Source organism: Amia ocellicauda, chromosome 4 (genome assembly GCF_036373705.1).
Source record: "Amia ocellicauda isolate fAmiCal2 chromosome 4, fAmiCal2.hap1, whole genome shotgun sequence".
Lineage (NCBI taxonomy): Eukaryota > Metazoa > Chordata > Actinopteri > Amiiformes > Amiidae > Amia > Amia ocellicauda.
The window spans coordinates 31,565,044-31,637,132 of record NC_089853.1 but is presented as its reverse complement, the minus strand read 5'-3'; the positions used below and the strand labels follow the sequence as shown (position 1 = coordinate 31,637,132).

At 39.8% G+C, this 72,089-nt stretch overlaps 1 protein-coding gene across 1 annotated transcript; it reads left to right on the top strand.

The window, feature by feature from the left end:
* The first annotated feature begins 20,290 nt into the window (after positions 1–20,290).
* Positions 20,291–67,899, top strand: rasgrf1 (Ras protein specific guanine nucleotide releasing factor 1). Its single transcript, XM_066701886.1, has 27 exons — positions 20,291–20,902; positions 40,099–40,205; positions 44,920–45,067; positions 46,362–46,454; positions 47,131–47,384; positions 48,124–48,203; positions 48,835–49,028; positions 49,488–49,597; positions 50,049–50,167; positions 50,815–50,975; positions 51,449–51,512; positions 52,011–52,153; positions 52,307–52,389; positions 52,902–53,150; positions 54,709–55,079; positions 55,472–55,591; positions 57,762–57,932; positions 58,422–58,528; positions 58,757–58,869; positions 59,528–59,588; positions 60,214–60,317; positions 60,639–60,723; positions 60,956–61,153; positions 61,718–61,797; positions 62,402–62,519; positions 63,242–63,310; positions 63,768–67,899. Exons 1-27 carry the CDS (start codon positions 20,627–20,629, stop codon positions 63,858–63,860), a joined length of 3,771 nt encoding a protein of 1,256 aa, XP_066557983.1. The 5' UTR covers positions 20,291–20,626; the 3' UTR covers positions 63,861–67,899.
* Positions 67,900–72,089: the final 4,190 nt, after the last annotated feature.

Sequence of the window (72,089 nt, the reverse complement as noted above, 5' to 3'; positions counted from 1 at the left end):
AGTGATTGAGTGGCTGAAACAATGGGACTGGTAATAAATGTAACAGACTCCTTTTGGTTTCTGTGCTCCAGCTGCAAGGTACATACTGTGTGCAACATAATGGATAGGGTCTCACCTTCGGAGGCTGGCTTTGTATTGTTTTTGTAGAATCGTGCATCATGTATCCATGAATTGGTCTCAACATGGCAGAGCTGCTTAAGCTTTCAAATGGACTAGATTTCTAGTAGGGTTTTTTACGTTGCGTAGTACTAAACTTAACCTCTTCCATCTTGAATTCTGTACAGCCCATTTCTGAGCACCTTCTAATTGTTTGTGAGAAATAGCCAGAATCAGATAACTGCAGACAGAATACACTTTCCGTTAGGAAGTGTTTAACCTGACAAGAGAAATATTTGGATTAATTCTGCTTTCTCTATTTACAACCCCTATCTACTGCACTTCTGCAATCACTGTGGTGCTTTTAAATGGCAGAGCCTTAGATGACCCATAGGCAACACACAAACAAAGTATAATGCAATTACATTTCACAGCCCATCTTCCTGGGAAAATCAATGTAATCTGTAATAGCATTAAATCAGCCAGCTGGAAGTGCAGCTCAACTGTCACTAAAACAGAAAGAATTTTCTCTCATGCTGAAGGAATCTTGCCTATTCACCACACATACTAACTTGTCATTTTTTGTTGGGGTTACAAAAGCTCAACTATTGAAGCATGTGTACTACATTTTTTTCCCTCTCTTGTATGTCTAGCAAACTAAACTAGTCACTAAAGAAAGATATAGATGTTGTCACATGTTGCTAGAACCAAGATTAGCCTGATCAGTAACTGCCCTGGGGAAACATTAAAAAAAAAAAAAGCAGCCTTGTTTAAAAGGAGACTTGTGCTCACTGCTTTTGACACAACTCTTGAAAAGCAAAGGTAGCATGACCATCGGAACTAGAATGGAAATTTGAATGCGCTCAAAATATATACATACATTAATAAATACACTATTGAATATGGATACATTCTGACGCCTTACATTGGATATTTATCCCCTTCTCTATTTTCTTATTTATACACCAGAGGAGGAACAATTTCTTGCTGCTGTAGTCAGAGAGTTAGGTCTGCATGAAAACACCTGTTAGCAATCCCCACATATGCCTCTCTGTCAAGGAAGGTTCATGTGTTCTGATCATTGGCAGAGATATTGCATCCATTTCCACCCCATACAAAAGAACTCCAGGGATAGAGAGGACATATTTTTGTGCTTTTTGCAGTCTTGATTTTATTTTTGATTATAAGAAGGATGGAAATGAGACTTAGGCTGGGATGCAATCCAAAACCTTCTCCCACCCACTGATAGAAAACTGCAGAACTGTACTCAGTGGCAGTCTCATCTTTTGTAAGATGCTACTTCCTTCTATTCATGAATGTAGTCGTTATGATACACCAGTTTGTAGTTTGCTATTAGCAGCTGGGTCAGAGTTTTGATTTAATCCAGTCCTTAGTGTATGTATTCATATGCTGCACGCAGGCCAAAAAATATGAATTGTGTTGACACAAAGGAGCCAGAGGGATGAAACAGAAAAAGAAAAACAAGTAGAATATGTGACTGGTAGGAAATGCAGAATCCTGTGTTGCTGTTTACTTAAATATACTAGTAAATAATAATAATAATAATAATAATAATAATAATAATAATAATAATAATAATAATAATAATAATAATAATAATAATAATATATCTGCATTTTGCTTTGAATTCTTCATTTTAATCCAGCTGGCTCAGTCAGTCTGTTAGCCCGGGTTCTGGCCAAAGTTGCCGCATCACCCACCTGTAAAGACAGGAATTATTTTGCTACTGGTGTGATATAAGATTTATGAGTTATGGGGACTGGAGTAATCAATAATGTAACAAGTGCTGCTACAGTACAGCTTATGTGCAGCAAAGGTACTGAGAGTAATTTCAGGTCCAGTGAACAGCTTGATCAAACACTGGAGCCCACTAACCATCTGAAACCCAGACATCAGGTCCCCCTGTTAACTTCATTTCAGCAAGTCATTAACGTGGAATAAATCTGACCATCTGTACATTAGGAAGGTAAAGAAAATCCAGTGTTACGTGTTATCATGGGAATACATATCTTCAGCTCATCCTATCATCATGGTTAAGAAGTGTCTGGAAAATTCTCTAAACTTCTGCTTTACACAAAAACAATAACTGCAGGTGTGATTGCTGGTAGTGATATTAACAGACATAAATCTATATAAGTAATAACAAGGGCATCAGCACAACCCTCAAGATAGAATTCCATTAATACCTGATGTTCACTATTTCCCAAAATGTCACAATACATGCTGGCTATTATGATACCCTTTGTAAAAGCAAACAACTTGTACACAGTACCTGACCTCTCATGCTATGCATTACTGTTGAAAGGAAAACTCATGTGATTACTTTTTCAAAATGTTTTGTATATATCTAATGGCAACATCAATATTAGATGTCTTCAACCACAGGCTGAAAATGTACAGAATATTATAATCTTTGGATTTTTTTTGTATTTGTACACGACAAACTATTTTTGTGCCCTGTACAGTTAATTGAATTTGTAAACCATTTGTGGTATTTTATCTCTCACTTGAGGCCTCAGGATTAGCAATTTAAATGTAGTGCACCATTTAATCAAAATTCTCTTTGATGGTTAAAAAGAATACAGTTAATTAAAAAACACTTTTAGTCTGTGCTAATTTCAGTGCCATTTTAGTGGAGCTTTAAACTCTTTCTTGGGTTATCACTGTCTCTTTGTGGTGCCCAGTGTAAGAATCTAGATTGAAATAACCTAGTGGGAAAATTAGGCATGACTTGGATGTAACAAAAGTCTGGACATCTGTCATCATTTGTTGTCACATTAACAGAAATATTTTAAACCAACTGCTTTAACAGTGGTATGGATTTATTTATTTCGAACATGTGTAAATTGATACTCTTTGTGGAATGGATTATGTAAACTGTAGTTAATAACACTGGAATGCCTGATTGTTAGATGCCAAGTTTCGGCTGAACGTTTTTCCTTTATATTAAGTCTCATTTTGCTTCTCACTCCTTCTCCCTTTCCGTCTCCTTCTCCCTCTCTCTCTCCCTCTCTCCCTCCAGCAATCAACATTATGGGATCCCCCTGTACAGTCATACTGAAACCCGTATAGGAGGTGAGACGTTTAATACCTTTTTTAAGAAAAACCAGAGGAGAATACATTTTACTGGGAGTTTAGCTCAGTTATCTCCCTTACTTCTTGTAATGGAGTGCACATTTCCCTCACTGTCAGAAGTACATCTACATAAACAAAGAAATGCAACCTCTACATAGCAGTTGGCTTATGTGCATTCAGGGAGCTGAGATAGTTAGTTAGCCTATTCAAACAGCTGTGCACTGTGCAGCAATTGCATTTGACACACATACACACAGGGCCATAGGGAATATCTATATAGTTCTATAACACCCTTTCGGACACAGGACAGCTTTATGCAGCTTTGTAACATGTCCTTTCACAAATGAAAGTCATCACGGATCCAAATGGAGGCCACACTGAGCCGCCCTCTGGTGGGCACTGTACTTTTCAACAGGAATGTGTTTTGTAAGTATACTAAATGTTATTGCATCATATAAATATTCCTGTGTATCTAGTTTTTTGGGTATATCATGTACAGGTTTAGTAAGGGAATATAAACGTGAATGTGATGGATCTCCAACAAATAAAGACTTACGGTGAGATTGACACTTCACAAAGCAATCAGACACTATTCTCAAGGGTAAAAGACTGTACTGCCTTTTTCTTTTGTGCTGACTTGCTTGGGAATTCCTTGCAGCCTCCCTTTCTCTCTTTCCTTTTAGAGGGAATTGTTAAAACATCAAGTCCAAACACTGCACCCTCCCAGCACTGTTAGTAAACTGCTATTGTGCTCAAGTTGATGGCTGTGAAAGAAAGGAAGCATCTTTTTTTTTTTGTCAAGTAGCTACAGATTTTATTTTTAGCTTACAGATCAATAGTTAATTTCAAATGTATAAAGAAGCCTGACACCTTTTATAAGGAACCTACCTACTGTGGCAGGGCTTACCCTGAGCTAGAAATAGTCTTGTGCACGTGAAGAAACAGACTGCAGCTTCAAGAGATTTCTTTGGTCTTTGTATGAAAACACGCCAGAATGTTTTTTTTTTTTTTCTCGAGGCCAGATGGATTTCAGAGTTGTGAGGTACACACATGAATCAGTGTGGTTAGCTGATCACTGGACATCTATCACGCTGGTGTGAAAGAAATAAGGCAATTGACTTTTACAAAACAAACAAACAACAACAACAAATTGGCATTAACAGAACAAAATATCACAGGTCTTTATGTATGTGTATATTTTTAAAATCTTGTTGATTTTTAAGCCTTGTGTATTTTTAAATATCTGGTACTCCTATACTTTGCATTTACATTTCCCAGAACTGTTTTATATATCTGGTTTGAGTGATTATTACATAGTATTATACCTTTTTAAGATACCTTTATTGGGTATACATTTGCCTAAAATCGGACTACATTTGAAGGAAATGAAAAAGCATTTGTTAATGAATTTGTTTGCTACAGGTGTTTCAGTTTGGATAATGTACCTACCTGAACTATTTCAATTAAACGGCAACACTGTTTTGCGTTGACATTAAAAGCTTGGTCACTACAGGCCTGCCTTCATGCTATCTTACGTCTCCTGCAATCACCCAAAGCACTTCACAATGCATTTCTCTCATTCTGCCACTCACAGTTACTGTTCTGACTCTGCACTTATTTCTCCTTTGTTAAAGCTGACTCTCCTAACACCAGCTAAGTTGTATTCATAGAAAGCTATATATGACTTCGTTGTTCACTGTAATGTATGTTGAAATTATTTTTCTGTGAGATCTTGTACCCGTTGTTGTGTGATATACACCAATCAGCCATAACATTATGACCACTGACAGGTGAAGTGAATAACACTGATAATCTCGTTATCATGGCACCTGTCAGTGGGTGGGATATATTAGGCAGCAAGTGAACATTTTGTCCTCAAAGTTGATGTGTTAGAAGTAGGAAAAATGGGCAAGCGTAAGGATCTGAGCGACTTTGACAAGGGCCAAATTGTGATGGTTAGATGACTGGGTCAGAGCATCTCCAAAACTGCAGCTCTTGTGGGGTGTTCCCGGTCTGCAGTGGTCAGTACCTATCAAAAGTGGTCCAAGGAAGGAGAAGCGGTGAACCGGTGACAGGGTCATGGGCGACCAAGGCTCATTGATGCACGTGGGGAGCGAAGGCTGGCCCTTGTGGTCTGATCCAACAGACGAGCTACTGTAGCTCAAATTGCTGAAAAAGTGAAAGCTGGTTCTGATAGAAAGGCGTCAGAACACACAGTGCATCGCAGTTTGTTGTGTATGGGGCTGCGTAGCCGCAGACCAGTCAGGGTGCCCATGCTGACCCCTGTCCACTGCCGAAAGCGCCTACAATGGGCATGTGAGCATCAGAACTGGACCACGGAGCAATGGAAGAAGGTGGCCTGGTCTGATGAATCACGAGTTCAAGGTGTTGACTTGGCCTCCAAATTCCCCAGATATCAATCCAATCGAGCATCTGTGGGATGTGCTGGACAAACAAGTCCGATCCATGGAGGCCCCACCGCACAACTTACAGGACTTAAAGGATCTGCTGCTAACGTCTTGGTGCCAGATACCACAGCACACCTTCAGAGCTCTAGTGCAGTCCATGCCTCGACGGGTCAGGGCTGTTATGGTGGCAAAAGGGGGACCTACACAATATTAGGCAGGTGGTCATAATGTTATGGCTGATCGGTGTATGTATAGTGCATTGTATGTTAGTGTTTGTAGAATAAAGAAATGGACAATGGCATAATAATAAAATAATAATCAAAAGCTCTTTAAATGCCCTTTCTGACTTGAACCTTCACCTTCCTTTCAAATCTGCACTTCAAGTCAGTCAAAGAGACACCAGCTCTGCTTCTTTTCTGTGAATTTCAGCGGTAAAAGGTGAGTGATTGTATTTTTGTTTGTTTGCATTGTTCTAGTTTTATCATTAGATTTGTTCAGGGTCACAGAAGGCGCTATATAAGTGAGCGTCTCAGTCTGTCTCATGGGAACCGAAAGCAGAGTCATCCACTTCCTTGCTTCCCGCAGCTTCCCGCTCTGCACATTAATGAGAGTTCAGGAGATGTCTGATTTGCTTCTTCATCTGAGAGAAAAGGAGTACATTATATAACTAGGGGTCTTGTTTGCCCAGCTTTGCTGTATGCGTATTAATAGTGTCTGATGGAGAGAGAAGGACTTTAAGACACCCTCTGTATCTCATCTCTGACTCTGCCACTTTGCATTAATGTCGGCTTCACGGTCACTAATAATTGACCTACTTAGTTTTAATCTTCTTCTTCTTCTTCTTCTTTTTCATATTGTACACTGTAGAAATGGAATATCTGTATTACAATACACCCACCCCCACCCACATGTGTACTCGCACACATGCACACACAATACAAGTAAATAAGCGCCTAGCATTCCTTGAATGCAGTCACAATTAACTGACAAGGCAGATAGTGAGCTTAAATTAGTTCGGATTTTGTTAGGCATCAGAAACTGTTTTACACTGTATGGGCTGAATGGTTACTGCATTGTCCCTGAAATGTTGCATTTTAAATAATGTGTATTAACCATCAGTTCCATTTGGGCTATTTTTGTCTTCATTATTTTGGCTATGTAAGAAACTCAGAATATATACAAGTTCCACATTTTGCTATTTTATCCACTTTAATAAAGGCAATGTCATAAAATAGAAATTAATGAAATGTGTATAAATCCGTTATGACCATTGAATTATCCAGGGATAAAAAAGAGTAACTGCAATTTGTGTATTAAGATGCTTAAAGTGAATAAAGTAAATGCAAAAATACAAGCAAATGCTTATCTAAAATATATATATTTTCCTGCATCAGTGATCTTTTTCCTCAGCCTATACACATTTGCTCAAGCATAAATAAACGAGAACAAAAGACCATTAGGGGATGGAGACATAATGTGTATTCCCTCAATTCTGTCAGATGACTGTGAACATTTCTTTACATCGCTTTTAAGTTAAAAAAACACGTAAAATAATATAATGTCAACTTCTTTTGAAAAACCTGAAAATGAAGCAGCTTCATCAAAGTGAGACTCCAGCCAAAAGAAGCTGCCGCAGCCATTCCAGGAAGCAATGAGATGAGACGTCCGTGTGTCTGTACATGTTTTATAGCTTTATTTCCCATCATGTTTTGTGGCATCATAAATAATTATAAGTACTGTAATGGGAAAAAATGGCTCTGGGGAAAAAAGATGAGACATTTGGGTGACAGCTGAATGGAGACCATTTTTAGTTTGTCTGTGTATTTTCTCCTCATGATTTTAATTGTTTAAAACTTCACTTTGCCTTTCTTAATCAACTACTAATTAATACATGTACCTTAAAACACAATATATTAATAAATAACATCGCTGGATTTACAGAGCCGCTGATATGCAGAATGTATTCACTGGAAAATAATAGACATATGAGTATGTACTTATAATATACCATTGCACTTTGAAACAGATCCCTGTTGTTTCTAGATTTGTGTTGAATGTGCCCTTTTAACAGCCTGAGAGTCACATTGCAGCCAAAAAGAGATTTACAATAAGGAAAGGTCAGCCAGTGGCAACACTCTTCTGGTGAATTAAAAGGTTTGCTCTATCATATGCATTCAACAACTTGTTTAAAAAGATGGACATGGGTGTGATGTTCCCAGACAGAAAGCTCTGGAAATGTTAGTACTTTGTGAGTCAGTCTTTACTGACAAAGCGTCACACATCCTAAGAATAACTCTCCTTTATCAAGTCCTAACAGCCCCGTATTTACCCCTGTTCTGAGACTGAAAAGGCACACATTCAGGCATGGTGTATTTACTTCAAGCTGTGTGCATCCTGAAGGTCAAGATTCATGATTGAATAACATTCGCTGGTTCACGCAGAGGACAAATAAAGTAGTGGATATAAAAATAAAACTGTATAGGGGATAGTGGAGGTGAAGTAGAGCTGACCACCTCCCCCTACCATCATGACAATTACCCTTCCCAATTGGAACATATTCATAAGTCTGCAAAAATTGTACAGATACTTAAAGAAAAATCCGTTCTAGACATATTCTTGTTTTTTTTGTATCGTTCATTCTGCATTGCTGCTCAAACAGTGAGTGGTCAAGATATTAGGAATACCAAGAGCCCACAGATACAGAATGAATGAACGTGAAACCACTATGGCCCTGTATTGTGCTTGGCTCATTTTGTATTTACCTAATTTCGTATACTGTAACACTAAAAGCACGTCTTCAACTCACCATTTGTTTGCTGTGGTTTACTTGATTAGGAAATGCATAGAAACCCTAGCCCTGAACTTTGCCTGAAACATACAGCATAACAACTTGGCTTGTGGCCTATGTGAATAAAAAAGAATGACAACTTTGGAAGTGGATAATGACGCCATCAGGCCTCCTGCACAACCCAGTTGAATACAGTATAGATCAGGGTTTCTCAATCCCCCTGTGTCTCCTGGTTTTCATGACAGCTGAGAAACGTAGATCTGGGTGAGAAACCTTTGCAAACAAAACATGCTTGCTATTGCATTTTCAGTTTGAGGCACACACACATACAGATTTCAATTTAAAAAAGGCATGGGGATAGCCAGGTGGCAGTCCTGCAGGCACTATCTGTCACAAGAGCCTCTCCTCTCCACTGCCATGGCAGCGCCGTCCTACCCTGAACAGCCCACAGCCACCCAGCCCTGGGCCGGAGCCAGGAGCGACAGCAGAATGGCTCCTCACAGCGACAGGCACTGCGTGTGTGTGATTGTGTGTGTGTCTGGCGGTGGGGGTTTGTTTGCTTCTTTCTAGACTAAACCTGACTCAGTGTTAAGTAGCAACCACTATAGCCATTTGCAGTAGTGGCCTTAGCTGATTCAAATTTAGAGCCAATAGGCAGTGAAGTTGACCTTTTAGCTCCCAGCATGGATATCTTGTGTTTATTTTGAAAGAGTACGCTATTCCTTTTCACACCCTAGGAAAGGTAGGAAGGAAATAGGCATGCATCTTTGTAAAGGAGTAACATTATTAGTTTCCCTTACAATACTTTTGTTTTCAACTTCCTCCTCCCACAGGTTGCTGTGGGTGGGATAGTATAATGTAGTTGTCACAGTATGAGATGTTCTCTTCAAACACAGTGATGTTCCTGAACTCGTCCACCTGGTGGCGCAATCCTGCTTAATCAAATCCGCAGAAGCATCAGCCCCTTGGACAGTGTGATTGTTGAGGGGTTGGAAGGGTGCCAGGCTGGGGCTGCACTCAGAGATGGGCAGCTGCCCATGTGGAAGAGAGGGTGTCCAGTGATGTATGCTTCCTGCTTCTGACCAGCAGCCAGCGCTCAGCAGTGTGGCCAGACGCTTCAAAATACATAACCAGGAATTACTTAAACAGAGCTGCACCAGCAATGTTGGGTGCTTCGCTTCAAATGGATTAAAATGATTGATGCTTACCTCTCCCCTGGAAATATATGAGCCAAACTCCCACCCCACCAAGCACACAGACACACTTATTCCCCCTCCACAGTCTGCTAAGGTGTCATCACAAGAAGATGCATCTTGTAAAAGATAACTAATGAAGCTTCGGTCATCCTTGAGAGGGAAAGCCTTATCCTGTAGTTCCAACACCATTGTGGCAGTTCTAGGGTAAGACGTGAAGAATTTTTAAGTTTTATTGTATATACCATAAGAGGCCTTGTAGAAGAACCAAAGAAAAATGCCATCGGTTTGGTGGCAACTCAAACCGCAATTGACACAGAAGGGGGACAAGCATCTATACTTTACACATGAGGGGCAGCCTGGAATTAGGCTACTGGTGTGGATTAGGTTTAAATCTTGTATTTATTTTTGGATGGATTAAAACATATTAAAATATGTTCATGTCTGTTCTTTTTCCTGTAGGACAATGTGTCTCTCCAGCTGTCCACTATGATCAGGATAATCATTTAACCAGTGGGAGTGTGCTGGAAATCAGATCATGGCAAGTCACCGTGGCGTTGCAGTCTGGTGTCTTCAAACTGTATGTAAAATGTACAGAATGTACAGATTTTAATCCCACTGGTATTGGAAGGCATTATAGGCATTTTCAAGTGTATCATTGTGTTGTTGTAGTTTTGGAAGGATCTAGTAACGTGTAAACAAAAATTCTGTTTACTCTAATATTAAAAGCCGATTTACAGCTGTAATTAAATTGTCTAAAAATAGTATGCATTGATGTCCAAATTGGCCAAATAGACTACTTTACCTAATTTTCATTGGGGTAGCCTTTCTGAGCCCTTCCCTGATAAAAAAGAATGACAGTTTAAGATTTGCTGTATTTCTGCAAGCCAGCAGTTATATATATATGTGCTAGTGGTGTGTTGTGGAACTAGCTCCTGGCTTTTCTGGCAGCTTATCAGCATCATTAATACATTAATAAATGAGCTTTTCAGAGTTGAGCACTGGAGCGAGAAAGGGAAAAAAAAGCTTTTTATAAAATTGAATTCACCTCTTAACGGCATTGAGGGATGTTTTGAATGCAACCAAATATTTCAGTTGTGCCCCTGTGTTTAGGCGCTACACTATGAGTTTTTTGTTGTTGACATTAGTTGTATGCTAAAATAATTGATAATCTTCCTTTTATGGCATTGGGCACATTCAGCTTTACTGAAAACCCCAGGCTTAGAAAATATCCTCAACTGTTTAAGAGGTGCAATATATGGGATGTTAAATGTCAGTATCAGGACACATCTGCTCCTCTGTAACCAAGCAATTACACAAATCCGCAAGGAAAACACCTAAACTAGCTGTCATGAAGAAAATGAAAGGATCTCAAGTAACTGATTAAAAAAAAAATCTGGTTACAGTGAAACCGGTAAAGACTCAAAATTGTGTAGTGTCTGGATCCTGCACAGGTTTTGCAAACAGCAAGCGCTTGTACAAGGTGTACTCTGGAAGAACAAAAGCTTTATATTTAATACTGTGTTGGCTTCCCACATGCCTGTCTGTGCACATTTATTCAGAGAAGATAACATAGTGGAAATATCCAGCAATTGATGTAATGTAAGACTCTGCTCCTTGTAAAACATGGGGATGAATCCGGGATGAATGTAGCAGGAGTCTTTTCTCTGGCCCTGTACTGGTAGAAGTTCTGAGACTGTGATTTCAAACGTCAGGTTCCCACAGCTGTTCCGCTGGCTCAGGCAACTCTGAGGACACCAGAAGGTTGGTCTTCTCTTGGGTCCTGATATTTCAGCATGGGCACCCCTGACTGACAGGACCTCTAATGACTCTTGACTAAACAACTTCTGTGGAGAGGGAGCTGCCCTGGGAGGATTCACAATGGTCGCCAGAGGAGAATAAATGCTAGGGTGTATTTGAGGGAAGCTTTGAGGTAAGGATGTCCCTGTCCATCACCCATTTAAACAATTAATGTATTATGGTAGTGCATAGTGAGTATTCAGTTTTTGAATTCATATATACTTTTGAGCTGGCCTGTGTATGTGTGTGTTAGAGGGAGAGAAGGATACATACTTGAATGCTGGTGTATGAAGCAGGTTGTTCATTTGGTTTCAACAGATTGGACACCCAATCACCTGTCACACAGGATACATTAAAAAGCCTACAGAGTGCAAATGCTGCTACAATGCTCCAAATATAAAACATTGTACAAGCTATTTTTGTTTTGTTTTACTATACCAAGCTTTCCAGAGTAATCGCATTGATTTGGTTCCAAAGCAACATCCCCTGTGCATCCAGAGCACTCCAGTACGTACAGTGACCGTGCTGTAGTCACAAAATGAGAAAGCAATCTAAAAAGTAGCATTGGGACTGCATGTGTTTTTTCTTTAATCAGTTTCTGTCTTCCACTGCTCTGCTATCCTTCTTTCCACAGGATCCTCTGCAATTATTAGTTTGTAAAGGAATTCTGAAACCACCAGCGGACCTTATTTTGTGAACTCCTGCCAGCCTGTTGTCTTTAACCTGGGTTAGTGGGAGAACAGAACTGGGACACGAAGAGCGAGTTGGAACGGATGGTGAGATTGATAAACTGGCTTTGATGGGGTTAATTCTCGAAACAACAGAGCCGACCTCCTGCGCTCTCGATATGCAAATGTCACAGTGGTGTTCTGCAGGCAACGCACCCCCCTCCCTTCTCACTGCACTTGAAAACATTTGAAAACCGGCACTGCTTGGAGTTTGACAAGGGCCAAGGTGCTAGCAACAGTCATTTCAGGATTGCTGGCATGTTCAGATAGGAGAGACCAGGGAGACAGATTATGAGGGGAAATTATTACTGCAATGCAGCTTTCTCTCTCTCTCTCTCTCTCTCTCTCTCTCTCTTTCCCTCCCTCCCTCCCTCCCTCTCTCTCTCTCACTCTCTTCCTTTCCTGTCTGCCTCTCCACACTTCTCTCCCCCCATCTCTTAAACTGGTATTGGTTTCTCTAAATATTATATCGTAAGAGCATATCTTCCTGAATGAAATTATTTTTGCTTCATTTGACGAAGAAGGGACCCCTACCCCACCCCCTCCTCCTATTTAAAGCACACTACCTCGAAGCCCTGGTCTTCTTTCTCCTCCAGCCACAATTAAAGGGGAAAAAGAGAGAGAGAGAGAGTGAGAGAGAAACCAATCGGAAGACATAGACAACAAGAAGAGTTTAAATAAGGAGTCTGATGAAATGGAAGATAGAATTGTTGCTATAAAAAGCAGGTAGCAATTACTGAATGTTGTCTGAGTGGAGCAGGGGAAATTAGAAAGCAAGTGGATCATGTAATTAGGGGTAGACCAGTCTCACACAGCACTAGGGAGCTCAGATAGGAATAATTGGGCAATACAATGTGCATACTTTGAGATGCTGTGCAGCTGTAATGAAGTCCTGGTTCAGTTGGAGTTGGACTTTTAAAGACAACCAGGATTCCTTCACTTGTTACATTGGCAATTATAACATGCAGGGTCATTGTATCAAATAAGGGTTTTGGACATGGTCGGTAATCTTGGTGATCTCCCTGTTTTCAGTCCCCTAGAAACAAGAGGTAAAGAGAAACTCTTTAACTAATCATTTCACATTCTTGAGTGCTGGGACAGGGGTTTACGTGTTTGCTTGATCACCTTTGTGTAGCACTAATGAGCTCAAACAGCCAGTTGGCAATGTCCAAGAGGAGCGAGAAAGGGAAGAAGTAAAGCAAACTCAGGGACTGTAAGCGGTCACCTCCTTGCCAATGAATAAGGATGCACTAGACTTGTCTTAATAAATTCAGTATGACAATGTTTCAGCAGCAGATCATACAGACATCAGAGGGGAGGTTGAAACCAAAACTTCTTCAAAATACAAACTGGAATTGAATGGCGTCAGGTGTGTGTGCATAGGAGTTTCTAGTGGCCTTCCTTCAGTTCCCATCCAAGTCAGACGCAAGGCCAGCCTGCCTGCTGAGCAGGACAGTTGTCGTAGCAACAGGAAGAATGCTGATTCAGTTCCCTAAACAAATAGTTGTTTTTCCACAATAACTGCAAAAGGAGGAACGTCAGTCAGTGGTGTCTTCTAAATGTGGACTGTCTGCACCGCATGGACATCCGAATGGCTGGTGCCATCTTTTCACATTCCCAATGCCCTCCTTCTAAACTCTGCCTGGTTATTAAATTTAGCCTTTTTTTAAAGCAATTGCCTGGGAATTCAGAGTCTTGCACTTCCTGACTCGTGGTTATTAATCATTGTAACCAAGTTTACTCCTTCCAAAGGCAATATAAATGAAAATGACATCAAGGCAGTCTGGTATTTAAATCACTGTGGCAGAGAAAGTAGGGCAGTGCAATGAAAATAGATGTGAAGCAGTTTAGAAAACAAGGGGGGTGGAGTAATTAGTCTTGTGTGAGAAAGTGGCCAGGTGACTGCATATCTACACAATAGTTTAGAACATAGACTGCCTTTTAAACAAATTGGGTGCTCATAGCTGCATATTGTCTTTACAGTGGTGGGAGCCAAATATAACCTGTCCTAAGATCAGTGTCCACACATGCTTTACAATCATGTACTGAGCAAACCTAATAATTCCTTTTTTATTTTGCAAACAATTTTCAATAATATTTGCAGCATATACACTGGTTTGTGGCAGTTTGCTCATGGAAGAGGACAAGACCACTCAAATATCATCATCCACTCAGTGGTGTTTATACCCAGTCGCAGCTATGCCTCAGCATGTTTTTTGTGTGTGTTTCTTTTTCTGAAACTATGTAATGATCAGCTGGAAAGATGCTTCATTGATTCTGTTGGGTAATTCATTAGTCCAATCAAGTTTTTTAGAGTGCAGATAGGATGAAAAGCCAAGTAAGTTGGCAAATGTGCTTCCCAGTAATCATCTCCATCCTACTCTTCTGATCAGTTCTCCATTAAGACTAAGTACACAAGCCACACTTGGAATTTAGACATTAATACTCCTGGAATCTTTGGGGGGGGGAGACAAACTATTATCTCACTTTGGATACCAGAGGGATGTGTTTCCAGTCTGCAAGTTACTCTCCACAATGGGGAATATGACATTTTAGCACAATGCTTGCCTTGCAGGGACCTGGGCTCAATAATAATTAAAACACAGATGGCTGGTGAGGCACACCACACATTTCAGCTATTCAAACAGCTGGCTCCACTGGGAGACAGGACTGTAAAGGTCTTAGCTCAGAGAGTCCAATGCATTTCAGTTCCATTCTGTGGGATACTGTATATGTGAATGCACTGTATGTTTGTGTGTGTGTTCAACATTCAACACAGTGTATATACACTCACCTAAAGGATTATTAGGAACACCATACTAATACTGTGTTTGACCCCCTTTCGCCTTCAGAACTGCCTTAATTCTACGTGGCATTGATTCAACAAGGTGCTGAAAGCATTCTTTAGAAATGTTGGCCCATATTGATAGGATAGCATCTTGCAGTTGATGGAGATTTGTGGGATGCACATCCAGGGCACGAAGCTCCCGTTCCACCACATCCCAAAGATGCTCTATTGGGTTGAGATCTGGTGACTGTGGGGGCCAGTTTAGTACAGTGAACTCATTGTCATGTTCAAGAAACCAATTTGAAATGATTCGACCTTTGTGACATGGTGCATTATCCTGCTGGAAGTAGCCATCAGAGGATGGGTACATGGTGGTCATAAAGGGATGGACATGGTCAGAAACAATGCTCAGGTAGGCCGTGGCATTTAAACGATGCCCAATTGGCACTAAGGGGCCTAAAGTGTGCCAAGAAAACATCCCCCACACCATTACACCACCACCACCAGCCTGCACAGTGGTAACAAGGCATGATGGATCCATGTTCTCATTCTGTTTACGCCAAATTCTGACTCTACCATCTGAATGTCTCAACAGAAATCGAGACTCATCAGACCAGGCAACCTTTTTCCAGTCTTCAACTGTCCAATTTTGGTGAGCTTGTGCAAATTGTAGCCTCTTTTTCCTATTTGTAGTGGAGATGAGTGGTACCCGGTGGGGTCTTCTGCTGTTGTAGCCCATCCGCCTCAAGGTTGTACGTGTTGTGGCTTCACAAATGCTTTGCTGCATACCTCGGTTGTAACAAGTGGTTATTTCAGTCAAAGTTGCTCTTCTATCAGCTTGAATCAGTCGGCCCATTCTCCTCTGACCTATAGCATCAACAAGGCATTTTCGCCCACAGGACTGCCGCATACTGGATGTTTTTCCCTTTTCACACCATTCTTTGTAAACCCTAGAAATGGTTGTGCATGAAAATCCCAGTAATTGAGCAGATTGTGAAATACTCAGACCGGCCCGTCTGGTACCAACAACCATGCCACGCTCAAAATTGCTTAAATCACCTTTCTGTCCCATTCAGACATTCAGTTTGGAGTTCAGGAGATTGTCTTGACCAGGACCACACCCCTAAATGCATTGAAGCAACTGCCATGTGATTGGTTGGTTAGATAATTGCATTAATGAGAAATTGAACAGGTGTTCCTAATAATCCTTTAGGTGAGTGTATATATATGTATATCTTTAACAGTTGTTGTAGATCAGTGCAGTGTTTGGCATGTTTCCGTTCTTACATTAAACGTCTATCCTGATTCCACTGAGGCACTTGTCCACTCACTGAGCTGTGTAGCAGAATAAATGTTGCTGGTGCAGTCAGCAGCCATTGGCTAAATAAGTTGTCTTTGCTCTTGTGTTCAACCACTTCCCTGGCTCAGAGAAACATGTTAGAGAGAGATGGATGGATAGTCATTAACATAAGCTTAAATACAGACTCTGAGGGAGGCAGTGCCTTAGCATATAAGGCACAATTTCAAGAAAGAGCCTAGAGCTTGTTGCATCATCTGTGCAGTAAGAAAAATGGATTTCCCTTTATTCTGCCAGAGCAAGTACTTTGATCTGCCTCAATTGAAATGCCAGATTATTGCCTATTATAATAATAATGACCCCGTATAGCAAGAGTATGCTGGATTTAATCTTAATATCATTTACCTCCTGGTTAAGTGTAAACTTCTTTGTGGTCTTTCATTGGACAGAACAGATATACTTATGTGAAATATGCCGGAGGCATTTTCTACTGGAAACTGACAATAGAGGAAATTATCAAGGTTTTAAATTACATTGTACATATGTGAGCAAGAGGGAAGAATGTGTGTTCTTTTTTACTTTATTTTTTTAATTTAGGATATTATAGGAAATAATATTCAACATATTTGTATGTATTCTGACACTTCTGCAATGATATTTGCTCAGCCGGCTCTTGCACACTACTTGGTTTTATCTTGCCACCTTCCAGGGGTTTTCTTTTTGATGGTCCAATAGGCCTCTATCCATGTGTTCCTTATGTTGTTACAATCTTCTGTTTCTTTTTCTGTTTGTGGTGTTTTGTTTTTGTGTGTTGGTTTGTTTGATTACCTCTTGAGATTCTGGTCTATATTTCTGCATTCATTTGATGGTAATGTGTTAATATGTTAATAGATGCACCAAACATTGATTTTTCTTCAAAGACATAATGTCAATCCCCCCCCTAAATACATTGTATCTATGCAAAGTACTGCAGTTCAAGTCTCCAAGCCTTTCTTTAAAGCTTGTGAGCTGGTGCCAATTTCATTACATTCACCCAATTCCAAGTTTTAGTGTACTTCCTTCAAAACTCAGATTTGTGGAGTCTCTTTAAAAAAGAGAAGCCAATCTGTGAGGATCCCATTACCAGCCCCAGATGAGCCGAGCAGGACAGCACGGTACTTCCCGCCATCTGTCTCCTGTCATTGGACACTAATTCACTGCAGCATACACAAGGTGGGCTGTAAATGCAATAGCAGCGAAAATAAATAAATAAATAAATAGATAAATAAGTAAAACGGGCAACCAATCAATCAAACAAAAAGGCGTTTATGAAACCAGATAAAAAGAAAATGCCAGAGCTTGATACAATGAATGTCACAGAAACTGGGCGATAACGAAGATGATAACGAATTAAAACATTTGTGAGGCTAACGAATCGGATTTTCTCAGTACCTCCAGATGTGACATCCAATGTCTATAACATCTTGTTTCAACACTAGATATAACATCGATATATAGAGACACATACTCACTGTCTAGCAATCTATAGTGTTTACGCGAATAAAGACTACTAATAAACGTGTTATGAATCTCAGATTTTTTTGTATGAATAGTTCTTGACTGCTTGTGCTTATGCGCCACATACGCGCAGATCACATTTGGTGAAAGTATCCATCATAATTAAAAGCAACTGTCCGACTTCATATTCGCGATGAATCTGAATCTATCAGCCCATTCCTATATTTATCCTCCTATATTTATCCTCCTATAATTGCATACAGGCTCAATTAATTGTAATGCCGCCAGTACAATCTATGCTAAACCAATGTCTGCTAGATCCTCATAACAAAACAACTTCAGCCAAAGCGTCATTAATGTCCTTACACCTGTGGATGCGTGATTTCTGTATACATTACACAGTGACTACCCAAAGCAGAACTGACTGGAAAACTACTCATATCAGGTTTATAGGCTAACTAACATGAGCTTATTTCTCTGAATGCGTTATATAGTGTTTAACAGTGGTGAACATTGCAATCAAACTCGACATAATCTACAGGTGTACAACATAAAATACAAAAGTTAGAAATATCACGTTTAAACCCATCCATTCAATTATCATGTTAACATTGGGAAAGCTGTCTTTAAGAAACGATCTGATAATACAGTCTAAACACTTTGGATCAAATTGTTTTTTGTTAACAATTATTAACAACAACAATTAAGATTTAAAAGTATTATTATTATTATTATTATTATTATTATTATTATTATTATTATTATTATTATTATTATTAGTAGTAGTAGTAGTAGTAGTAGTGTTATTATTAATGAGTTTGAAGTATACTAAGTTTATCTACAGGTGTATTTAATCTTGACGAAATAAATCTCTCTCAATGGAGTATCTTTGAAATATATGGAAAAGCTATTAAGTAGGTTTAAAAATAAAACAGGCCTGCTTGTCGTGTCTCGTTATTTATTTATTAATGAGTTTATTTACAGTATTTAAAAAATAGATGGAAAACAATACAGTAACGACGTCACGTGTTCAGAAGGAACAATACAATTTCGTGGTAAAATCAATAAATACATTTTTGAAAGACACTTTGTTATATATATAGCCTAGCACATTATGTTGCCCCTGTTTTAACAAAGCACTGTGTTCTATTCATTATGCAGGTGGTGATGGGAAAATGTAACGCCTGACATGCTAATTATGATTTATTTTTTATTTTGTTTTAATAAAACCAACGCAATGCATTAGTACAATGTCTTCTTGTGAGACTTTTCTTTCCGGGTTTAGCAGTCATTTTACCTCACAGGAGAGCACGCTCCTTTACCTTAACTACTGTGTCCTTCCTGCTTTCAGATAAAACAAGTGCCAGGGACAAGTGAAACTGAGACGAGAGAGCAGCATGACTGCTATCAGAGAGTGAGGGCAAAGAAGGGATAATTGTATGCCAGATGCCAATTTTAGAAACTGACTTATGCGATTTTAGTCCCGTTGTTTGCATGGTAAATGTTGACCTATCGGCTTTCACGAAATTAATTGTTTGTAATGGCTAAATTAAATACACAACAATCAACACAGTTATAAACAGACCTGTTTTGTTTTGCAAGGCTTTAATATCTCAAGAACGCTATTATTATCATCATCATCATCATCATCATCATCATTATCGTTATCACACGCTGTCCTCCATGTTACCTAATTGTTTATGGTTGCGCAGAAGAGAGATGGCCTTAAGCAACACTGATATTATGCTCCGTGTATGAAATAGGACGAAGAGTAATACATGCAATGCAAATATGTGGGCGAGAAGCTTCTAAAAATAAAAAATAAATTAACTGTCATTAAGGTTTGCCGCAGCCAGTTATGGTATGTAAGCTAATGTTGTTCCTTTACCCGAGGTTCACTTTCCCTGCTCTTACCCAAATCTGTGGCGCGTGTTTTCCTTCCTTAAAACGACGACAACAACAATAAAAGCAATACCATAGTAATGAAATTATTATACATCATGCATTGGGTTGTTATTGCAATTTGGTCCTTTATATAATACAAACACATATTCTGTTGTTTTCAACTTCTTGAATAAAAGGAAAATGCAAGTAAACTGTATTAACAACTGGTGAACCCGAGAATTTTTATATATGCTGTCTATATCTATCTATACATATATCAATACATTTCTCTCTCTCTCCCTCCCTCTCTCTCTCTCCCTTGCACGCTCACTCTCATATATATATATATATATATATATATATATATATATATATATATATATATATATAATTCGTCTATTTTGTACAACATGATTTCTTTTTATTCTAGGGTGTCACAAATATGAGAAAATATATGTTTGGGTTTTTATGTGCTTTCACACTGAAAACTATTGTTTCTTCCATGCTTTTTCATATAGCTAAAATCTGTTATTAAAAATATATGTTTCGTGATCGTGGTTGAGCCGGAATTAAATTTAGGTTGATCCTTTTCAGGTGTTCGATCGAATCAAGCTAATGACAATCCAGCGCGCCGCTTCCTGATGGGTTTTGGTTTCGCTGTCCGAGGTTCTGAAATGTGCTTTTCTAGGGACACATCACATGACTCCTCAGCTTCTCTCCATACAGTAAGCTCTGGATTCTGGTAGACTTTAAGAGAACGGCAAACCACACAGTGAAATATTCTCCTCAGTGACAGGGCTTTGTAGAGGGGGTGAGCGGTATGATCTGGCTAGAAATGTGGCATTCGGAATTTAAAACAATTGAAGGTTCATATTTTGGATGTTAGAGTCTTTTTTCTTTTCTTTGAAAGACAGCGGCGTGATTGCCGCGGATGGGTATAGTGGGCTATAGTTTCCTGCTAATCAAGAAAGTGCACGTCTATTTGGGGGTCTGGCTCTGAGAAGATGTAAGGATCAACAAGCTTTTTTTCCCCAGTGGCTTCAGAACAAAAATGCAGAAAGGAATTCGACTTAATGATGGCCATGTCACCTACCTAGGTCTTTTGGCAAAGAAGGATGGCACAAGGCGAGGCTGTTTGAGCAAAAAGAGCTCAGACAACACAAAATGGCACACCAAGTGGTTTGCTTTGCTGCAGAATATGTTGTTTTATTTTGAGAACGATTCCAGCTCTCGGCCATCTGGATTATACCTTTTGGAAGGATGCGTGTGTGACAGAGCACCGTCTCCCAAACCTTCCCTGTCAGCCAAGGAGTGTTTAGAAAAACAGGTAAGCCGACATTGATACGTGAAAAGAACGCTTTTTGTAGTGTTTTTAAGATTAAGATTATTGTTCATGATAACAATTTGCCTTATGTTGCGGGGTTGGGGAGGGTGTGCAGGGATTATGTTTTCACGAAGTGCATACACTCAGCACCGCTGGCTTATTGCACTCAAAAGAAATCGAACAGTAGTGTCAAGAATGCGCACCTTGATTTTCTCCCCCCAGCTCCCCTCACACCCCCCTAGTGCGTGCGTGTGTGTTAGCAAAGACCTGCAACTGCTGCCACTGCAATGAAATGTGGAGAAGGCGCAGGCAGAGAAACATCCACGGGAGACTGTTGTAATAACGATGTACCTGTGTTCATTTTGAATGCTGTAAGTTTATCTCCTCGTCTCTTCATTAGAAGATCAATTTTTTACAATTCCACAGGCGCTGGCAAAGAGATCAACTTTGTTACAGACTGCATTTCAGCATTCACGTCAGTAATAAAATTAGTTGAAATTAACGACCAACTAGAAACTGTTTCTGTTGGAAAATACACATTCCATATTTATGCATAATTGTTAGACTATGTGATTTGACAATTGCCAAATACATACAAACACACACACATATACATACATACATTATAACATTGGTTTGTTTTAATTAGCATACATGAAAAGCATATCAGGAGCTTCCTCTCAAACATATTCTGGTTGTTATAAAAATACGTTGCCTAGCTAATTAAGCTCTAAGTTGTATGTTTCGGGAGATCATTTTCTCCTCACTTTAACGAGCAATAAAGACTAATTAAGACGCTTGTAAAGTCTCAACGTCGTCATCTGGTGGAGAGGCGATGTAATGCTACTTTTTCAGTTTGATGTATTGATTTCAGAGCCAATCCTCTATATTAATGGCATCCTCCATGGCAACTGTACCTGCCTCCAATTGGAAAAAAGTCTACATGCTAAAGTTAGAAATGCATATAAGACAGCGTCTACTGCTAATAATATGATAACTACTTCTGATAATTACAGTTAAAATTATTTAAATAATGTCAGTCGTGTAGGAGATCAGCTATATTATACATATTTTGAAATTCTAGTTTTTAGTTTTATATTTTTTAAACAAAATACATATATATGTCTAAATCTAGCAACAAAAACAATAAACAACATGTATGTGCAAAGCCAGATACTTTTAATGCCTTACATTATTAAGATACAGTGATTAGCGTAGCTCACACAGGGGACACTCATCCATTGAGCTCTCTTGGAAAAAGCATTGGCTACTCAAAGCAGTTGTACCTATATATATTCTTATATCTTTACATTGCATGTATAATTACCATTTCTGATTATAATTATCACACCAAACAATCTGTAAGCTGTGATTGTCAGGTACTAATTAAAATATTCATGGTCTTTATCAAGCAGCATTGCTTGGCCTTGTGATGTGCTCAGAGCTTATTGCTCGGCTGATGTAATAGTACAGTGTCAGAGAAATGTGCCTAATGTGATTTATGTTCCTTAGTTGTATTTTGACCACTTACACAAATCAACTTCATATTTAATAATTTTTAAAGTAAGAAGAAATATTACATACTACATGACTGAGATGAAGGGAACACATATCTCACTGCAATCTTTTTAGACATCTGAAGGAAAACTATTTTTAAATAATCCCTATGAACAGAGTCTTAAGTATCCCACCTTTTCAATCTATATCTAAGCCCTTTTGTTGGGAATGTGTTACATAAGAAACAATTATATTAATTCTTAATTTTTTCCAGAGCTGTATATACTGGTTGGGGAGTAACGTCGTTACGTAGTCAGATTACATTTCGATACTTGTATTCCGGTTACAGTTACACCTGTCAGGTGATTATTCTAATTACCGAGATCACTGATTACGTCTAGATAATTTACTTGAAAGTGTACAAGTGTAAGGAAATTGGGCGATTCTGAAGTATTGTATTGCAGTATTTTTACAACATAGTTTTTATTTACGCTCTCCAGCCAAAGAGCGGCTGATTCGGCGCCATTCTGCAATAGCCAGGTAGAATGGAAGCTGCCAGTCAGCGATATCCCAGCTAACACACTGTTCTACAACGTGCCAACGTAAATTACGTTTCTACAACGTTGTGGCAACATTGTGTGTTAACAGGGATTTCACTCGTTGAAGTACAGACAATTATTCAGTTTCAAAGAAAGATAATTGAACAAGTACACAAGTACACAAGATGTGCCTTCCACGCTACAATGTGCTGTCTGCTCTAAAGCAAAACTTCAAATAAAATAAAAACATCTGGAGATAAGATTTTATTTTTAAAATGTTTGCAGCCTTAATAGAATTATGCTTGACATGCGAGTAGAAAATACGCATTTTTATAAAAAAGATAATACATACGATTTAATTAAATATTATTAATCAAAACGGCAGCACATACATAGTACAGCCAAAAAAGTTATCGATAGTTTGTATTTGTAGTAATAAGTTATCCCATCCAAATTTAAGACAATTCCATGTAAATTACAAATGGTTCCTGCGCTTCCTAGCTGGTGCTGTGACCTTAACAATGAAAGACTTAATATAATACCAAAATAACAACATACAACGTATTAATAGTCAAACAAAACAAACCACACAAACTGAATAAACTGCGGTGCTGTGGATTCTCACATGTCAAACCTTTCAACTTTTTCCAACCGATAGCTATCACTTAAAAGAAGGTAAGACATCAATAATGTGTTAATTGCAGAAACAAGATGCAGAACATTCCTCGCGTGTTGATACTTAAAAATAACGGCCTAATTGCATTGATTTCAATGTGTGTTTTAGGTGCTGGTGAATTGAAACTGGTGACTGTGTTTCCCATCGATAGAAAAATGCAATGCATTTAAATCCCCTTTGGTTACAGCAAGTTGCTTGATCTGTGTATCTTTACAGATACAACAAAATAAACTGTAGCCTTTGTAAGCATTTAACGTACTTAACATTTACGGAGAAGATACCTGTTTAAGTTTTGAAGAAAATGCGTTTCACAGAACACTGAATAGCAGAAAACTGAAACAAACGCCCGCATTAAAATGACGGTTAACGTGATTCACCTTCTGTGACATTAACGCATTTTGATATGTATGATTTATGTCGGTTTGTAAAAATGTAAAGGGTATCAAAATAAAGTTTCACTTGTTTAAAAATGCATACACTACTACAAAATGCAAAGTATAAATATGAAAGAAAATTAAACTGATGCAAATCTTAATTACCATTTTAATTGTTTGTACTGTGGATAAAAATAAACAGTGTCAAAACGTCATCCATATTAGAATGTGTAGTACATTTTGTTTCACTGCTTTTGTTTTTTAATAAAGGGAAAACAAAGGATTCCAAATGTAATCTAAAAGTATTCTGATTACGTTACTGACTTTGAGTAATGGATTAGGTTACAGATTATTTTCAAAACAAGGTAATCAGTATTCTGTAACGGAATACTGCAAAGTTATCCTCTCAAATCTTTAGAGCTTTAGACTACAGGTTTCGGTGTCATTTGAATAGGTATCCAAATAGCCAGTCATGTTTTAGGCCCAAACGAATCTGTTACAGATGTAAAGGGTGCCCCTGAAATGGCGCAGCAATATGCAGTGTTGTCAGAACTAAGTATAGGGGCAGGGTTTTCATAGGGTACTTCTTTTACAGCAAGATCAGCACAGATTGTTCTCTTATAGATAGTAGGGTATTTCATGGCACACAAGCTATTTCACCATGCAAAAAGGCCTTGTACATCACAGCATGGGGTGCTTGCACAGACAGTAGGACAGGAGAGGGGAGGTCATCCTGAGTGCTGTGGGAATCAGATGTGGTAAGGGGTGACAAAAAAAAAGCACTGCAACATGGTGGGTATATTGATAATGAAATACCCTGCTATGGCTATAAAGTAGGAAAATATCCCCCGTATTCACTGCCATGCAACTTCACACTATATACCTTCAGATCTGGCTGGAGGGACTGGTGTAATGTAGATTTTCCTTTCCCTCTGACATTCTGGATCTCCTGACTGTTTCAAGTAAGTGCACTGTGTGTGTGTGTGTGTGTGTGTGTGTCTGTGTCTGTGGCAGTTAATACGATCCACTCCAAGACCATGTTCCTTTTAGTTTAGTCATCTTTGGGTTAGAAAGGTAAATGCTGAAAACTTTCCAGAAAGCAGGCTGCGTTGATTTTGATTTTGTTGGCTGCCATCTGTCCGTGTCAAGGTACAAGGTACGGCTGATTGAGATTACCTTGTGTGTTGGGGGGCGGGGGGGAAGGAGGGTAGTGAGGGGCACATGTAGAAAGCCTGGAAAAAAGGGACAGGCAGCTGAGAAACAGAGAGAGAGAGAGCGATGAGGGGAGGTGGGGGGACTTCTGTAGTGTGTGCCGTGGTGCATTGAGAGCTGAGGACCACGCAGGGTTGTCGGTAAGAGCCTTTAATTGGCGCTCGAGTAGTGGACAGTTCATGGCCTGGTGGCGTTGCCCTTGGTCGTCTCTTCATGTGGTGAAGGGGCCAGGTGTGCAGCTGGGGGAGTGTGGAGAGGCTGGGTGGGCAGGGGGCCATTGTTCTGCCAGCGGGGCTAAGGACAAGGAGCTCTCTCAGCCAATGTACTGTCAGTATGTGGGCTGAAGGGCTGTCAGCATTTATAATTAAAAGAGCATTAGAGACACTGCACAGGAGCAAAGGAATAATCAGTCCACTATTGATTGATTAGTTAATTTAATTGATAAATAGAACAGAGATTCCTACAACCCCACCCCCCCACCACCACCACCACCAGAACCACCACCAGCACCACCACCAGCACCATCAACCCTCCAACATTCCCCAACACCTTCTTCTTGACACTAAAAGGACAGGTTTAAAAAAATGCATTGTTTTCTATTTTATTTTATTGTATTTCTCTCACTAAAGCAACCTTAAATAACAAAATCAAACAGGAAGCCCAAAATATTTAATGTGTACCAATATGTTACTGTTTACACCATATGGAGTTATTGTCCATGTGTGTGTCTATTGATCACTGCAAGGTGGGTAAAGGTTAGGCCAAGCTGCTTTGTTTCTGAAGTCTGACACAGAAGGTGCTGTAGTATTTTGAACTGCAGGGAGAACGTGCATGTTCTCCACGGTGGTGGCTATGTTCACACATATGAAAACCGACAGTATATATAACACACATACAATCACAATACACAGAACAAAGCAAGAATGAAGCAATTCATGGCTAACCTGTCAAATGAATCCACATAAATCCGCATCTGGAATCACAGTCAAGCAAGAAAACATAGCCGTTACATACTGCTCCCTGCAGCGTTTCTTTTAAACATGGGAGACCAGTCTATTAACACTTGAAATGTGTGTAAGACAGACAGATGTCTTGCTTAAGCCACAAAATCAGAAATGCTTCCCTGCCTTCACTGGCATTGGCTGCAGTTGTTTCTTATTTGAATATCTACCAGGAATGTATACTTTCTTCACAGAAGTGGATCAGACATTCCAAACTCTTAAAGGTGGTCAACCTTCATAAAGCCACAATTAAACAGTGTCACTAAGGGTAAGAGTCTGAAATGAGCAGGTGCTTCATTACAAAATGAGCTTTGTTAGTCTGGAGCAAACATCTCTACCATATAGATGAAGGTGACTTCATGGGTTACTATAAATGGCTTACTGACATTTTGGGTTGATTGACTTCTGAAATGAGTGAAAAATGGACTGAAATACCTCCCTTTATTTGTAACCTGTCTTACTCTCCTGTGTGCTCATGATGGCCTGGCTTTACAGTGTTGTAAAGTCTCTGTGTATTAATATCTCTGACAACCTAAGTGTCCAAAAGAAGCAGTTATTACATTAACATTTGTCAGCTACACAGTACTTGTGAGGGAGAAGGATGAGAAGCAATCTGGGAAATGATCTGTTTTTCATGGACAGGGCTTTATTAACCTGTTATCTCCTCTTCTGACCTTTCACACTGACACTTGTGTGCAGGGTAATGTCAATGACTATATCTATATATCTATAGATATAGTCAGTCTTTTCAATAGGTAGAGACACGTGCATCTGGGAGGTTTCATAAGTTATAGTTAGTCTAATGCAGGAAGGCAGTGCAAAGCATCATATAACTCCATTTCAGGTCACTTCATGACCTTAGCTTCAGCTCACTGTAGAAACATTAAACTCACAAAGTCAATGTTCTCTTTATCTTGCATTTCTATGTGCTGACACAAACCAGTCAGCAGTTCTTTAAATCAGCTCGCTACATCAGTCAATGAATACCACAATGACTTGTATTACAGAAAAAAGGTCAGGGTATATGAATTACAGCCCTGCTTTATTAACAGGGTAATCAATGGCCTGAGGAGTCAGTTTTATCTGTTTGGATTACAGGCTTAGGGAAAGGGTAAAGAATTAATGCCAAGTCAGCAGGCGCCTTGTAAAGACACTTTATCATTTGTGACGCTGGCAAAAAAAAAAAAAAAAAAGATTTTATTGGTTGTTTTTGTTGTTATATTCTTGGACTGAATGTTCCACTTTTTTAACGTCTTATTTTTTTCCCCCTTATTTAAAAATAACTGCGTTTAAGCCCACAGTTACTATGGCAACTCCTATTTGCATCTGAAGAAGCAATGTGGAAGGGCCAATGAATTTGCAATACGGCTTCGCACTGCGTCTCAGTTATTTGTGACATCTGAGTATTTTTGTTTCTCTTTTTAACTGGATATACCAAAAGCATTGCACAGCATTGTAACCTAAACAATAGGCCATTCAAAAAGAACAAATGAATTACAAAGCTTGTTGATAATAAATTTATATGTATCATCATTCATTCCTTTACAATCACATTACATATTTTAAGTTTTTTTGTTGTTGTAATCCTTACATGAGCAAAACATGGTTTTGATGGTTGCCTGATGGTTGTCCTCTCTGTGCAGATGATTATCTTCTAGCTTGGTTTCCCAGTCTAAAAGCTGATTTTCAGTTTGTACAGGCAATGAACATGAACATAGACTAAAGACTGAGATGGGTCCCACACACAAAATTAGGTCATGCTGTTTGAGACCCAGTTACTTAATAAAGTTTCCCTAAATACAGTGCCCTATACTGCTCAATTTTGAAGAAGAAGAAGGATTCATCCTCACATGATCATTCATACTTTATAAAGTGACTGATTTAATTAAGAAAACCATGCCAAGTTCCTTGAATCAAGTGAATAGAAATCAATTGCTAAAAATGTGTGTGTGTGTGCGTTCGTGTGCATGCATGTGTGTGTATGTGTATGTGTGTGCATGTGTAACACCCACTCCTGAATAACCTCTACCTCTGCAGGTGTCTGGAGTGAGAGACATTGACTCGAATTGCTGCATTGCAGTGACATGGCCTGTAACAGCCACAGATGCACAGATTGTAGTATGTCATTGTTTTATGTGATGAACCTATTTCAGGAGACAATCTGTCACAGTGACCCTCTTTTGCATGGTATAGTAGTCAGAGTCTGGACTTCCCTTGGTTACAGTAATTAATTATGTTGAAATTAGAGCTGTTTTAATTGGTTCCAAATGAAAATATTACAGGAGAATAACATGGTCTTTTAAAATCAGTTAACACTATAGTGTACAGTATAGTAATGAGTCATTGTGTCCTCAACAATAATTCTTTTATTTACAATTACCTCTTTTGATTTGTTTTTCCCCCTTAACAACAAATAAACTTTCAATAGCACTGACAACAGCACCTGCATCGCAAAGGGCTTCAAGGCAAACAAAATGTCATTTTGACATGAAATAGAGGCGTTGTCACATTTCACATGAAACAAATAAACAACTTAAAGTCGATAACTTTAAAAGAGAAGATATGGTACAATATTTTTCAGTTTGTTAAACAAATACAAGTGAAAAGCAGACTTATTTTAATGTAGAGTTCCCCTTCAAATAAAAAATGACAGAAAATAAATCTGTTCTATTTATTGTTACTCAGTGACTAAATTGCACCAGAAGATAGTCTGTTGTTGTCAGCTGCTCCAAAAGGAAAGCTTGACAGAAGTAGTTTTTTCCTTATTAATTTATCTTTTTCCAAACAGAAATGACTATCTGGCTAATGAAGATTAAAATCGTGTTAAAAAATGAGTAATGAATGGGGTGACTTTTATAGGCATTTGCAACATCTGTGTGGCAAACTAAAGATTAAGTTGACTAGTGTGCCTAGAATCCATATTTCACTTTGGAAAACCCTACAATGACATTTTAGCCTTTTAAAGATTGGTATGATTGTCCTGTTGGTTTTTCTGGGTGTGACCTCAGCCTTGATTAGTTTATAAAGCGTGCTGACTGAAGTGCAATTTGGCCAGAATTTCCCAAAATAGGGTAGGGTGTTAATAACAGAGAAAAGGTCAGAAAGTTGTGACTCTGTGTAATGACAAGAAACACATTAAATGAAATTATGAGTTAAATAGATATAAAAAGTGTACTGTGAAATATATGCTTTTTAATGTCAATTGCAGATTTTGGCATACCTGAGCTGACAGTTACAGAGATCAAGAGAGAGAGAGAGAGACAGAGAGAGAGAGAGAGAGAGAGAGAGAGAGAGAGAGAAGCAATGTTATCCATAAGAGTTACTATCAATATTTAGGGAAATCAGCTAAAATAATTTAAATAAATGCCAAACCATTGTGCTGGATGTAACTGGTTTGTGTCGGTGTATCTTACACTTTTTGTCCTACTTCAGAGATTGCACCATGTGTAGAGACACACATGCTTACCTTTGGCTGCATTAATTGGGAGCAATCTGCTAGCCATTTACATACACGATGGATTGAATAGCCTTTATGTTCTTACATTTCCTTTAACCAGGGTATGTGGTGTATTTCTATTAGGGCCGTGGATGATTCCAGCCTTTGTCTTTGGCAGCTTTGAATCCAGCAGGCCAGCTCATAATGAGTTAACATGCATTGTCCCCTCCGTGAACAGCGTATGTGTATCCGTGCATGTAAGGAAACACTAATAAGGCTCTATTGATCCGACAGCATCACACAAGGTAGCTGGGACATTCGGTTATTTCTGCAGAAGGGTAGGAGGTATCGACTGCCCTTTCCAAAGAGACATAAAGCTAATGCTAGCCAAGATAAAGAGATACCTGTGCAATGGAGGAAAAATGTGTAATGGTCTGTTTCTTTCTCACCTGATGTCTCCATTATAGGAGTGTGAATTCTGTCAGTCTCATTGCTCTGTGGGGCAGGGCAGAGTTGAGGGCGAGTATTTGGAATATACGCTCTAATTAAGTTTACAATGATATACGTACGATCCATGAACTACATCTCTCCATAAATTAGATCTCTTCAAAGAAAAAAAAAAAGAAATACTACTTTCTTCTAAACATCTAGTATATTTATATACAAGTATTCTCATGTATATGTATGTAATACAATCTTGGCTGGGTTTGCACATTCTCAATGTTTTCCTGAAAGAAAAACAGAATCTTATTTGCAGAAAAGTAACCCCAAAATGTTTTCATTTGTTTAGTTCATGGAAGACAATACTTTTATCCTCCCACATTGCACCACATTACTGATGTAATGAAATTGTAGGAGACCATACTTCACCTTAGTGGGGAAAGTGATATTTTACTATGGATAGTAGTAGCCAGTAGCCATTTGCTAACGAGTAGCCATTTTAAAGGACATAGAGTTGACACTTTGCAAAAATGGCACCAGTTCTTAATACCACAGGAAAAACACATGAATAACTTATGCCCTTCATCTGAGTCCTGTTGTTAAATACATGTATAACAAGGTTAGGGTCAGGGTTATGGATAGGGAGACAGACTAGGTTTTGGGTTAGTGCTCAAACATGTGATTAACATCAGAATTAAGTGGAAAATCAAGTGTTATTCCCACACATGAATTAATTAAGAATTGGTGGTCATTATTGTAAAGTGTGACCTTTAGTGGAATTTATCATTTCGAGGGTAAACAACCCCAGTTGCACCCATTCAGTTTCACTCGACAAACTATAAAAAATGTAATTCCCCTCAGTGTAGCGCCAAATGCTTCATATAACCAATCGCTCATGCTAACGCTAAATTGGAGTTCTAAACTACTGAAAAGAGGATATAGTTTGACCCTGCTTATGATGTTACTTTTAAGTTGTTTAATTTTAACCATAAAGACTTAGTCAACTGAAGATATCAGATATGTAAATTATGAGATACACATATTTATCAAATTTAATTTAGATAAACATAAAAGACTAAGCATTTAATTTCATAATGTTAATGAAGGTGAATTGAATTAAATAACTGATTAAATTGGATATTAAAAAGCTATATGAAATGTAATATCTAATTATGAACTGGGGACAATCAGAGGACTGAATCTGTGATTATATAGGAGATTTTCATAAGGTTTTTAAATCAAGCAAAATTGTCTCAAATGCAAGATCAAAACCAGGAACCAGTGCAATACAGTAAATTAAACAGGGAAGTGAAAAAAAAACGGATGAATGATACAGCTACAACAGCAAATGGTGTTCCCAAACTGGTCCTCAAGGACCCCCTGCCCTGCTGGGTTTTGTTACAATCAAGCTCTTAATTACTCAATTAAACCATATATTGCATTGATAGTTCAATTAAGGATTCAATTAAGCAATTAAGAGCTCAGTTGGAACACAAAACAGCAGGGCAGGGGGTCCTCCAGGACAGGTCTGGGAAACACTGGTGTAAAGGATTACAGTGCAGTATGTTTGAATAGCAAGCATGTAGGAGAATAGAGAATTACACAAAGTTTGCGTGTGACATGATCTGTTGTGAGTAGTCGGGGGGGCGGAGGTTTTAAGATTCTGGGAATGCAGTTTGGTTTTTGAGGAGGTAGTTGGTGAGACACCATTCAGTTTTGAAATCCCAGGACAGCTGGATCTAGTACAGGGAGTCAAAGCAGAATGGGAAATACAGAAAGGTGAGAGAGAGGGAAAGGTGCAATGAAGCACCCAGTAATAGATGGACAAGAGAGGGAGTACATGAGTGAACAGGATTGTAGCAAGGAGCGAGACAAGCGACAGGCAAGGCCAAGAATCATTGGATGTGAAGAGAGATAGGCCAGTGAAGAAAAACATTTACTTCCCCTCAATGAAGTATGGATAGATTGATGAGAAAAAACATACATTATTTGTTTTTGAGCACTCATAAGGCAGTGAAAGGGTCAGGGGAGATATATTTTACTGTAGCCGTAGTGTTGATTATATTAGTCTCATTACTTATGCAAATGTTTTTCGCTTAGGGATTTAGTTATGTGTTTAATGCAGATCTGTAGCGTGGTTGCCGTTACAAGCTGTGCTGTACAGTAGCGTAGTATAGGGGGCTTGTAATGACACATCTAGCACCGAGCTCAGAGGGCAAGCAAGGTGTGTCATGTTCTCACTTCCTTTGTCTTTTCTTGTTCATTGTTCCCTAACTGTCTGTCTTATCATTGCGAACAAAATGTTGAGAAAATGACAGGATACATTAATAATTGTAATAATAAAAAGAAGAAGAAATTAAATACATAACGTCCCAGGTATTATCTTATTATGATAGTACCTGTCATATTTTAAGAACGTTTCCTCATCAATAATTTATTATGGGATGCTGTTATGATCAAAATTATTATTATTATGATTAGCATCATCATGATTATCATACATATCAAGCTGTAGTGCTGTACACTTAAAAACTGAGAATGACTTTTAAGATGCTGCTGGTGAGAGCTCTGGATGGAGGCTGGGAGAAAGCAGGGAAAGGGAAGCAGACTTCATGTCTGTGTGCCCTGTTTAATCCATGATGAGAAATAATTGCAGCCCTAGATAATTCATTAGCAAGGGTTTGAAAGTAGAGGACAGAGGGAGGGAAGTGGGGGAGGGGTAATGGGCTGATGAGTTGGTGTAAACCCAGGACGAACTCCAGCTCCATTTCACAGTGATGAGGCAGTCTGGGCAAGACAGCTAGCTTGGCTAGACTGGCAGGAAGGAAATCACACTTGAAATGAAGACAGCTCACTGATGCACTAGGAATGGGGAAGACTCACTTGTGCTAGAGTCAGCATTATAGCCCTATAGATGCAACCTGAACTGATAGCTGCAGATGGTCGTGCTGTTGTGTCTGGGCTGGTGTGGAGAAGATCCCTCACATCTGTCACTCTTGTTTTGAGACGAATGTCAATCACCTCGGCCTGTAGTGCAGTGCAGTGGAACTGCAGTGATAAGCTTCTGGTCGAGGCCGTGCCATGGCCATTCAATTTGGAGGGTCAGGGTGTGTAAAGGTGTTTCTAAATTAATAAAAATATGCATCCATTGGAGACCCAGCGTGACATGTACAGAGGTCTTGGGAATTGGGATAATATATTCTTGTCACGCCTGTTAAATCTTTGTGATGTGTACATCACACTGGGTTCTTTAGTGTTATAGTTAAAACTTTTTTACATCTTTCATGCAAGGGAATATGAGCTATTGCCTGTAGATATATGTATGAACATATATTGGTTACAAGTCATTCACACAGCAATCCAAACAGGTGCAACTAATATTTCACAAAATACTGTTGTATACCCATTTTCCCATTATGTCTTATGTGTTTCAACTTGAGGACATTGCATCAGAAATCTGTACGTTAAGATAAGAGGCAGATCAGTTTTTGGAAGACCTGGTGTGCTGCATAAATATGAGATACGTTTTTAGTGTTTTTCTTGGCTCTGTTTTCATAAACATAAAATAAAATGAGCAATCAACAAACAATACCATCTTCATGAAAAAGACGAAGGTGAAAAACCTGGAAATAAATAATAATAATTAAGGACAATTAAGGCTTTCTATGATGCGTAATTCAGTCAGAGAATGCAGTAGAAAAAAAAGTAAACGAAAAGGCCTGTTCAAAATGGAGTGAGGCGGGAACTGCCAACTTCAGCCACCAGCAGAAAAATGAGTTGCTAGGTAACAGGTAGTGTATAGTTATGTAATACGTTTCCAGCTTTTAGATCTAATCACTTTTCTCAGGGGAGAGAAATCCATCATGAGCTGGAGGAGGCTTTTAAAGGAAAAACAAGAGGAGCAGAGAAACTGACAGAACATATTTTTCCTCATTGATTTTTGTTGTTGTTGTTGTTGTTTTGTTTGTTTTTATCCTGATCCCCATTGTTATAGATTTAAAAAATGGTGTACAAGTATGGCGGTGATGATAGACACTGTGTTGGCGATGGTGAAGGCATTCTGTGGAGATGTGGACAGTGTTAAAATGGAAACTGATTTTCATAAATGTTACTTCTGATTTTGTCTGGTTCATATATATATATATATATATATATATATATATATATATATATATATATATATATATATATGATATAGGGATTATGTAACCACCAGGTTATTTAAAGGATTTTGTCTCTTAAACATGACAATTATTGTAACGTAAATTAATTAGTTCTTATATGTGGATTTTTATATAATCATATATAGACACAGTGATGATGTGCACATGTACAGTAGATCATTGTATGTTAGTATTTGTAAAACCATATAAAACTCCTGGGATATGTATACAATATATAAAATATAGATTTCCATTAAAATATATTAACTTTCCTCTTTCTGTCATACATTCCCATGAACAACCTAACTTTGTTACAGTAGGGTGTAGAGGAAATCAATATCAATCAGATGGATTTTGGACTACAGTTTGAAAGTGACTCCAGTTTTCTCCCTTTAGATTTGAACCAGTTTAGCAACAGCCGCTAAATTCTGTCCAGTTGAAATCAGCCATTTTGAATTCTACTTGGTAGAATATCATAGGCAAGTAAAGATAAAGCTCTGAAAAAACAGGTGAAAGCTGGTAGGTGGAAGTGAGACAAGGACACTTGCAGTTACATTCATTCCAAAACAAATACATAAAATTACTGTAGCATCGTGATAGCAAAAATATGGCGGGCGGGGAGTCAGTGAACATGGCTATTTTTAATGAGAAGAGTTCCATATGGGTGACTGCAGGACTGGAACGACTCTCTCTCTCTCTCTCTCTCTAATGCCATGGTGCCAAAAATGTTATTCACCTTCTGCTAAACTGCAGGAGACTGTGACCAGTCTGGAAGGTGGGGGAGTGCCATCCATGTGAAAAATGCAAAAAAAGGGAAAATCCATTCTGCTCACTGAGGAGAAAAAAATCCAAGTGCTTTAATGGCTTGAAAGCAATGCATTCTACACAAGTATAGTGGTAAGAAATAAAAGTGTCACTAGTTGGAAATGTGTGTTTGTACTATGTTACATTGACAATATGGTATACATTACATGTATTTCAACAACAACATTGGGAGAAATGACTTCAGCTCAAAGCACACATAACACCTGCAGAAATCCCAATAGAAGGTAGTTGTTTTCATCATAGGTCGAAAACTGATTGACAGAGGTCACAGAGCCACTAATCTTTTTAAACTTACCTGCGTTTAGCTCACTCCAGTTCATACATATCCTTGTACGAGCATTTGAGACAATTGTGTCCTTTCTCCTGTTTCAATTGTTACAGTCACTTGGTTGTTGGTTTTCTTCATTTGAATGCAACCGTGGACATAAATGTTGGGGGTGGGGAAAAATGAAACCAAACTAAACCAAAAAATCTAACATTAAAAGAACAGAGACAAACAGGACAAAACATGTATTCACACTTTTATAAATGACCGTGTACTACCCTGGACTCAAAGTGGAAATCGGTGCACTGTTGCAGATTATGTTCTTTCATCAAACTCTCAGAATAGTGGGTGGGGGATCAAATACATAGCTGAATGGTCTCTGGGTTAGCAGGCTGTTGCAGGTCTGGTGATGCAGCACAAGCCCCTGCTCACAGTTAGCGCTTTTCCACGGACAAAGAGCCGGTGCTGGAGCCGGAGCCGGTGCTCGGCCTGGGAACCAGCTGATGATTTTGGGAACCGGCGCGCTTTTCCACCGGTTTTGGAACCGAACGCTGACGTCACTGGTGTGGGCGTTCCCAAGCGCGGAGTAGAAGAGAAACACAGCAGTAAAAATCAGCACCGAGGACTGCGACCTTAAACCCTATTATACATCACAACCAAACTCATTCAGCGTCACACACAGCAGTAATAATCAGCACCGAGGACTGCGACCTTAAACCCTATTATACATCACAACCAAACTCATTCAGCGTCACACACAGCAGTAATAATCAGCACCGAGGACTGCGACTTTAAACCCTATTTAACCATCACAATCAAAATCATTGTAAAAAGCAAAACAAAAAACGCGAGATCACATGTAGACAAGCAGAAACGCAAATACAGCTATACGAATATGCTAAGATAACTCAGCCTTTTATTTTTATTTATTTTTATTGATGCATTAAGGGATTTACAGCGATTCGCTATTTCAAACACTTTTACTGTATTGAATAAAATACATGCATTCGTCACTGCACACACAGTTCATTATGAATATACTTTGTATGAGTGGATACATTTTCATTCATTTTGTGGCGTATTTTTACTTTTATTCTTGTTTAAACACAATGACTATAGACTAGTCTATTGATTATGGATGCGGCTGTTTTGGGGGTATTTTCAGCGCAGTCGTGGCAGATCAATAACCTGTTGAAGATCTCAGGTGATGTTAATGGTTTGATGGGAAATTGTGCTTATTGATGAAGTCTGGGATGATGGTCGCAAATCACTGTTACGTTGTCCCTGTTGCCAGACACGCAGCAATGCTCTTATGTGTTGAATGTCGCCCTGGATTAGAGCATCTGCTAACAAATACACAATAATAATAATAATAATAATAATAATAATAATAATAATACATTGTCAGCACTGCTGGCGTGTGATCGCTTGCAAAGCGCATCACTGTAACAGATCTTACTGTGTATTTGATCTCTTACTGTACAGGGCTGGCCGCCAGCTAGACCTCATCTTCTCTAGAGGCTGCTCCCCTTCAACACTCTCCGTGACACCCATGGACATCTCGGACCACCACTTAATTTCCTTCTCCCTTTCCCTCCCCTTCCTCCCCACTCCACCCACTCCCTTGGTCACCTTCTGCCGTAATCTCCACTCTGTCTCCCCCTCCACCCTTGCCTCCACTGCCCTCACTCTCTTACCTTCCATTGACTGTTTTTCCCATCTATCTGTCAACTGTGCTACCTCCTCTTTGTTCTCCTCCCTCACCTCCTCCCTTGACTCTCTCTGTCCTCTCACGTCTCGTCCTGCCCGTCCCTCCCCTCCTCAGCCTTGGCTCTCTGCTGTTCTCCGTGCAACCCGAACTAGTCTGCATGCCGCCGAACAAAAGTGCAAAAGGACCAAACTCCCAGCCGCCCTCGAACTCTACCGCACCCTACTGTCCACATTCTCGTCCTCTCTCACCTCAGCCAAGAAGTTTTACTTCCAATCTCTCTTCAAATCCACTATCAACAACCCTCGCAAACTCTTCTCCACCTTCTCCTCCCTCCTTGCCCCCCCCCCCTCCTCCTCCCCCATCTCTCACTGCTGATGATTTCGCCTCCTTCTTCTCCTCCAAGATTGCAGACATCCGCAGGCTCTTCAATACTCCACCTTCATCTCCCATCACACTGAAACCTCCCACCGATCAAGCTTCCATTTCTTCTTTCTCACCTCTCTCAGATGCTGAAGTTTCTGCTCTCCTGCTACGTCACAAACCCACAATGTGTGCCCTGGACCCTCTCCCTTCTCGCCTCTTCCAAGCAACTGCTCCTGATCTTCTCCCCTTCATCTCCTCCCTCCTCAACTCCTCACTCCTCTCTGGCTGTTTCCCCTCTGCATTTAAACAAGCTGCTGTCATCCCACTGCTCAAGAAACCAACCTTTGATGCCACCTCTCCTCAGAACTACCGCCCTGTCTCCCTACTCCCCTTCCTCTCCAAGTCTCTCAAGCAGGCGGTCCACCGTCAGCTCTCTGACTTTCTGTCCCAACACTCACTCCTTGATCTTCTGCAATCCGGCTTCCGCACAGCTCACTCCACTGAGACGGCTCTCTGGCTGTCACTGACTCCCTCAGCTGTGCTCGGGCGGCCTCCCTCTCCTCAGTCCTCATCCTCCTTGATCTCTCCGCAGCATTTGACACCATTGATCACTCCATCCTCATCTCCTGCCTTGCTGACCTTGGAATCTCTGGGACTGCTCTCACCTGATTCTCCTCCTACCTCAGCGACCGGACCTACCAAGTGACATGGCGAGGCTCCTCATCCACCCCGCAACCTCTCCTCACAGGCATTCCCCAAGGCTCCGTCCTGGGCCCCCTCCTGTTCTCTCTCTACACTCGCTCCCTGGGCCCCCTCATCGCTTCCCATGGTTTCTCCTACCACTTCTACGCTGATGATGCCCAGATCTTCCTGTCTTTTCCCTCTTCTGACCCTCTCATCCCCTCTCGCATCTCTTCATGCTTGTCTGCTATTTCCGCCTGGATGCACTCGCACCACCTCAAGCTCAACCTCTCCAAATCGGATCTCTTGTTTTTCCCTCACTCTTCCTCACCTTCTGCTGACCTCCCCATCAAGATCCACTTGGAATCCACCACACTCTCTCCTTCTTCTTCCGCTACAAATCTAGGAGTGACCCTCGATCCTGTGCTCTCCTACACCCAGCACATCACCATGCTGACACGCACCTGTAGATTCTTCCTGAGCAACATACGCCGGATCCGTCCCTTCCTCACCGACTACTCGACTCAGCTGCTCGTCCAGTCACTAATCCTCTCCCACCAGGACTACTGCAACTCCCTCCTGGCCGGCCTGCCTGCATCTACTACCCGCCGCTCCAGCTCATCCAGAACTCTGTGGCTCGTATGGTATTCTCTCTGCCACGATTCGCACATGCTACGCCACTGCTCCACTCCCTCCACTGACTACCGATACTGGCACGCATTCAGTTCAAGACTTTGACCCTCACCTACCACTATCTTGACCACACTGCACCAAGCTACCTTCAGTCACTCGTCTCTCCATACATCCCCTCCAGACCACTGTGCTCCTCCAGTGCCAGAAGACTAACTCTTCCTCCTCTCCACTCTCCTTCCTCCAGAGCCGCTCCTTCTCATCCCTGGCCCCTAAATGGTGGAACGACCTGCCCACCGAAGTCAAAACAGCAGAGTCCTTGACCTCACTCCGGCGCTTACTCAAGACGCATCTTTTCCGACAGTACTTGTAATATTAGTCCTCTATCCCTGCTAGATAGCACTTCACAGTTCTTATTATGCTTCTCGCGTTCTTGATTGTTTTCCTCCTTGCTCCCTTTCCCGTAGCCCTTGACTGTGACCCTACATCTTGACAGCAATTAGCTTTCACCGTCCAGGATGTAGGAAGTCACTTACTGTACTTGTGTAAATTGTAATTGGAATTTGTAAAATGTATTATTTTGAATTGCTGTTTTAGCTAAATTGAATTTGTAATGATTGATGCCTTGTACTTCACTGTATGTTTGCACTTTGTTTGCACTTATGTTGTAAGTTGCCCTGGATAAGGGTGTCTGCCAAGAAATAAAAATAATAATAAAAAAAAAATGTATGTTTTGTGTAATTCGCCCTGTACTAAGAAAATGAATTTATTCATAAAATATTAATCATGCGCAAACCAACCCGGGACACGTGACTCATAGGGGCGCTGGATTTGGCATCACACCGGACCAGTTAATGACCAGTTCATTAACAAACAACATTTCTGTCCAATCTATATCGTCGCATTAACTCTCCATCATAATAATATCGCTGTAACATGTCTTTCCTTTCACGGAAGCTGCGCTCAGTCGTCTCTCATCGCTGCCATTTGCCAACAACTAACTAGTTATTGACCTGGTGAGACCATATTGTCACTGTAGTGTCTCTGACAGACCGCTGTTCGCTACTGATTTCACTAATTTTTAATCAAAACTCTCCTCACTGCTCGCGTCTCTGCTGGCATTTTAAACATGGCGGCTGCACTCCGGCAAATAACTTTTGGTGGAGACGACTTTACCCCGCCCCCTGGCTCCTGACGTCACTGGTTCTTAGGTTCCAGACCAGCAAGTTTTTGGTGCCAGAAAAAGTGGCTCCGTGCCGGAACGGAGCCAGTTCTTTGAGGTGGAAATTAAAAAATGGTTCCAAATAAGGCACCGGCTCCGAACTAGCACCGGCTCCTTGTCGGTGGAAAAGCGCTAAGTGAGAGCCTGTGTTTTTTTATTGCAGTACTACTTCACTGTTAACTTCAACCATGACAACCAGAAGGCCCTGGAGTTGCGTACAGAGGATGTGAAAGACTGTGATGAATGGGTAGCAGCAATAACACATGCAAGGTACTGGGGAATTTGTTATTCCACTCTCTGCTTTCTCTCTGTCTCTTCTCTATCTATCTATCCATTTATCTTTTTCTCTTTCCTCTGTCTACCTTTTTCTATATTTTTCTCCCATTGTCATTCTCCACACTCTGTCATTTGGTCTTTCTTCCACTTCCTGTTGTTTTGGTCTTTCTCTGTCAGCCTCTCTTCAAGAAAATGAAAGACATGACCCATTACCTGCTGTAATTTTGCAACTGTAATCTTTAAGTTTCTCTAGGCTGAATCAGTTTTTAACAAACTCTGAACAATGTATATATCAGTATAATATATACTCAACGAAATGAATCACTTAATAATATTGTTCCAAATGAGAGTGAATGCTTTCAATTGCAATTGTGCATGCCATTTACCAAGCTAACTTATGAAAGGGAATGTGGCTTTATTTGAAGGCTCGTGATATTGAAGTCAATGCTTACAATGAAATAATCCATTCCTCTCACTTTCAATAGTTTGCACCTAAGAGCATGTTTATTCCACAATTACAAATCAGTAATTTGAATATTGTGTTCAGTTGTGTACAGTTTTAACATGCCATTGACTGTTATGGGATTTGTTTGAATGTGGTAGTTGTTTCAATGAATACAGTTGTTGTACCTGAAATGAGTGTTAATCGTCACCTTGAGGTCAACAGATAGGATACATGGAGCTTCTACAACTTGCTGTATGTCAGAGTACATCTGGACTACTCTTCTGCTTTTTCAGTTTCGCTAGGTTTTTGCAAAGAATGTCTACACACAGGAGGGCACAAAGGGAAGGTTAGCATACCCAAATCTCTAGCTAAACAGTGCACTGAGTTTACAATCAGCTTATTCCACTGTAAATATGAGATCTTTTATAACCCACACATTTATTGTAAAGGGAACCAAAAAAAAAAAAAAACAAGAAAAACAGAACCAAATCTTCTCCTCCTTCTCCTACCTCTTCTCCTTCTACTGCTTCTCCCGCTTCCCCTTCTCCTTCTTCTCCTTATTGTACCTTCTGAATCTCGTTTTTCTTTTTTGTAATACCTAACGCATAAAAGAAAGATGACATAATGGCTGTAATGTATCACTGTTGTAATCTGGGGTGACGTGGTACAGAAGGGCCATGGGCATCAATACTTGGTACTATGTGCTCGTTTATCATCCAGGAGGTCAAATAGTGATGACTTGAGTGCTGGCATCAGAAATATGGTGGTACTTCATATGAAAGACTGCATCTTTAACATTAGATGTGAAAATTATTACATTATTAAAGTGACATTATTACACAGCCAATTTCCATGATAGACTTCCCTTCACTTCATCACTCTTTAGCAGCCCCTCTCCTAGTGGAGAATGGCAGAGGCCTATGCTTTAGGTCCCACACACTTTCCAATGAGTACTGTTGAACGATGCTGCTTGCATGTTAAAACAGAGGTTACCTCAGAACAATTCACATGTCTGGAAGTCTTACCAGAGTCACAATGTTTTAACTGTCTCTTTTTAAAGGCAATTAGGCAAGGGCATGTTTCTGAAGCACCTGTGGATCTAAATAGGCATCTGATGCATCCTAAGAGCACTGTCTAGGAGATGGAAGAGCCAGTGAAAATGGGCAAATAAAAAAAATATTTAAAAAAATCTGATTTGCATGAAAAAGTTACTCGCCACAAATTTGGATTCTGTGGGAACTTGTGCATTTGAATACATTCATCATAGTGCATATTCCATATGTGTGCAAAAGTGACTTTCTGTCATGAAGGGCCTGTACCTCATGGAAGGGCTGTGTCCTGTGGAAAGTTTTATGAAGAGCAACATGACTGCCAGTATGTATGGTCAACCATATTAAGCCAATATTTATAGAATGTATTGGTGAGTATATGTATATGGATGGAATACACTTGGAAGAAACAGTACGCTGTTGAAAGGAAATCTACTAATTTGTCGGAAGAGAAAAGTATTTGATTGATGCATATTGTCAGTGCTCACTTATGGTTCTGCAACCTGGTCACTAAATCCAGACATGTAACAGAAACTGCAGACGACACAAAGGAGCACGGGAAGATGTATGCTTGGAATAACAAGAAGGGATAGATAAAGAAATTCATGAATCTGAGAATGACCACAAATATGTGACATAATTGAACGTGTGAACATCTTCAGATGACAATGAGCCGGACACATTGCAAGAAGAACAGCCCAAAGATGAACAGAAAGAAAGCTATCGAATGGCTCCCAAGAGATGAAAAAACACCTAGAAGACCACCACAGAAATGATGGGAAGATTAAATAATAAACTTTGTAGAAGTTATAGATTGAAGCAACTGGAAACATCTTGGGGAGGCCTTCATCCAGCAGTGGATTAGGTATTAGGTTTTGGGATTCCTTTGCTGATGATGGTGATGATATATGTATATTATGAGAACACTGAGAGAAACAAGGGCAGTTAATTACCTACTATTGGGTTTAATTAAATAAAGGAGACTGTTTTCTTCTATGTGCTTAACCAGTTTCCTGTAATGTTCCGCGGCAGCAGAGAGGTCTGACTCTACCTCTCCAGGTTGCTCTACTGTTATTCTCACTAACACTATGTCCAGTCTGCTGCTGCTCTGTGTGAAAGGCTAGGCTGAGGGAAGGCTAAGACTGCATCATGAGTTCAATCCTTTGTCACATAGAATAAGGGGCCCACAGTGTGCTGTTCTAGACATGTATTCACCTCCATTAGCCAGACTAAGATGACCCCTGCTGCCTTTTCCTGCAGCTCCTACTTCAGGCGTACTTCTCCATTTTGTGCGCTTTCTACAATAATAAACTGAAATTGAGTACACAGCTGGCGAGGAATCAGTATAGGGTTCAAAAAGCTGTGCTAAATCATTCAGGTATTTTATATTATATATATATATATATATATATATATATATATACAGCTCTGAAAAAAATTAAGAGACCACTCCAAGTTCAGAAATCAATGTTAAGTGGTCTTTTAATTTTTTCAGAGCTGTCTGTATATACAGTATATATATATACACTCACCTAAAGGATTATTAGGAACACCATACTAATACTGTGTTTGACCCCCTTTCACCTTCAGAACTGCCTTAATTCTACGTGGCATTGATTCAACAAGGTGCTGAAAGCATTCTTTAGAAATGTTGGCCCATATTGATAGGATAGCATCTTGCAGTTGATGGAGATTTGTGGGATGCACATCCAGGGCACGAAGCTCCCGTTCCACCACATCCCAAAGATGCTCTATTGGGTTGAGATCTGGTGACTGTGGGGGCCAGTTTAGTACAGTGAACTCATTGTCATGTTCAAGAAACCAATTTGAAATGATTCGACCTTTGTGACATGGTGCATTATCCTGCTGGAAGTAGCCATCAGAGGATGGGTACATGGTGGTCATAAAGGGATGGACATGGTCAGAAACAATGCTCAGGTAGGCCGTGGCATTAAAACGATGCCCAATTGGCACTAAGGGGCCTAAAGTGTGCCAAGAAAACATCCCCCACACCATTACACCACCACCACCAGCCTGCACAGTGGTAACAAGGCATGATGGATCCATGTTCTCATTCTGTTTACGCCAAATTCTGACTCTACCATCTGAATGTCTCAACAGAAATCGAGACTCATCAGACAGGCAACATTTTTCCAGTCTTCAACTGTCCAATTTTGGTGAGCTTGTGCAAATTGTAGCCTCTTTTTCCTATTTGTAGTGGAGATGAGTGGTACCCGGTGGGGTCTTCTGCTGTTGTAGCCCATCCGCCTCAAGGTTGTACGTGTTGTGGCTTCACAAATGCTTTGCTGCATACCTCGGTTGTAACGAGTGGTTATTTCAGTCAAAGTTGCTCTTCTATCAGCTTGAATCAGTCGGCCCATTCTCCTCTGACCTCTAGCATCAACAAGGCATTTTCGCCCACAGGACTGCCGCATACTGGATGTTTTTCCCTTTTCACACCATTCTTTGTAAACCCTAGAAATGGTTGTGTGTGAAAATCCCAGTAACTGAGCAGATTGTGAAATACTCAGACCGGCCCGTCTGGCACCAACAACCATGCCACGCTCAAAATTGCTTAAATCACCTTTCTTTCCCATTCAGACATTCAGTTTGGAGTTCAGGAGATTGTCTTGACCAGGACCACACCCCTAAATGCATTGAAGCAACTGCCATGTGATTGGTTGGTTAGATAATTGCATTAATGAGAAATTGAACAGGTGTTCCTAATAATCCTTTAGGTGAGTGTATATATATATATATATATATATATCTCTGCAGGTGAAGCTGTCATTCTTAAGTCTTACGTTTGAAATAAGTTATGGATTATGCTATCCTGAATGCTGCAGGCAGATCTGAATCCAGAATGTCCCAAGTGGAAAGTGAGCTTGATTGGCTTTACTGCCTGTTTTTACATTGGATGTCATTACAGATCATTGTGAAGCAAGACATTGCCATGAAGAACCAAAGGACATTTTTAGTTTTTGTCTTTCTTTCTCTCTTTCTTTTTTTTCACACTTAATTTAATGTATGAGTATGAAATGCACAAATCAAATATAACATTCCTCTTTCCCCATTCTAAGTACTTTTGCTCTTTTAAAACCTCTTTCCTGAGCTAGCTGCAAACCTCATGACCTTAGCACATAGCTGCGTCTCTGCAGTGCAGACTCACATGTTCCAGTCTTCAGTCCTCTAACAGCCTGTCTGCATGGTACAGTTACAGGAACCTCGCCACAGAGCATGAGACTCTCATGCAGAAGTATCTCCACTTACTCCAGATCGTGGAGACCGAGAAGACGGTTGCCAAGCAACTTCGACAACAGATAGAGGATGGGGAAATTGAAATCGAACGCCTAAAATCTGAGGTAATCTTCGGGGATGGGATTTTTCCTTGTCTAAGTTATCACTCACATTCCTGCAATGCCCATTTTTAAATAGAATTTTTGCCCCACCTACTAAAAGAAAACTACAAACCTAAAGTCATTGGCAGCTTCATTTTTTGTTTGATGCTACTTTCTTCTAGTCATACATGCAACCACCATGATGTACAGGTATGTAATTTGCTATTAGCGAGTGGGTTAAAGTTTTTATGTAATAACCAAGTGAAAAGGTATGAATTGGATAGGAAACTGGGGAGGAAAAAAGTCCAATCTCCATATGTATGTTCAGAGTACCAGAGAATGATAAGAGTATGTGTGAGCAATAGTCTGCTATACTGTTCTCTGTTACATTATTTCTTGAGAAGGTTATTAAATGTTCATACAAATCAAGAGTGTAATGCTGACCCTTTCTTAGTTGTATTTAAGCAGGATAGTCTGTGTCGGCTCATTATGCTAAATATAGTGTAGTGTTGCAGAAGATTCTGCATTATTACAGATCATTATTACAGCATGCTTGCTTAGGTTCTATGATTAACCTATTATCTAAGACTGACCGGCTATTATAGGGTTTTCTGAAGCAAACATCTGCACTAATAAAAATCCCCCCGCTAGCGTTATTTTCCCTTGTGTATCCTTTGTAACACGGATCAAATAGTCATTTCACTTTAATGTGCAAATGTTGCGCTTGAAATAAAACACTTTTCCTGTGCTGAATATGTATGAATCGCAAGCTATTGTACCTGCTGCAGCCATCGCTAGCAAATTATAATAAACTCTTTCAGTCAAAACAAAGTGAACAGGGCCACTGAGCAGCGGTTTGTGCTGAGATGTATCATTTATGTGGCTCAGTGGCCCATTCTCCATGTAACCCAAATCAATATTATCAATGCCCAGCATTGATGACAGCAGTACAATGGATTTCAACTCTCATATATGGAATGAATTGCCCTGGTTCATTAAGAAGGAGTTCCCTGAAAGTGAGCAGTGCCATCTGGAACATCACTAGATGGCACAATCCAACAATAAGGCAAATCCCTAACAAATAAAAAGTGTTTTATGCAATTATATATTAATATGGATAATGTACCTTTTGCATTGATAATACACTGAGTATAGCTGTCTTTAGGAAATGCATTCACTGGGATTTTTCTGGCATGAATGTGGGGAGAAACCCAATATTGCAGTCTGCAGAGTACCGATATGGCCACTTTTCTGGGAAACTTTTAATACAATTAGTGCTCTTTTATGTGTTTACATTCCTATTGTGGCTCTCTTACAGATTGCAGGTTTGCTCAAAGACAATGAAAGGATTCAGTCCAACCCAACAACTGCCCCCAGCGATGACGACTCTGATATCAAGAAAATTAAAAAGGTATGGAGTTTTTTGGTAGGGGCAAGGCAGGGGGTAAACTCATCAATTTATCTGTTTCATATATAACATCTAACAAAGCAGAGTGTGTTAAATATAAGGTAAGAGCACATTTTTAACTTTTTGTTTTAATTAATCATGTCACAATCTTTATTATAATGGGCATTATATAAGTAAAAGCCACATTATATAAGTGAAAGCCACAGCCAACTTGGAACCAAAACAACCAAACCAAGAAAGTTAAATAACATTGTACAATAACACTCTCCGTCTTTGCATGGAATATGCCTCAGTGTTGTTTTTTCTGGTTTTTGGGAATCAAAAAATTGCTTCACCACAGATGGGCTAAGTTCCCCCAATGCTGTATAAATTAGGCAGTTGGCAGAATAATGAAAATGTGTCTGATATGATTATTTGAAATTCAAATTCCACAATCAAATGTGAATGCAACATTACTGTGCAAAACTGAAGGAGTATTAGGTTTGGAGATTCAGGAAGTGTTTATCAAATGTTGTGATTCACAAATTAATATTCAGCCTTTCACACTTTGCATAGTCAGTATATGATGTTCCTGCAACAGTCTTAAATACATTTTAATTGGCAGAACTAAAATGCAACCTAAATACAACACTACCCAAATGTAACATGTTACCTGGGTGATTATCCTTTGGGTTGACAGGTGCAGAGCTTCCTGCGTGGCTGGATGTGCCGGAGGAAGTGGAAGACAATCATTCAGGACTATATCCGCTCCCCCCATGCGGAGAGTATGCGCAAGAGGAACCAGGTGGTGTTCAGTATGCTGGAGGCAGAGGCAGAGTATGTCCAGCAGCTGCACATCCTAGTTAACAACTTCCTGCGGCCCCTGCGCATGGCTGCCAGCTCCAAGAAACCCCCAATCACCCACGACGACGTCAGCAGCATCTTCCTCAACAGGTAGGCTCATGCATGCCAAGCCAACTGTCACTGTGGTGTTACTTCCTGCCAAACAGGAAGTACTGGTTTACAGCCTATTTAACCACAACATCAGGCATGAAGATAAGGGCTGGCTTGATGCACTTAGGTTGATATAGGAGACAAAAGTATAGGAGTTGATTTATTTTATTTGTTTTAAAAATAAGACAAAAGAGTTATGTAAACCTAAGAACACTCACAAGGTACAGGTTCACAAGGCAGTGCATTACATAATTTAAAAAGAGGGAAAACCCACATACTATTTTTTTTTTTTTAAATGCAGATGTTTCATCAGGGTCTTCAGCATACAAATATCTTTAATAATACATTTATAAATATAAACTTTAAACTTGTAAACATTGTTTGGATATACATATAAAATAAGAATCATCTAACAGTAAAAGGAATTTATAATATTGAAATATAGGTAAAATAGTTTGAAAACTGCTTCCTTATGGGAGCAGGTGGAATAGTTGCAGATGAAAAGCTTAAAAGGACAGGGGTTTAATCTGCTTTGCATTCAGGAGAATAAATAAGCTTTAATCACTCTAATTATAGTGACAGATTTGAAAAGAAGTTTAAAACATAGACACTATTTCTGTTCCCGGCCTGCTCTTCAGGATGCATGTAGACTGAATGCATTTTGTTGTATTGAGTTTTGTTTTCTTGCTTAGTAAATGACTGCTCACTGCTGTTTTTGTCTCATATTCTTCCCTCCAAGCGAGACCATCATGTTTTTACACCAGATATTCTACCAGGGACTGAAGGCGAGGATCGCTAGCTGGCCCACGTTAGTGCTAGGTAAGGCACAGCCCTGCTTGCCTCTCTCTCTCTCTCCTCCCCAGGCTAAGGAATATCTTCACAAGCCACTTTCCCGCAGTCTTCTGCACAGTCTTCTACACTTGACTGTAGAAAGGGGGAGCTGCACTTCAAACTCCACAGCAATAGCTAAGCTTTATTTGTCCTTGCCAATGAATAAAATACCATTTGAATTTTGTAAGAGCTCTTCATAGCTATAGAAATATGACCGGTACAGGATGACTTTGACATGACCAAACTAACTACTTTACTAAAGTTTATGAGTTATGTGGAAGGTGGACTTTTTTAAAAGGACACAATGATTGTGGCATTTTGGACTACAGAGTGGTTCAAGGAGAACAGTGCCAAAAACATATAAAGTCCTGGTCAGAGTGTGCAGGTGCGAAAGTGCTGCAGGAGTCATGATTAAGGAAACCAAGGTCCTCACTCTATTGATACATTGTGAATAGCTGCCTTTCATATATACAATAATCTGGAGGTAGGGAACTTGGCTGTATCAATATATTGTACATAATTAAAAGACCACTCTTGTGCCAGACCCAAAAGAGAAGGATGATTGCTCTCACCAGTTTGTTGCTGGAACACACCTGATGGCTTGTCTCTTGTTCTCCAGCTGACCTGTTTGACATCCTACTGCCCATGCTGAACATCTACCAGGAGTTTGTGAGGAACCATCAGTACAGCCTTCAGATCCTGGCTCACTGCAAGCAGAACCGCGACTTCGACAAGCTGCTCAAGCAATATGAGGCCAAGCCAGACTGTGAGGAGAGGACCCTGGAGACCTTCCTCACCTACCCCATGTTCCAGGTGATTGTGGCCCATCGCCATCAAAGCCCTTGCCTTCACTTCCCTTCTCTTTCCTTCTGTCCTCCTAGGAACAGCTAGAGGAATTCCTTATTTTGTTTCTGTATTCATTTTCATATCTGCAAGTTCTCAAAAACATCAACACGACATGTCAACCATAGTGCCAGAGCAGCAGGGCACTAGACACTAGACACTAGAAACTTGATTCCCCTTGATTGGCCTGGCATCCCGTCCTGGGTGTATTCCTGCCTTACCTGCAGGGATCGGTTCCGGCTTTCCCGCAACACTCGCCAGAATAAGCAGTTTTGAAAATGGATGGATGGATGGATAGAAACTTGATTGCTCAAAGGGCCACCTCCTATTTAAACTGTTCATATGATTAGCTATATGTTTTGTTTTGTTCGGTTCCTCAGCAAGTGTGGCATCTGACCTATTCCTGAGCTGCGTGTTTCTGTGTCTCAGATCCCCAGGTATATTCTGACCCTGCACGAGCTGCTGGCACACACTCCTCATGAACATGTGGAGCGCAACAGCCTGGAGTATGCCAAGTCCAAGCTGGAGGAGTTGTCCAGGTGTGTGAGCTGCCTTTAAGTAACCCCTGCAGCTCTCTATTTTCAGTTATAACAATATATATATACATACAGTGTGTCCAATTTCTTTTTGTGAAACATTCACTCGAAGAAGAGAGCTCTTGATGTTCACTGATTTCACGATACTGCTATAGCATTTGGAAGGGAATCATCACAAATAAAAACTGTTATGTGACTCAAAGTAGTCCTTTAACTCAGACAGCTGCAGATTGACACATCAGTTTTGCAAACAGCTTAATTGTGGACACTAATGTGTTTACCATACATAGATTTGTCACTCGGTCAGATAAAGTACCCAAGAGAATAGCTAACATTTTAGAAATCTGTAGTGTATATTGACCGGGGGCCCTTATTTTTATGATCAGTATTATTTGAAGACTGTATCTTTATAAGGAGGTGGGACAAAATTCTCTGACTTAACATGTGTGCCTAGAATCATGCATGACGAAGTCAGCGAGACCGAAAATATCCGGAAGAACCTGGCCATAGAACGCATGATCGTGGAGGGATGTGAGATCCTGTTGGACACCAGCCAGACATTTGTCAGACAAGGTGAGCCTTGAAATCCGTAACTTGGTAATTCCTTGTAAAAGAGCAGCAAGTGGTAGTAAAGCACAATGAAATATTGACATAAGCAAAGTTTAGCATGGTGATGTGTGATGTGTGAAATTATGGCAAAACATTCATGATAATCCAAAGGTAAAATGTAGATTTACGATAGTCATTTTTGATAAGGGTTCTCCTGCTGTTAAGACTGCTGGATAAGACTTTGATCTTGGGTATTTCGGGGTATGAGCATTAATTTTTCATCATTTAAATAATCAAAACTGAATGGGTGTGTTTCAGCAAATAGGATACCGTATGCGAATGATTTTGATGATCAGAATCCCTGAGGAGTCTCCGGCAGCAGGAGAACAGTGTACACAGAAAGTGGGCTGCTTTTTTATTTTTATTTATTTATTTATTTATTTATTTTTATTTTTATTTTTAGAGTTACAAATTTTCCCCCGAAATTATGAGTCAAGGATTTGAAATGTCACGGATCTTCAATGTGCCACTACAGACTTGAAAATGTACTCAGACATTTAACTGTATCCAGTCAGGTGTGCCGAAACAGAACTGCAAACCACAGTATCAGTCCTCACAGGTCTGCCTTTCATACGTGGGCTGATTGCTGTTCTGTGTGTTTCATGACACAGGTTCCCTCATCCAAGTGCCAATGAGCGAGAAGGGGAAAATCACCAGAGGACGGCTAGGCTCACTCTCTCTAAAGAAAGAAGGGGAGAGACAGTGCTTTCTGTTCTCCAAACACTTAATCATCTGCACCCGAGGCTCTGGAGGAAAGCTGCACCTCACCAAGGTCTGCTTCCACAATTGAAACCGTGAAGCAGCGGTTTATCACACTCTTAAAACTGCTAACCACAAACGAGTGAATCACATCACATCTCTGAGCAGTTTTCTTTTTTTTCTTTTTAGCAGGGGATAATTTGTGTGAAGCGCAAATAAAGGATTCCAGATAGTTCACTGCAATTGCTTTGTTCATTATTGTAATTAAGGTTACTGAAAGACCCCTCTTTGGGTATGGGTCTTCATTTGCATAACATTGTAGTTGTATAAAGACTGTTTTAGGCAGGGAAACTCCTTGGCTGTAAATTATTTCTTCCTGCACTGCAGCACTGGGCAATAGGACTTTAATTCACATAATTTACTGCTTGTACAGCATTGTGTATTTTATCACAGTATTACAGATTTGTATTTATTTTTAATCATTCTGAAGTTTTTAGACATTTTCTGTATGGAAGTGTGCTGACCTAATGTACTGATTACTTACAGAATGGGGTAATCTCACTGATTGACTGCACGCTGATGGAGGAACCAGAGGGAACAGATGATGAGTGTAAACTATGTTTCTTTATTACGAGAGGGTTAATAGATACCTAGACAAGAGAACGGGCTGAATACAAAAGCTTCCGTTCCAGTGTTTCTAGGAGGCGTGTATGAGTGCCATTGCTTTTCAGGCATTGCAGTCAAGATTTCCCCAGCTGCTCTTGTCTAAGGTGTCTGCTGTGTCTGCTGGTGTTTCTGTTGATAACATTAAAACTTGAAAAAGTATTGACTGAAGCTGAAGCTTTTGACTGTGTTTGCTACCTTTCCTATAATATTTTTAAATCCATCTGTAATAATAATATTGGCCTGTAATATAATCCATGTGAAGAGTTGCATACCATTTTGTGGTTTGCTTTTTAATTTGTGTTTAATGGTTTATGTAGAAATACAAAAGCATACAGACATTGTTTACTGTAGTGCTTCATGTGTTAAAGGAATGACATATTTATATATATATATATATATATTTTATTTTTTATTTTTTTTATTTTATTTTATTTTAATATAGCAAAACCAGATAAGACTGGACAAGATATGGAACATCTGGATTTTAAGATTGTTGTTGAACCAAAAGACACCCAGTCCTTCACTGTCATTCTTGTGGCTTCATCTCGCCAGGAGAAATCAGCATGGACAAGTGATATCAGCCAGGTATGTTTAGTTGCACTTTTGTTAAGAAAATAGCAGATGCCTGTTCTGGAAATTAAATTTGCAAGATTTGCAAATGACGGCCCTCTCCAGAACTTTGATACAAGCTTATATTGTGTGGTAGCTGTGCTCATTCTTTGTGTTTTCACAATACAGTGCATCGATAATATACGCTGCAATGGTCTGATGATGAATGCCTTTGAAGAGAACTCGAAAGTCACTGTACCACAGATGATCAAGTAAGCAGCTTTAAATAAAAACTACATGCAGCACAAAAACAACATAAAAATGTTAATGCCACTTTGCCTTACCTGTCGGAAAGTTATGTTCCAACGAGAGGTGAGATGTACTTTGTCTTTTCGGTTGTTTTGCCTACATGCTATAAAGCTATTTTCTGCTAGAGCTTGTAACTAATTTGAAGTTAATGGTATTAAACACAATTAGACATCTTTTTGAATAAGGACTGCTAAATGCATTGATTGATTACTGGATTGATGTTGTGAAACTACACCATTACTGGCAGAACCCACGAGCTAAACTAATCTCACCACCCGATCACTTGAAATGTCATAATAGCAGGTCCTTCTGCAGTGGAAGGACTCCAAGGCTAGTTCTTGCTTGATTGTGTTAGTTCACATAGAAACTAGACACTGGCAAAGATGTTTGCCTGCCGAGGAGTTAGTTCACACAGTTGAGGTCATTGATGCTGCGATAGGCAGCAGTAGGGATCTGACATTGTCCCTGTTGGCAGGTCCGACGCCAGTCTGTACTGCGATGATGTGGACATCCGCTTCAGCAAGATGATGAACTCCTGCAAGGTGCTGCAGATCCGCTATGCTAGTGTGGAGCGCCTCCTGGAACGCCTGACGGACCTACGCTTCCTCAGCATTGACTTCCTCAACACATTTCTGCACTCCTACAGGGTCTTCACCACAGCAGAGGTAGTGCTGGACAAGCTCATCACCATCTACAAGAAACCCATCAGTGCAATCCCAGCAAGGTAGACCCCCCTGCCGAGGAGGTCCTCTCCATGTATTCCGAGCTAACCTTGAGTCAAAGAACAGGAACCTGCACACCTTTGACACTGTGTCCCACAGTCCACTGCACTACATTTTCACCTGCACATCAATCTGTACACCGAAAAATATGACCAAAACCAGTATGGTAAAGGACATCAGCATACTCCTTTTATGCTGTACTTTCCTCAATTTGATTTAATTTTCAAATGGATTTGAGCAGGTTGTATGTCCTTATATGTGCAATGGTCAAGTAAATCTTAAGACTTTCAAAAGCAGACTGAATGACAGCACCAAACAATACAGCTGAAATGCTGTCAAGATGCGGTTGGTGTTACTGTCAGAATGCTCTGTAGGGGGGCTCACAATTTGCAAATCGTGGACAGGACAGGACAGGATAGGGCAGGGCAGGGAAGGACAGGACATTATGAAGTATAACGCAAGGCTTCAAAACATTATACATATATACTTCATAATATATACATCATAATTCAAAGTTACATGCCCACACTGGCAGCTATCTCGGCAGTGACAAGAGCACTGCCTTTAAATGCATATTATGTTACCTCCATCTGTCGCAGAGTAGAAAATGGGGCTTTGCAGAAACTAGGAAAACTCTAAATCACAAGGAATAGCGCTGCTGAAAGTCCCAGAGCACCTGGTGTGTTGTGTGTTCCAGTGCAACACCTCTAATTAGGGCCAGATTCCTCTCTGGCCGGACTGTGCATCTCTAGTGCACTACCCCGCTGCTGTCTGCCGTCACCATGGAAACCAGCGGCTGTGCTGCAGGACCCCACCCCTCTCCTTCCCCAGGCATCTGCAGAGGATCTATAGTATTAAATATTTATCACAACGCTTTGCATCCAGACCTCTCCTGTAATTTAGCACCGTGGTGACACAAAGCTTCCCGAATAAGCAAACAAAAAACAAGGGGGCGTCCTGCCTGCCTACAAGCATCATCGCCCACTCTTGCGAAATTCCACGCCGACATGCGTTATGTCTCGGTTGGCCACCTCCATCTCCTCGCTGTTGGCAGCACCCTTTGCCACCCTCCCCAACACTTGACAGGCTATTTATAGACAGCTGGTAATGGTGGCCTGCAGTGTGTAGGAGAATTTGTTTTTAAAAAGAAAAAATATAAGGTTGTTTCTTTAAACAACATTCAGTTAGACAATAAGAGTTCGTTATGGTATATATTAAATATGATTTAAAAGGAGCTCTGCATCGATGATAAATATGCCTTTCGCTATTCTCTTTCTGTGGTATACCTTCCAGGCTCACAGTTTCCAAGCGGCGCCGCTCTGCATCACTTCAATATTTACAACTCAGAAGATTCTATTAAAACAGCGCACGCTGACACCAACATTAGAAATGACTCTGAAAATGTACATTAGAAAACTGTCACTTGCTAACCTGTTTGAGATTTCCTGCGTTGGAAGGTCAAACAGCAGGCTCTCTGCAGGGTTCGTCATGTTTATCTCGTAGGCCTTTGTGACATGATGCGTCTTTTCCTCCCTGTCTTGTCCTGTCTTGCTTATGCAGGTCTCTGGAGCTGTTTTTCGCCAGCAGTCAGAACAACAAGCTCCTGTATGGGGAGCCCCCGAAATCCCCCCGGGCCAGCCGCAAGTTCTCATCCCCTCCCCCCCTCTCCATCACCAAATCCTCATCCCCGAACCGCCGCCGCAAACTCTCCCTTAACATTCCCATCATCACTGGGGGAAAAGCTCTGGACCTGGCCGCCCTCAGCTGCTCCTCAAACGGCTATGCAAGTATGTACTCTTCCATGTCCCCCTTCAGCAAAACCACCCTGGACATCAACAAGCTCTACGTGTCCAGCTCCATCCCGAACAAGATCTCCGATGAAGCTGACACCAAAACCGACAAGGCAGAGGACTCCCCACTTAGCAAACAAGGTGAGCCCATGTGCAGCATCTAGATTACTTCGACAAGAAAAGAGACAAGATACAGGAATCAGTTTACATAATCTTAGCAGGGGTGTGGAATAGCTGTTAGGATATAGTTTGTAAAGTTAATTTCATATAGTGGCATATAGTATATTTCACGTAAAGCTTTTTAAAGTAGACTGCGATTCTTAATACAGTGTAGAATTTGATTATTTTCCAAATCAAGTCAAAATGCCAAAGTTGAGCAGAATATATCCTTATAACAGTCACACAATCTGATATTCAGGTACAGAACAAGCTCTGTAAAAATGAACTGCTTGTGTGTAAATCTCTTGAGCATATAATAAGGAGCAAATACAACCAGCTATGACATCCCAGTGTTTCTCCTGAATCTCTTTCAGACACGTCGGTGAGAGAGGAGTGTGACAATGACCCAGTCCAGAGCGATGAAGCCGAAACAGAGACATCACCCACAAAATCCCCGACCACCCCTAAAAATGTGAAATGCAAAAACTCTTCAGGTAAGCGGCATCGGTTTGTCACAATTGACCTGTCTGCCTCTTGATCAACAGGAGAGAGCAAAAGGTGCGTCAAATGCTACAAGGCAACTATAATGCATCAAGTTCATAAAATAGAAATGCTTCTGAGACAACTTTACTCCAGGGGACTGTTTCTGCTGCCTTGTATTTGTGTGCTCTGTGGGGTTGTGCATTGAAATTGATGGTTGAAAGATCAGAGTGGCAATCAGCCCAACCTTGGTTTGTGGAATTGAACCCCCAGTGAAACACGATTCATGTAAATCTCATTTGCTCGGCATAAAGCACTTTACAGAAGGAACAGCAAAGCCATGTGTGAGTAGGTGGGAGTGGAAGTTGTGCCTTAGCAACCATCTGCTAGCTTAGCAACCACCCCCCCGTAGCAGGCATGCCAGTTTATCTGTGCCTGGGCGCTGAAGGATATGCTGTTCCAGGTTAATTTGAGGCCAGGGATCAGAGTTCAATACGGACGCCCCACAGCTGATCAGAGCCTCTTTGCTTCATTAGCTACGTCATGTGTCTGATTGTGTTAAAAAATCAGACTAAACCAATGCAAAGGGATTGTTGCATCATTCCGTTTCATTCTAGTTTGAAATTAGGTTCTATATGTTTTCTGTTAGTAGTATAAAAATAAATAAAATGTAGAATTCAATACATATAAAATAAATGGTTATTAGCTCCTGTTGGTAATAATAATAATAATAATAATAATAATAATAATAATAATAATAATAATAATAATAATAATAGCAGCGAACATCTGCTACTCAGGTAATTTCTGCTTGAGTCCTTTGCAGAAATTATGGCATTAGCATTGTATTAAGCAATGCTGCCCTCTGCTGGGAGTGAAAACTAAAAAAGAGGAACTAAATGAGCCACCCACACTATGACTTTCCATTTTCCCATTGTGATGTTCCTCCCACCTCCCACCCCCTCCCCAACCACCCCCCTCTTTTAAGATAATAGCCCATTTTAAGTGTCAGGCAAAATTATCCTAAATGCTTTCATAGTAAAAAGAAAATGTGGTGTAAGTGCGTCACAAACAGCAGCAGTGTTCCCTGTACTGTGCACAGGAAGCTGAGCAGACTGAATTGTTTTGTGTGAGAGGGCTTTGCTTTTTCCCTCTGCAATGACATTTTATTATGTGGACCACGGAGGGTTGTTTTGTCTCACTGGCTGACTAATTCAGTTGATTTGCCTGGAGTTCTGATTCCGGGTAAAGTCTGTCTGACTTGGATTGCTTTTTGATGTTTCATTAAAAGACTATGAATTCCAGTGCAGTAACCTACAGAACAACACACAGTTTCCTATTAAATGGTTATAAAAAAAAGCATATGTCCAAGATGTATTTTACTATTCTTTATGTAAGACTGTGTTCTTTATTCTACACACTGTCCACTTACTTGAAAGGGTGTTTGATTTCGATGTTGGCTAAAAGGTGACCAGTTGATTCATTACCTATTAATGATTTTTTATTTGCATCAAGAATTTACTCTTCCCATATCAGCCACCTGTTACAACCCTTCCCAATGTTTGCCTTGCCTACAATAATAAGAATGTTTCCTGCAGATGCATCATGCCACTTATGTGGAAGGAAGATGGCAAAAAATTTAGTTCACCAGGAGGAACAGTTGTTCCTGCAGACCTGTGGGTCGAGCTACAGTTAATGAAAGCAACCTTTGCCATTGGAAAATTAGGTCTACCCTGACAAGTGCCCTTTGCTTTCTGACATCTCATCATTAATAGATACAAACACAGCCTTAAGATGTTCACAGAAGCGTTCACAGAATGACTAGAAGAATCTACCAAAGTAGCTATAGAAGTGTTTGGTTATTTTCTCCCTCAGAAGACCACACTGAAAATGCTTGTGGGCCCCTGTTAAACACTGTAGCAGTGTGCACTCAAAATTTGGCAAGCGTCTGAAGGAGCAATGATTTGTCAGGAAGTCTTCTCCTCATGTTGAGTATCTTTTTGCAGTTTCCTTGACCCAGAAACCGCTGACCAGTATTTGATGAAGTAGCCGCTCTCTTGCAAAAAGTATTTTGCAGCTCTAGGAGGATTATTTCGTGAGACTCTGTACCATGACCACCCTTCAGTCCCTCAGTCCTGCCTATACGAGTTCTTCATTCTGACCTTGGTTGTCCTCTCTCCCCAGACTTCTCTCTGTTCTCCTACAATAACGGTGTGGTGGTGACGTCCTGCCGAGAGCTGGACAACAACCGTAGCGCCCTCTCTGCTGCTTCCGCCTTCGCTATTGCCACAGCGGGGGCCAACGAGGGCACGCCCACCAAGGAGAAGTACCGCCGCATGTCCCTGGCCAGCACCGGTAAGGGGGCTAGGGAGCTCCTTTAAAAGAGCCAATGTTGTGCCTGCTAGGCCTGCTATGGTGACCTTCTATTTAGAATTGTTAGCATGTACAAACCCCCTCCAGCATTAGGGTGCTGGTCTGTTGGTGTAGTATGGTTGGGTTGTCAGTGACATCTGAAGCAGCCTCCTTCAGCTGCTTCTAGTTCTCCATGAGAAGACCAGCTCACACCCAGCTGTACACACTACAGAAACCTGAGCTTCAGAATGTCACATAGCAATCAAACCACACCTAAGTTGGGGGGTTGGGGGGTTGGGGGATTGTAGCCATCACCCTTCATTTGGAATGTATTCAATGTACAATGGCATATTAGTTTTATTTATTTTTCAACTAAGAGGTGCTCTTATTATTGTGCAAAGAATGGCTTCTGGACGGGCAGAGGAGTAGTGCTGTTTGTGTAGTGTGTTTGTGGAGCATGTGATAAGGATGATTCTGTCTCCCGGGCCTCAGGGTTTCCAACAGACCAGAGGAATGGAGACAAGGAGTTTGTCATCCGAAGGGCGGCGACCAACCGCGTTCTGAATGTGCTGAGGCACTGGGTGTCCAAACACTCACAGGTACAACCTACTGCCAGGAAGAAATGACAATGGTGTCGGGAAGTGTCTGTATATTATCAGTATTAGCAAGACATCACAAATATTCTGTGTTTAAAACAGCATGCAATCACAGCATTGATGATGCTCTGGTCCAAGGTACCACTTGGTACCACTGGGTGTCACTAGACTTGTACCATCATCTTCAGTGTTAGAGATCTCTGTTTTTGGTCTCTTTTGGGTGCGTGGCAGGACTTTGAGGCCAACACTGATCTGAAGCTGAAGGTGATCAGTTTCCTGGAGGAGGTGATTCATGACCCAGAGCTACTGACTCAGGAGAGGAAAGCTGCTGCCAACATCATCAGGTACAGCAGAATGCACTCCACACTGACCAGCTTTACTGCCTGGCACGCAATTTGTGCTAATCACACGGAACACCTTTGCTAATTATAAGGGTTTTATTGTCATTGCAGTCGACCAAATAGATGTCTAGTTCTTGTATATACTACTATGAGACAGAACCATATGAAGTACCATATAGTACCTTAACATTAGCTTTGTGCATTGCATATTTCAGCAAGGGTGCCAAGGTCCAAAGTTCAGGTCAGGCTGCAATGATGATTTTTATTCCAACTACTTAAATACTTAACCCAGCTAAATAGTGGATAACTGGACCAATTTAACAACATTTTACAGCTCTTACAATGCTGATGATTCAGAGAGAACTTTAAAACCTGCCAGATTGTAGCATTCCAGGACCAGAGCGGTCTGCATAGAACTTCCTGTTCAGATGTCTCTGAGAGGAAAAGGGATTCAAATTGGAAACAAATGTAGTCACCTATATAAGAAAAAAAAGACAAAATAATTCAATTTGTCTAAGAATGCTTTGATCTGTTATTTAATGTTTCATGTTGTTGTTTCCTTAAATTTGCCTATGACCTACCTATGAAGTTATGTAATAATCTGAGAAAAAGACAGAAATATAAATTGTTGCATAGTCCTGAATTATGTCATTCCCTCCAGAACCCTGACCCAGGAGGACCCAGGGGACAATCAGATCACCCTGGAGGAAGTCATGCAGCTGGTGAGTATGTGAGGAGCTGACTGGGTCCGGTGAGCAAGACTTTGGTCAGGGGTCTCTGAATTCGAACTAATTATTTGATCAAACTAGATCAAATTAATAATTTGAGCATGCAGCCCTGAAGGCAGACCCAGTCAAGACATCAGTGCTCTGGCAGATGTTTCCTGCAAATTGTAAATCGACCAAATCTTCTGAATACTACTGACGTATTTTTATATTTTTATGTATCATCATGTTATTTTTTTTGTATGTTTTTATTTATTTGTTTTTTTAAGATTTGAATGTATTCAGCTTCATTTGTATCCATCCATTAATTACAACAGTGTCTGCTCACTTTTGCACCTGAATGTACCTTCCTGATTTATGACTGATGTGTAGGCAACTGCAGCATGTAGCTGTTGCTTCTGTTGGGCAAATATTAAGAAGACAGATGATTAAATTACCATTGAATAAAAATTAAGCAAACATTGCACAATCCCTTTTTAAACTTCAAGAGAATGACATGGAATTATTACTGTATTTCCTCCAGAGTGACCATGGAATTGACTAATTCATAGTTTTGGTACTGAGGCGGGAGCAGACACATTCTCAGTTGGTTAACTGTGTTGTATTGCTCTGTGGATTGCAGGCAGAAGGGGGGAAAGCTGACCCATTCGAGAGCCACTCTGCCCTGGAGATTGCTGAGCAGCTCACTCTGCTTGACCACCTGGTGTTTAAGGGGATCCCCTACGAGTGAGTGAGAGATTGGGGAGGACACATTTCAGACAGAAAATAAATGTCTTGAATATATGATTTATAAATACATTTCAGTGTTGAAAATAATGGCTGCACACAAGATCTTGACATAGATTTGAAAAAATATTAAGGTGTTTATAAATAGAAATGCAGGCAAAGAACAGCACAGACAGCAGTCAATTATAGCTTTCAACTTGACCTTACGGTGAAAACACATGATTTAAGATTTATTTTGATCTAACTAACTATTACTTAATGACTGCTGCACTACAGTGTAATTTTAACCCCTCCTTTTTTTTCTTCTTCTGTGTAATACAGGGAGTTCTTCGGACAAGGCTGGATGAAGCCCGACAAAAATGAAAAGACTCCATATATCATGCAAACAACTAAACATTTCAATGATGTAAGTTAATATCCATTCCCTATCAATGAAAATACAAAAAATACTAATACTAGTACTGATATTTATAGCTGAGGTAAACCACCTATATTATCATGTTCCTCTGACATTACATTTGGTGGAAGAAATGGTAATTCAACCAATTGTATTGTATAGCGAGCCTATGTCATTCAAATCATTAAGCTGTTCCTTACGCTGTCTAATCTATTCTGTGCTTTACTATTCTCCTTAAAAGATCAGCGACTTAATAGCCTCGGAGATCCTGAAGTCTGAGGATGTGAACGCGCGGGTGGCCGTGATTGAGAAGTGGGTGGCCGTGGCAGACATCTGCCGCTGTCTCCACAACTACAATGCTGTGCTGGAGATCACCTCCTCCCTGAACCGCAGCTCCATCTTCCGCCTCAAGAAGACCTGGCTCAAGGTTTCCAAGCAGGTAAAGGGAGTCTGTAACTGACCGAGGGTCCTTCTCTTGCAACCAGGCAGATCATCTGGAAGAAACCTTTTGAAAAGATATCAATTTTTCAAGAGACAAATCCATAGGTTCAGATGCCTTTGCATATCAGGTGATGTGTAGTCGGTCTGAGACTCTGAGCTTGGGTTCTAACTGATTGTTACAATTGTATCCCTGTGTGTCTTTTTCCAAGTCAGGAAGTGACTTTTTGGAAATACATTTGGAAATACCTTGTTTAATGAAACAGGTATACATTTACCTTCTAGACTCCTAGCCAAGTGTTCTGTGCAGCCTATGAAGCATGTGAAAAAGAAATTAAGCTTTTTTTTTTGCCTACCAAGGAAAAGAAAACGACATTCCTTCTACATGCCATAATCTTTCCACAAACCTTAGGAGCTGCTAGTTACTGGAAAGAGCTGTTTGCTCCTAGCCATGTCATTTCTGAAAACAAATCTGAAAGTCTTCTCAAGTATTCTATTTTCTTTGCCAAAGCATGCTGCACTGAAGCTTCAGTCACTCAATGAAAGTGTGTCTTCTCTCTTGTAGACCAAGACTCTGATTGATAAGCTGCAGAAGCTGGTCTCATCTGAGGGCAGGTTTAAGAACCTCAGGGAGGCTTTGAAGAAGTAAGTGCTTTATTTATTAGCCTCCAGCAGGCAAAGCAGAGTATTTTCGCTGTGCTGAGATCCCTCGATTGACATTCACAACATAATTCCCATGTTCTGCATTGTTGGAATGTGGAGAGTAGGCAGCACTGACTAGTGTTTTGCCCATCTTTTCATCTTTCTGTGGAAAAGCAAAGGTGTATTGTGTCTTGTACACATTGAGAAAATCCTGAACTATAGAAAGTTATAGAAGGTGAGCTTTCAAGCATTTGAGGATACTTTAAGAACTCAGGGAGATTTGTTCTCTGTTATAACTTGGCCAACTGAAAAATGTCCACAAACTGCAGTTATATTCCATGAAATGTGAGCTATTACAATTTCTGTAGAGAGTAACTCTCTTTATTGTGTTCTCATAAATACAAGTGTATATTTAAATAACTCAAATAACTCTCAGATTAATCTGGAGTGGACTTTAACCTTGAACAAACTTATTTTCTTTTACAACCATTTCTTAAAAGGAATCCACTCATCTGTGTTGAACAGCCTACTTCTGATGCGCAGTTCAGTTTCGGTTTGGTTCTCTTGGTTCTGATCTGTCATGCCTGTCTTCCCCACTGTGTTTAAGTTGCGACCCCCCCTGTGTGCCCTACCTGGGCATGTACTTGACAGACCTGGCCTTCATCGAGGAAGGGACTCCCAACTACACAGAGGACAACCTGGTCAACTTCTCTAAGATGAGGATGGTAAGTCTATCTAGACAGCAGGACAACAAGAGACGGACAATAATGAACTCTCTGCAATTGGCACCATTAATGCTGTTCACAGAATCTAAGCTGATCCCTGACTGTTGTAGCCTGCCTGTGAAAATGTGAATAATGGGTCCATCATATCAGGGGCTGTGTAATTCCCTTTATTTTGACATCTTACTCAACAGTTGTCTAGCATGCAAAAATAATCCAGGCTCCCCCATTTCACAAGAGAGATTGCTATTGGATGAAAACAGCTTAAAATTCAATGAGTAACATTTATAACTTGCCAGAAAATTCATGCACATGCTTTTGTCAGCTATGCACCAACATGTTAAATGTCACTGCTCTCTGAGAAGTACACATTTTAAAAGGGATTGATGCCATCAGGGTATTTTTATTATGATGATCTAATTCTGCTTGTTTTTTATGTTTTCCAGAAGCTACTAAAACAAAATCTACAAATCAAAATGCTAGATCCCAAACAGTCCCATAATTCCCCCAAATCCCCTAATTTACATGCCCCCGGAATGATTGTGTGAGAGTTCATGGTGTGTAACAGTAAAAGCCTGGGGAAGAGGCTAGGGGAGTTTTCCAGAGTGTGACGAGTCCATCACACTGGGCCTTTTCTTGAGCTGTGTATATGATGTATTAAAAGACCAGCAGCAAGCTTGCTTGTCCGACCTTGATTTTAATGCCAGTTGTCTCCTCTGACCTAGATTTCCCACATCATCAGAGAAATCCGGCAGTTCCAGCAAACGGCTTACAAAATTGACCACCAGCCAAAGGTGAGCTGATGTTCATTACGAAGATATGCTAGTTTTCTACAAAGGACATTTGGTTCAGAATCACAATACTGTGTTCCATAGCAATATGTTGTTAGTGTAGGGCTATATTGTGTATATGATCTTGTAATGGTGCAGTCTCTCCCCTAGACATGTAAGAATGTTCAAACCTCCCTTCGCCAGGAGACTGGTCTTGTAGTGTTGCAGAGTGGTTCATTCTAGGTGTTGCAGAATCAGACCTGTTGTCCACTGTAGAGCATCCGGCAAACACAAAGGGACCTTTAAGGCATTTGGCACAGCAGGGCACTACGCTAATGGTCTTCTTTGCAGAAACACCTACCAGCAACGCCAACTGTATGCTACACATATCCATTTATTAGCCAGTGTCTTTCCCTGACATGTCCTTTTTCATTTAATATTGCAATCCATTTAAATCATATTGTGTTGCTGTTTTTTTTAGGTGACACAATACCTAATGGACAATAGCTCTGTACTGGATGAAGAAAGCCTATATGAAGCCTCTCTCAGAATAGAGCCCAAAATGCCTACCTGAAGAGGAGGAAGCTTTCACCCAGGCCTACAGACTGTACAGATACTATATCATATGTACATAAACTATTCTTTGTATTAGATAACTTTAGACTTATCCTTCTAGTATGTGTCTCTGAAAGGAACATTGTATCCTTGTTATTAGAAGTTAACTAGAAGACTAACAAGAGTTTATATGTATAGGTACAGAGATTTTGGGGGAAGAAAATACACTTAGAAGCTTATTTGTTATTTACTGTTGGATTTTTTTTTGTCTGCCTTTGATCATTTAATCTAGTTATTTTCTACAACAATATAATTAAATTAAATAAAAAAAAATGATATCAAAAGAAGCAAACCACGGCAGTCATCACTGGTTACAGAGCTTCATTGTTCAAAGTCTTTGAGGGATGGCATATGTAAAGGTGTATTTTAATACTATACCATTAAAAAAAAGGAAAAAAAAAGAAAAAAAGCTGATTTCAAAATTATTTTTTAAATCAAGTTCTTTATATAGAGTAAAATCCTGCACTTCCAATAACATTCAACAAGAGCAGATTAATTCTTACATAGGGGAGAAATGTTGATTTATTTACTTACTTGTTTATTTTCATTCTAAGCTAGTGCAAATGTAGCAATGTAAAAATAATAATAAAAAAAACAAGATATTTATGTGAAAACAAGATGGTAGTTTGTAACAAGACACCTCAAAAAGAACACACCCAAAAGAAAAAATAATCTATAAAGCTAAATAAATAGAGCAGAATGGGTCAATTGCAACAAACTCACAGAGTTAGTACGGAGCTCTGTACTAAGTTGCATACTAGCTAGTACGATACTATCTCAGGATCATCCCTAGCTGCGGACTTAGTTAGTGCCCTTGCAACAAAAAATGGGCGGAGCAAAGCTGGAGACTAGCTGATCCCCAGCTTTAGTATTGTATTATAACTCCATATTATTAATATAATATTGCATTGCAATTCCAGCTGGGTAATAATTCCCATAGAGCTTTCAATATATTCTCAGTTATTTCATAGTATTTCATAAAACCTTTCAACTGACATTTTGTACACTGGTTCTTATTTTAATTATGTTTTAGTGTTAGCTGTGGTGTCAATTTCACCAGTGTACACCAGAGCATTATTAATACATTATATTTTCTCACTGTCAAAACCAAAAACGTAACTATTTGATATGTAAAACAAAACGATTAGTGGTTATGAATCGAGTTATGAGTAGTTCAGTTACAAAAGTAGTCAATACCTTGTGATTTGGCACATTTTGTTCCTCTTAGTACAGTACTATCTATAGTTAGTCCGTAGCTGGAGCAGGAGTAAGTTAGTCCCGTACTTGGTCTCCTCTAGAGGGCAGCAGCAGTGATTTTGGGTTTCGTTGCAATGGAGACCTTTTTAAGTCCACAGCTGGGGATGAACTTCAGCCGCCGAGTTCATTGCAATGGGTATTAAACTTGCGGACTAGATTAGTATGGAGCTGCGTACTAACCATGGGATCATTTCCAGTTAGTCCGCGGCTTTCAGTTCTTTGCAATTGACCCATTATGTTTTTTGTTAGCTTGATTTTAGTGCTTATTGATGTATCACAGCTGGTCTGCCTTCTCCTTGTTACAATTTTCTTTGTATTCTTCTTATTTGAAAGTCATCTCTTTATCAGAGAAAGAAACATCTGCAAAAAGCAAATAAATACATCAATTAATCAATCTTTGCAGCCTGGCATTGATAGCTTACAGCTTTGATTTTCGTGTTGTACTGCAGCAATAGCATTTTTGTTGTTGTTATTATTATTATTATTATTATTATTATTACTATTGCCTGTACACAGCAACAGGCATCTTGTATCAGTTCCACTGCAAAAAAAATCCAGCTCTTAAACAATGATGATTTGTTAATTTTGCTTTCTCATTGAATACTTAATGGGGGGAACAACATCAACAGTCAATCTCATTGAGTAAATAATAATGTAAGCAATTCTTATGAGAGGAGCTGGAATAGATATTCGGACTTCTTTGGGTACAGAACTGTGTATCCTAGTTAAAAAGTATGTATATATATATTTTTAACATACTTCAATGTCATTTCTAGTATTACAGGAAAGGCTATAGGCGTAAGTTTCAGGCCCATCTCTAAAGAAAGAACTTTCAGTCAACACATTTCTTAATTTTCGTTAGCATTTCGTAGATGTTGTTCATGATCTTGTGGATATTGGACACTCGGATATCAGGAAACAACATCCTGTGAGATGGGAAAGAGGACTCCTAATAAAACAATCCCTAAAATACAACATGGATGGATTGATGGATAGATAAATAGATAGATAAATAAATAAATAAATAAATAAATAAATAAATATTTTTTAAACCAATGTTAAATAATTAAAACCAATGTTAAATGCTTTATGGAGAGAACCTAAAGATGCAGTATTTCTTGTTCTGGCAATAATGCTGATGAAGAAATAGATTATTCCATTTTATTCAAAGATAATTCAGAGCTTAGTATCCTGAGGACAGAATGAAAAGGCTCACTATGTATTTCTGTAGCTTGGTCCACATTGTCAAGAAGCGCCATGGTCTTTCTTTGTTTTGAAATTCTTTAAGAGTAAAAAGCCCACAAGTGCAGGGATGAGATCATCAAACATACATTATACCACTTAGAAAAAGCATGGCAGAGTTTGGTTTACTAGTGAAACCATACTATTTTAATTACTATACCAATGTGAATGAAGATACTGCATATTTAAGTAAACTTCAGTTTTATTACACTGTATATTGTCATATGGATTGTTATGAAGGAAACCTATGCGGAAACTGATACAGTGGTAACTGACATATTCACATCCTTCACCTAAAACAGTTATTTGATGCTGCATTTAGTTTACAGAAGTAAGATAACTGAGTTGTACATTTTGTGACTGTCACTCCATTGATTTCTGTGGAGCAGGCAGTTCAAATTTTACACCATACCTTTGTCTGAACTCAGTTTAATCAGTTTGAAATATTGACAGCTGGATCAGTTTTCAACAACCTCTGGAAAGATATAATTGACAATTCAGCATAGTTTAATGATAAACATTTATGAAATGAATAACCAAAAAACAAAAAATATCAACATTGTTTCAAATGAAGGTGGTGAATTTTTTCAGCTACAATTGTGTATAATATGAAGTGATTTACTTTTCAGCTTGCATTTATTTACTGGTATTTTTGTAATGTAGCCTAAAACAAGTCTTATAAAATCAAAAAGAGATACTGCATCTTTAAGAAGAAATGGGAAAATCAGTCTTTTGTAGAAACTTTGCCAATTCACCTAACAGAAGTATATGCTGCATATTTTCTACATGCAGCCTTATATATTTCTTAATGTGTAACAGTGTAAAGCACACTTCTTTACAGGCATTATATCCTAACAACTAGCTTACTTACCTAAAAATACTCAACAATTTGTGATATTTAGTACCACAATTTAGAAGTAGAAGACAACTTTAAAGTGTTTTACATATACTGTAATCCTGTCTATAATCACTCTTTTAGCAGGAATATAGTAATGTAGTGCTTATTCTGTGAATATTTGTATGTATTTTTACAATGTACAGTACAGATACAATACAGTTAACGCTCAAGTGGCAGGCATGTTCCACTATAACAACCAGAAGTTTAAAAAAAAGAATAAAAAAATAAATATATATATATATATATAAAACAAAAACAAACATTTTGCTGTGAGCAATACCCAGTGGTATGAGAATTCTCTTTCAATCCTTAAAAAATTATTTCCACAGCTTGAGAAATATTTCCAGTTTTTTTGTATAAAAATGTATGTTTCCTGATTACCTCTTGCTAATAAATCTATTCTATCTCAGGGGGAACGTTGTCTTTCTGAGTGTTTTTTTGTTGTTGTTTATCTATGCAGCTCTCTGCAGAATGGATCTCAAATCCAGTTTGATATGATTTGCGGAACGGGCAAAATGTAAATCCTTGTATCTATAGTGTTGTTCTTATCCTCTACTTCTGGCAGCAGGAAGTCTATGTTTGGATTCTGGAGTCTTGGAGAAAGTGCTTTACCTCAATAATGGATGATAACAACAACATCATGTTCTTGCTGATGATATTCGTCTTCTCTTGCTCTTGTGGAACAGGAACAGTTGCACACATCTTGTTGCGACTACAATCATATAACAGCACTCACATTTTATTTCAGTGATTTTGTGGGACGTTTTGCAGCTTAATACATATGCCAAGCAAAGGTGTACTGAACACTATGGTAAAGTAATACACTTTATTCTTATTCAACTGAAAATGCATTTTTTCTGAATTTCCTAAGAACTAGTCAGGGGAATGCCTGTCCAAATAATTACCAAGTATGGGGAAATACTCAGTTAAGTAAGACCACAAATGGGGTCATGAAGGCGAATAATTTTCACATCACTCAAGAAATGTTTAAAGAAATACACATTCTGTTTATATATATATATATATATATATACACTGATCAGCCATAAAATTATGACCACCTGCCTAATATTGTGTAGGTCCCCCTTTTGCCGCCCTGACCCGTCGAGGCATGGACTCCACTAGACCTCTGAAGGTGTGCTGTGGTATCTGGCACTAAGACGTTAGCAGCAGATCCTTTAAGTCCTGTAAGTTGCGAGGTGGGGCCTCCATGGATCGGACTTGTTTGTCCAGCACATCCCACAGATGCTCGATTGGATTGAGATCTGGGGAATTTGGAGGCCAAGTCAACACCTTGAACTTGTGATTCATCAGACCAGGCCACCTTCTTCCATTGCTCCGTGGTCCAGTTCTGATGCTCACGTGCCCATTGTAGGCGCTTTCAGCAGTGGACAGGGGTCAGCATGGGCACCCTGACTGGTCTGCAGCTACGCAGCCCCATACGCAACAAACTGCGATGCACTGTGTGTTCTGACACCTTTCTATCAGAACCAGCATGAACTTTTCTAGCAATTTGAGCTACAGTAGCTCGTCTGTTGGATCGGACCACACGGGCCAGGCTTCACCCCCCACGTGCATCAATGAGCCTTGGCCACCCATGACCCTGCGCCGGTTCACCGCTTTTCCTTCCTTGGAGCACTTTTGATAGGTACTGACCACTGCAGACCAGGAACACCCCACAAGAGCTGCAGTTTTGGAGATGCTCTGACCCAGTTGTCTAGCCATCACAATTTGGCCCTTGTCAAAGTTGCTCAGATCCTTACGCTTGCCTATTTTTCCTGCTTCTAACACATCAACTTTGAGGACAAAATGTTCACTTGCTGCCTAATATATCCCACCCACTGACAGGTGCCATGATAATGAGATTATCAGTGTTATTCACTTCACCTGTCAGTGGTCATAATATTTTGGCTGATTGGTGTATATACAGTATATCAGGTTTTCTTCACGGATTTTTCTGTACTTTGCTCCATTCATTTTCCCTTCTATCCAGACACATACTCCAGTGCCTGCGGACATCCCCATAACATAATGCTGTCACCCGGCTTCACAGTAGAGATGGTGTTCTTTGGGTGATGTGCTGTGTTGGCATAATGCTTTGCAATTAGGCCAAAAGGTTGTTCTATTGTAGTTTCATTAGAGCACAAAGCTTTTTACCACATGCCTATAGAATCTTCAATACAACAATCCACTGTTGTCTGCTTCCCTCTGCTCTGAGTATATATGCCCCTTTGCTGCTCATATTCCTTGCAAATGCTTGTTTGCTATTCAGTAACAACACAGAGCATTTCTCCTTGTATCTACCGTCTTGCCTACTGATCTTTGCATGTTTCCCTTGACTCCCAACTCTTGGATCTCCCGTGTTATTCATGTTTGCCTGTGCCTTGACTTCTTGCCTGTTTTCTCAACCACGTCTTTTGGATTTCCTCTATTGCTTTGCTTGCTGATTCTCAACCCTGTGCCTGTTTCTGACCTGTCTCCTCTGATCTGTTTTTGCCCTGCACTTGGGACCTAGACCCTTGACATTGAAGGGCTCTGCTAGCATTACCTTTTTACAGATATAAGACCCCACAGTGCCTTAAAAGTGATGAATAAAATCTTAAAATGTATTCTAAAAATAACTGCTAACCAATGTAAGAAATATAAAATTGGGATAATATGTTCTCATCACAAACTGCAGACGGGAAAGGGTTTTCTGACAAGACAAGCGTAAAGTGTAATACAATAGTCCAAGTGAGAAGAAATAAAAGCGTGAATTACTTTTTCCAGGTCTCTGACAGATAAAAAGGATCTTATTTTAGAAATGTTCCTCAACAAATAAAAACATGACTATACAACCCATTTTACCCGTTCATTAAAACTCAGCTCTGGATCAAAGATTACCCCAAAATTTCTTATTACCAGTTTAATATATGCTGCCAGACTGCCTAGACTATGTTGCAGCAAGTCAGTGGAGTTTGCTGATCCAAATAAAACTATTTTGGATTTGTTATCGATCAGCTGCAAAATAAATTGTGACATCCAACACTTGATATCTGCTAGACAGTTTGTGGGATTGGCCAGAGTACTGGAGTTGTTGGGTTTAACTGGTACATATAACTGTGTCTGAGTGTCATCTGCATAACAATGGATTGAGATATTGTGTTTTCTAAGTGGTAGCATATAAATAGAGAATAATATGGGCCCCAGGATTAAACCTTGCAGTACACCACAAGTAATATGTGCCGAAGAAGAAGAAAAGTTACAGATTTCAACAGAAAAAGTTATATTAGAAAGATATGAGTTTAACCACTGAAATGTAGTTTCGGAGATGCCTACTGATTATTGAGGCGCTCCAATAAAATCGAAAGTCACTTGTCACTTTAAAAGGGGCAGTTTCTACACTATGATCAGCTCTGAAACCTGATTAGAACTTCTCAAAGATAAGAATGTAGCTCAATAAAGCAATTCACTGAGAGGACACTACTTTTTCTACATTTTTTGATAAGAACATAAGAAAGTTTACAAACGAGAGGAGGCCATTCGACCCATCATGCTCGTTTGGTGTACATTAATAACTGAGTGATCCAAGGATCCTATCCAGTCTATTTTTAAATGTTCCCAAACTTTCAGCATCTACCACATTGCTGGGGAGTTTGTTCCAGATTGTGAAAACTCTGTGTGAAGAAGTGTCTCCTGTTTTGAATGCCTTGTAGCCCAATTTCCATTTGTGTCCCCGGGTGCATGTGTCCCTGCTGATCTGGAAAAGCTTCTCTGGTTTGATGTGGTCGATGTCTTTCATGATTTTGAAGACTTGAATCAAGTCCCCACGTAGTCTCCTCTGTTCCAGGGTGAAAAGGTTCAGTTCCCTCAGTCTCTCAGTAGGACATTCCCTTCAGACCTGGAATAAGTCTGGTTGCTCTCCTCTGAACTGCCACTAGAGCAGCGAAGTGTGGAGCCCAGAACTGTACACAGTATCCAGATGAGGTCTAACTAGTGCATTGTACAGTCTGAACATCACTGCCCTTGTTTTAAATTCTACACTTTTGACGATATACCCTAACATTCTGTTTGCCTTTTTTATTGCTTCCCCACACTGTTTGGATGGAGAAAGTGAGGAGTCCACATAGACTCCTAGGTCTTTCTCATGCATTACTTCATCTATTTGTATTTCTCCCATAGTGTAATTATAGTGGACATTTCTGTTACCTGCATGTATTACCTTGCACTTGTCCACATTGAATTTCATCTGCCAGGTGTCGGCCCACAACTGAATATTATCTAAGTCCTTTTGAATATCCTGTGCTGCTGAGATTGTATCTGCTGAGCCACCTATTTAAGTATCATCGGCAAATTTGACAAGTTTCCTGATCTCTCTTAGGATTTGACTGGACTGATTGATAACCTGTGGCATGTTTTCACTTTTTTCTTTTGTAAAAACCTCTGTGAAATACTCATTTAGAACATTTTCCACATCTTGTTCGTTTTCCAATATACTTCCATATCGGTTTCACTTCCTCCTTTATTGACCTCTTGCAGTTGTAGTATTGAAAAAAGCTCTTTGCATTATTTTTAGCTCTTTGCAGCTCATGTATTTTGTTTCGTCTCCATCCCTTTTGTATGCACTATACAACATTTTCTTTCTCTTGATATTTTTTTGCATACTTCTATTAAACCATTTTGGCCAATGTTTCTTGGTCCTCAATTTGATATGTTTTGGTACAAATTGCTCCTGAGCCTCAAGTAGTATATTCTTAAAATATAACCATCCATTTTCAGATGAATCTGTGTCCAGTGTGCTCCAGTCTATCT

What these genes read in the sequence shown, in the direction of transcription:
- rasgrf1 (XM_066701886.1), top strand. Translation starts at nt 20,627, where the DNA reads ATGCAGAAAGGAATTCGACTTAATGATGGCCATGTCACCTACCTAGGT. An exon ending in ACTGTACCACAGATGATCAA is followed by an intron (nt 52,390 to 52,901) that starts GTAAGCAGCTTT and finishes CCCTGTTGGCAG; the next exon opens with GTCCGACGCCAGTCTGTACT. An exon ending in CAACTAAACATTTCAATGAT is followed by an intron (nt 60,724 to 60,955) that starts GTAAGTTAATAT and finishes TCTCCTTAAAAG; the next exon opens with ATCAGCGACTTAATAGCCTC.